Here is a 72089-nt window from a genome sequence, read left to right on the forward strand (position 1 = left end):
GAGAGGGCGGGCACAAGGGGTGAGCTATTGTTCATGCTGGGGTGGCGCATGAGTGTAATAATACCTTTGCTGTTGTTCTGGTCGTGTGCTGTGGATAATGACTAGGTTTGTGCAGGTACTATCTACTGTTAAGTGATGACACTAGTTGGGTTTTATTGTTTTTTAGTCAACTTCTGCTAGGAACAGATAACTGTGTTGAAGGAAGACAGATCGCAGAATGACCAAATGGGTTTGTTATAATGTGTGCTGCAATCTATAAGACACGGTCACTACCATCGCCTATCCATGTCCTTGTTAAGACATCAATTATCCAGCGTCACAATGTGATTTGTGCTATCCGTTTCAATTTATAGTGACCGAAGGAACTGTGATAGCGACCTACGAATGTGATATTGTGAATATACCTTCTGCCTTCATGTTAATAAAGATTTAAAAAATATATATATATACCACAATCTTAATAAATACTCTTGGAAGGAAAAAATAATAGTTCAAGCGTAGTTTCTTCTTAGCACAAAGTCTTTAGTAACAAAAGGCAAGTCTTCTTCTTTAGATCACAGTTCTTGGCAACAATGTAACCCACACAGGAGTCACACAACGTCGAGGCAAAGTTAATCCAAAGGTTCGGCGTCGACCGCGAGAAGCGCTACATCGAGCCTGTAGTCACACGGACCCCCCACAACACAGTACCTTGGAAAAGCGAAGCACACGATGATCAGCGACGCCGAGATGTCCGGCGTCGCGTCTTCGGCGTCGATCAGGCCTCGGAGTCGTCGACGATGTCGAGGATGATGCAAGAGTGAGCAGCGCTCACGGCGTCGAGAGGGCTCGGGGTCGAGGCGTCGGCAGCGGCTTCGCTACTAGCGTCGATCAGGCCCAACGGCCGGCGTCGAAGATGCGGGACATGGGAGCTGCACTCACGATGTCGAGCTGGATTCGGCGGCGTCTGTCGGCGTCGGGATTGCTGGATTCTTCAGAGGTGCTGGATTTTCAGGTTCCAGCAACAAGCACCTTTCGCAAACGGTGAAGTCCTTTAGCCCTGTGACTTCAACAGGAGGCTGGCACTCTTCCAGCCCTTGGAGATGTCCTTGGCAAAGTTCGAGAGTACACACTCAGTTCCTCTCTCCTGGTTCCTTGGCAAAAATAAAGAAGTGACTGCAGGATTCCCCCCAGCAAACAGCACTCTGGCAGAAGGGGTAGGCAAGTCCTTGGATCAGCAGGCTTCTTGTCCTTGGTTCAGGGTTCCTTGTCAGAATTGATCTAAAGTCTTAGTTCAGGGGTCCTTCTCTTATACCCCTTTTTAGCTTTGATCCCTTTGTCCATGCAGGGGAACTCCCCCTCATCCCGGGTCTGTTGTGGGTGTAGCCAGGCAGTGGCACCTGGCCGATTCACGGTGCAGGGCTGGGTCCTCAGATGCCGAGCAGGAGGTTGAGCCAGTATTGTCACTGGCAGGAGCAGAGCTATCCGTCGCTCGGCAGGAGGTGGAGCCAGCATTGTGTCGGGCAGGGCCGGCTATCAAGAGCTACTCTTCCCCTACTCTCAATGCAGATGTACCACTCACCCCACACTGACTCATTCAGAACTCTGGAGCCACCCAGCTCCTGTCACACACACACCAAACCAGCAGAAACCAGAAATAGTTAGACAAGAAAATAGCCACTTTCTAAAAGTGCTATTTTCAAACCCAGAGTCCAAAAACCATCCACCCAAACGGATGTGTTATTAAACCCTGAGTTCAGGGATACCAAACTCGACATTGCACCATGCTCCCCGGGCCAGCTAGGATCATACCATTAATAATCCCGGCAGCCCATTCTAACTAATGGAGAGCAGGCGACCTTACGATAGTGAAGTACGAATATGGCGGTAGTTCACTATCAGGACATGCCAACTTCGTCAGGCTAGTCCTACCTTATACTTACAATGCACCCTGCCCTCGGGCCTACCATAGGGGGGACTAAATGAAGTTAAGGGAAGGTTGGGGGGGACTGGCAAGTAGGCGTACTTGCGCAGTCCACGTGACAGTACAAGACTGCACGTAGGTCTAGCAATGGCAGACCAGTAGACATATTTTTACTAGGCCGCTCGTGTGGGTGGCACAACACGCGCTGCAAGCCCACTAGCAGCATTTGCATTTACAAGCCCCGGCACTCCGCGTGCACTAGAATAGGGACCGACAGTAAACCAAATAAGCCAAACATGGAATTCAATCAATATAGTAATTTAACATAGGGAGCACTTGCACCGCGGCACTGATCAGCAGTGGCACAGTGCCCAGAGCGATAAACCAGCAAAAACATCGTAACCAGAGGAGGCAAACAGAAAAAATGGAGGAGAGACTCAAGCTAATGATGTCAGGTCTAACAAACATACACTCCAAATACCACTCAGTGCCAGATAGTTCCATGCCACATAATTACACTGCACTCAATGCAACATACATTCCAAACAATACCACTCAGTGCCACATAATTACACGCCACACAACTACACTCTACTGAATACAACATACACTCCTCATAATACCACTCAGTGACACATAATTACACGCAACATAATTACACTCTACTCAATGCAACATAAATGCACTCAACATAATACCACACAGTGCCACATAATGATATGCTACATAATTACACTGCACTCAATGCAACATACACTCCACATATTAGCACTCAGTGCCACATAATTACACGCCACACAATTACACTCTACTGAATACAACATAGCCTCCCCATAATACCACTCAGTGCCACATAATTATATGCAACATAATTACACTGCACTCAATGCAACATACACTCCAAATACCACTCAGTACCAGATAATTACACACCACATAATTACACTCTACTGAATGCAACACACACTCCACACAATACCGCTCAGTGCCACATAATTATATGCTACATAATTACACTGCACTCTATGCAACATACACTCCAAACAATACCACTCAGTGCCATATAATTATATGCTACATATGTACACTGCACTCAATGCAACATTCACTCCAAATACCACTCAGTGCCAAATAATTACACGCTACTGAATACAACATAAAATCCCCATATTACCACTCAGTGCCACATAATTACACGCCACATAATTACACTCTTTTCAATGTAACTTAAATACACTCCACATAATACCACACAGTGCGATATAATTACACACCTCATACTTACACTCTACTCAATGCAACATAAATATACTCTGTCTGTCTATCTATTGCCCTCACTCTATCTGTCTATCTATCGCACTCACTCTATCGCCCTCACTCTATCTATCGCAGTCACTCTATCGCATCACCACAGCATAACTCAGGGGCACCACAACATCACTATGCGCTACTACAGCATCACTGAATGCCCCAGCATCACTCATCGCCACTACAACATCCCTCAGCGCCACCACAGCATCAACCTGTGCAACCATTCAACAACAACTGGTTCAAATATGTTCTCTTAATGTTTCAAGCTTTATTACAAATGTCACAGAAAGATGTTAATATTTCACTTCTGTTCTTGGATTTTCGTCACAATAAAATACAATGAACATAATCTTCACAAAAGTTATTTACAAAAATGTAAGCTATTGCCATTATAAATTACAATACCTTTCAAGAAAGTATTAATTATTAAAAAAATTAAAAGCCGTTGTTATTTGTAATATCAATACATCTAAGTCACGTAAATACAACACATATTACATTCAAATGCTATAGGTGTCACATTTGCGAAAGTTAAAAGTATTGGCATTGTAAATGACAAAGCTATTAATTTTGCTATTTTCAAAACCAACACATAAATAGAAAATTTGTCATTTACAATACCAATAGCTCAAACTTTCCTAATGCGAGACCTATTGCATTGCAAATGCTTGTTGAATTGAGATGTTGTTTGTTTTGCATGTTTACTATGCCAAAATATATGAAAATATATTTTGTCAAATTGAAGTGGCCGATAGCTTTATATATATATATATATATATATTTCATGTGTGCCTGTTTTTGCATATTGTTCATACGCATTTATCTATACAAAGTGATATGTTTAGATAAAAATTGTTAAGGACCACTGTTTTCTTTACCGACCTCAGTCCCCAGCAAAGCTGAGATCGGCAGCCCTCGTGAGTACCGTGAAACCGCAGCTCCTGGAAACCATGCCCATTTACAAGTGCATTAGCTTCTCGACGTCCCTTGAAGCCCTGCATTGGGTTACTTGTAGCCCAGACTCCGAGCATCTTTTCCACTGAAGATTGCTGGCCTACAGTCCACGAGTGTTCCATGAGCCGGCCCTTTGTGTTTACGCTCGGGGTACGTTTGCGATCCCTGGTCCATTGCCTGGTGGATCCCTGAGAAGGCAACTCTGATTTTCCTTGGGCTTCCCTGGTTGCTCCAGACATGCCCCGACTCCCCACCACATGGTGAGTCCCTCGGACCTTGCTGGTCCACACCAACGCATCTTTCCTCTTCCTGCATGGGTTGCTGTTGCCAAGGCTTGTTGGGTCCAATCCAGGCAACCACACCGCAGCACTTGACATCCTTCGTGGGACAGCTCGATTCCAGATCCTGGTCATCGTCAACGCCTCTTGGTCCTCGTGGCCGAAGAGTCAAGCTTCATCTCCACACCTGAAATCACCCGACATCGGTGGGCATTCGACTATCGTGCCCCTGGTCACTGACTGGTGACCCAGACTCTGTACCCTCTGCTTTCAGGATCTTCTCTTCTTCGATCCAGGTTTGGATCACCCCGGACTTCGACGGCAGCAGCACTTTGCAGCAGATCGCCATTGAAATCAAAGACGATTCCCAACACCAAAAGACACCTATGCACCGGCTTCCCAGGGTGAGGTAACACGAGTACTCCGGTGCTCCCGTGAGTGTTGGCCCTAGAACCCCTTAAGTCTAAAGGGGTTTGCTCAAAGTCCTTATCCAAGTGTCCTTAATCTTTAAATTTCCAACCGCCACTTAACGGCGATTCGCGGCTGTGTTCTCACACTGCACGCGTCCCCCGCTGGTCTCCTGTGTCACTACCGTGGATGGTTCTTTGTGGCCCCAGCACTTCTAAAGGCTTTAGGCCTTGTGTCTAGCCAAGTTGTGGTTCTTATACCACTTTATTGATATATGGTTTGGTACGCCCCTAGGGCTCCACGTATATTGTGCTAATTTACTGTGTGATAAAAAGTGTAACGTATGTGCTTTGACCTCTAGCTTCATAAAGAGACTAGTAGGGTGTGTTTAGAATAAATACATATATTTTATATATATACTAGCAGCCCGTCCCGACGTTGTCCGGGGGGGTCCCCCTTTACGCATCCGCCACCTTCAGGGCCCCTAATTTGCTGCACACAGTTCACCGCTCCTCCCCGCGCTAACAGGCTGCTCCTCACCTTGCTTCACCCACCTCTTAGCAATAAACCTCATCTCCGGCAGACCAATGCCCTGTGCAAACACGCACACATGTCTCTCTTTATTATTATTTTATTTTGTGTTCCACCTCTTAGCAATAAACCTCATCTCCGGCTGACCAAGTCCTTTCTTCCGCTCCTCCCCGCGTTCCTGTCAGCCGCACATTGGAGACTTCCTGCAGGCGTGTGTGAGCGCTAACGGGCAGCTCCTCCCCTTGCTTCACTCACCTCAGCCCGAGTCCTTTCCTCCGCTCCTCCCCGCGCTTCACTCAGCCGCACACGTTCCGATCCTCCCCGCACTTCACCTGCCTCAGCCTGAGTTCCTCGCTCCTGTCCGCCGCTCCTCGACCTCCTCGCGCTCCTGTACGCCGCAACCTCCCCGCGCTAGATGATGTCAGCACACACGTTCACGTCGTTGGCGCACACGGCAGGTGCTACTTCCAAGGGACTACTTTTTTATGAATGTATATTTTTTATAGAACCTATATTTTTGGGTATATATAGCCTATCTCACTCTGCAGACCCTGACAATTCTAATGATGTATTGTGTGTTTGGATTGGCGCTGGGGTTCCCGAGTTTACCCGCCTCAAAGGTTCAAAGTTCTTACTTTATAATAGTAGTATAGCTACCAGGTGTGGTTCTCCTTTCACCTAATAAAGCTAAGTTGAGCCAGTAAGCCTCACTGGTTTTTAACGGTGGGAATTATACTTTCATATTCTCACAGGGGTCAAATGGATACTTACAAAGACACGAGGCATTGATGGTTCATTTACACTTAAGTTTTACTATCCTTTTTTACTTCACTGGGTTTGAGATTTCTTTTAAAGAATACACACACTTTTTTTTTCTATATGGAGAGAGAGTAGCCTATGATAAATGGGTAGGCTGGCGAGTACCAGCCAGCAATCCCCTTGGCGTTACTACCATGAGGTGCTCTCTCTCCTTTCCCACACTTTTTCTGGTCATCTCTGGGTGGGATGTGTGATGATGGTTTCATGTCATTTGTAAATTTGATACACCACGTTACTCTGAGTATGATAGGGAACACACTCTAGGGAATTAGAAAGTATTGGAAACCCTTTAAGTGTTGCATTCTTAGTATCAGGTATATTGTGGGTGAGGCTAATTGTTGTTTATAATTTACTGAGTGGGGGCAGCCTGGCCTTTCTTCCCCCTGCAGCTCTTATTGCGTTATAGAGTTGGAGGTATGCCTAGAAGGTCAAGATCTCCTTCTGAGGAGTCTGACCAGTCTGGTGTATCTGTAGGGACCTCTGTTTCTTCTCTCAGGAGGGAATCCTCCCAGGAGAAGAGAGAAAGGCAGCTCAAGTGTGAGGAAGCCCATCTGAGAATTAGAAAACAGCAGGTAGCCTTGGAAAGGGAGTTCATAGAGCTTCAGAAAACCAGAAAGAAGCTGGGGCTAGAGCCCCATGGTGGCAGCAACTTCCCTAGTGTTAGAGAGAGATCTCATGACCATAGGAATTTAAAGAAGATTGTCCCTCCCTACCAGAGTGGGAATGACATCCACAAATGGATTACTGCACTTGAAAAGGGCCTGTAAAGTTCAGAGGGTCCCCCAGGAGCATTGGGCAACAATCGTGTGGCTCTCCTTTGCAGACAAAGGAAGAGACAAGCTCCTCACTGTCATAGACGAGGATGCCGATGATTATCATGTCTTGAAGAGTGCTCTGATTGATGGGTTTAGCCTATCCACTGAGCAGTATAGAATAAAGTTCAGAGATACCTAAAAGGCATTTCATCTGCTTTTTCTGGGAGTGCTAATTACTAAACTGACACGTTGCTGTAAGCACTGTTAAGCAGGTCCCATTTTATCTTGTTCTTATTAATCTCTTTTAAGTTATAAGACTGTATTAATGCGCTGGAAGAATCTTTTAAAGATATGTTTTTTATATATCTAAATAAAGTATATTATTACCTAAAAGGCACTGACTCAAGACTGTGTTGACTTTGTAGATTGTGCTATTAAGGCTCTGGAGGGCTGGTTACTTGGCAGTAAGGTGTGTGATTTCACACCGGCCAAAATTATTGCCCCAATTACCATCCGGACGTCAATGACGTTCGAAACGTCACTCACGTCATGACGTGGCTCCAGGACCAGACGTTTTAAAAATCCAAATGCTACAAGTAACAGCGCGGGCTGCTAATGCTCTCCAGAAGCCTGGCCTCCTTGCTCATCGTGCCAGTAACGAGGGCTCCTGTTTCCTGCCCTTGGCAGTCCGAGCACAGAGCAGCATATTATTCTGGGAGGCGGAATGATGAAGCAGAGGCAGCGCTGCCCATGCCTGTCTCCACAGTGACGGATGGCTTTCTCCGAGTCCTACCTGCCTCTCCTAACGCTCCAGGGTGAGACATTCAGAGGGACCCTCCCCCAACCCTTCCTGCAGTGGCGATCATCGAGCCCCAAAAAGTTTATTTATTATTTTTTATATAGCGCAGACTTTACCCGAAGGCGTCAGAGCGCTTCACAATAGGAACTCTGTTACATGATGATTAGAAAATAACAAGTGAACAAATTACAAAAGCAAACGTTAGGTTACATGTGGCAAAAGTGACAATTGTGAGCAAACAAAATACATGAGGTTGGTAGCAAACGGTGCAATACAGGAGGAAAAAGTGACATGTGTACAGGTTACAAGAGAAAACAATACAATTAGAGGTATAATACTGCATAATCTGGCAGACACTCAAGCACAAGAACAAACGTTACGTAGGCAATGGTGGCACTTGTGCAAGTATCTAAAGCAAACAAAATGTGAGAGGTAGCAAACAGTGTGCTACAAGAGAAAAGTGGCGTGCTAAACACTCTAAGGCCTCAAAAATCGTACCCGACCCAACACCAAAAAAGGGGAGGATGGATTCCGCCCCTGAGATTCTTGCGATGCGGTCAAGAGGAATCATTTCAGGAAAACCAAAGGAAAAAGAAGTCCCTGCAGGCTGAACTCTGGCTAAGTGAACCAGGGTTTTGCAGCGCCAGGTGCATGCTTGTCTTCCTCTGCAGCTGGTAGGTGGCACCCCCATTCTTCCCTTCGCTGTGTTTGAAAGTATGCCCTTTGAGGATTACAACTTGTGCTCCTTGTGTCTGAGCATGCGATATACGCAGTAAACTGCTTTGGTCTGTAGTTGCGCTATTGTGTACAAGTGTAACGTACTGCCCACTGGCTATGAGTTGCACATGGGTGTCATGTTTCCATAGGTTACTGTGCGCATCTTTCTGAGTCCGTGCAGACGTAACATGCTATGCCCGGAAACAGTGTAGCCCTGAACGGGCATGTAGGGTTCTTGTGCTGCCAGTAAACCTGTGTCTAACTGGGCATGGGTAGACTGGTGCCATGCGTAGTGTGTGTGTCCTGTACTGTCCAGGACATGTATGTAGCTGCACATGACACCCGGGTGCCATGTGCATTTTAGTCCCTTTGTAAAGCTGTGTAAGGGTATCTGGGGGGCATCATGGATTCATGATGTAAGTCATGAGGGGGTGACACCATGAGTTACTCGCACTGGGTGACACCAACCCTAGTGACGCCACTGTGTTGAGGTAGAGGTCTTTTAGGAGTTTTTTTGATTTTACAAAGGACGGGATAGTCCTAATGTCTGCCGGGACAGAGTTCCAGATTTTGGGTGCGTTTCCGGTGAAGGATCGAGCAGCAGTTTTCTGTTTGCATGCTTTCATAGGAATGAGCAGAAGGGATTTGGAACTCCTGAGGTTCCTAGTCTGGCCGGCCTTTTTGAGTTTGGAGGCCAGGTATTCAGGTTTCCCGGTGTGGAGGGCTTTTTGTGTGAGGCAGGCAGTTCTAAAGCTGGCGCGCATCTCTATTGGGAGCCATATTAGATCTTTGAGTGTTTTCCAGTGATACAGTGGTGGTCTGTCCAGTCACATGGAATGATAGATTCAAGTTGAATGGAATGAGCTTTAGAGATAATTAGATCCAAGGTCGCTCCCAGGTTGTTTGTAGGACTTTCTCATATTTGGATCAAGTATAGATCAGCTAGGAAGGTTTTTAGGCTAATCACTGACTGGTCATTTGGGTCATTCCAGTAGAGGTTGAAGTCACCAAGGAAGATTTAGGCGCAGCATACACCAGAGTTGGTTGTGATGATTTCCATAATTTGTTCAATGGATGGGAGGTTATCTCCTTGAGGGTGGTAAAATGCATGCAGTTTGTATTGAGGCCAATCTTACTCAGGATATCGATGCCTAGATATTCACATCAGATGAGAGTAACGTTTTGTGCTTGCTTCACAGAGAGATTATTACAGTGAGTACAGCGGTTACCTCCGCCAGGTCTGTGTGGTCTATTTAATCTGATGATGTCATAGCTGGGCGGTACTAGAATGTCGAGCATTGGTGTGGAGGAGTCATTTTGCCAAGTTTCAGTCAGGACTATCAGGTCACGATCATGAGTAAGGATAAGGTCAGCAATATCCACTGCGTAGATTTCAGGTGGGGTATGGCGACAGCGGAGGCAGCCTGAGTGATGGTTAGTTGCTTGAAGTTGGAATTGTTACCTGCTCTGGGATTGCCCCTAGGATCTCTATGTGGATTCGACTGAAAGAGGATGGAGTAAATATTGTTGCCCAATAGAGAATCTTTCATCCTGATGGATCGGGTGGAGGCGTGGGGGGTAGGGAATCGTCTTCCAGGTCAAATGAGGAGACGTTGCGATTGCTAAGATCCCTTTGGATGTGTGGTGTGACATCTGTCAAACGTGATTGTTATTGGATTGCTAAAGGGAGTGTCTATTCTTACCCATCGGCCTGGTGGAACACCACCAATTAGTGAGCTCAGAGGTGCGGGATATTAGGCTTTAAACCTCAGCCTTAAATTGATGAAGCTCCTGAGAGATCTCAGTGAGTTCGGCGTCCATATTAATGTGGGAACAGGAGGTTGTGATGTGGGCAAGGGAGGTCAGGAGAGAGGGTTCTCTGGTATATGGTGTTAGGGAGCAGCTGTAGTGGAAGAACCAGGAGAGGGGGGAATAGAGCTGGAGTCATGTTTGAGGAGTGGGGGTCATAAACTGGTTGCTGAGGACATAGGAGCCTAGTTATTGGTCAAGTTAGGGGGTTCCAAGATAGTCTTTCATCATCAAATACTTTATTTTTGATGACAAAGATCTTATAAAGTGCAAGGTGTTATAAAAGTAGCACAAGCAGTAATAATAGCATCCAATGGTTAAAAAATATACAGAATTCAATATACAACATTATTTAAGAAACATTAAGTTGATAAAATAGCCCCAGCTTTAGCATACAATGATTTAGAAGAACACGTAATATATTTAGAATGTTTGATCCATAGTGCATACCAGAATCTGGCCAGACCAAATACCACTACCCTTGTGTATCCGTGGCTAATATTCTCAAAGCCTCCAAATAGTGACCCGGACTGACCAGTCTGCATAATGGCATAATCCACTCAGTCCTCAGATTTTTGTAGTGAGGGCTGAAAAATAACAGGTGGACTATTGATTCTGGACAAGCATTAGATGCCGGGCACTAGTCGTCTACGGACACAGTGCAACACCACTTTTTGCAGAATAGTTTAGTTGGCAAGGTTTAAAATGATATTGTATAAATAATTTCCTTGCCAAAGTTGGGACAATTTGATCAAAGGTTTTTTTCATAAAATGGAGCAGATTTAAAATTTGTCATTTCTTGGATCAAAGTGCCCACCCGTCTGGCCGCCTCATTCTCCATAATGCCGTACCATTAGATCTTTTTTACTCTGCACTTTAAAATAAGGCCAAGTTTTTCTGGGGAGGTCCAGTATTCCTCCAGCCTAAGACTCTTCAGTAGATTCTTCCAACAGCGCCCGCAATAGTAGATGTTCCAAAACAGCATCCACAACCACAACCCGCAATAGTAGATGTTCACCCTGAGCCACCGCCCGCAATAGTAGTTGTTCAACAACCACCGCCCGCAATAGTAGATGCTCAACGAAAAGAACAACCACCACCTGCAATAGTAGCTGTTCCACAACCACCGCCCTCAATAGTAGATGTTCCTCGAAAACAACAACCACAACCACAACCACCGCCTGCAATAGTTGTTGTTCAATAGCCAACACCCGCAGTAGTAGTTGTTGTTCCTCCCGAAGTCGGGCAGTTCAGGAAATTGAGCCTAATGCAGAGCAAGAAGAAGAGGAAGCACCTGATGCAGGACATCTATTGTTTTCCAAATCCCCACCAAGGAAAAGGAGGGTTAGTCCATCGACTTCTTCACCAAGCATCCCTTCTGATGATCTTGATCTCAATTGGGAGCCACAACAATCTGAGCATGAGAGGGAGAGACATCCCAAGAAGGCCAGGCTAGGGAAAAGGAAGGTTCCAGCAAGCCTTACACTTATGGAGTGCAATGTTGAACAGCCGGATAATGATGGTGATGACGAGTCAGACCCAGTCATCACAAGCATTACTCCTGGGCCTGAGAACATGGTGACCAACATTTTAACCCTAGCGAGAATGGCTGCGACTAGTAGGGATGTAGCACGCATACCTCCAACACAGGCCACACCAAAAGAGAAACTACCTCCAGATTCCATTTTTACATTTGCACAGGGCCGGCAGCGTCCTACATCTAGCACAAGTTCCACCTCAGCAGAAGTAGGTCGTGGTACTACTGCACAGCCACATAGTGAATTTCAACACACAACCTCTAGTTCATCCGCCATTGAAAGTGGCACCACTAGCAGGAGACAAAAGTTAAGCTCCCCAGTGTGGGTCTTCTTTACAGTTAGCGCAAATGAGGAGAACATTGCTATATGCTCCATTTGTCATTCCTCTGTTAGTCGTGGTAAGCTTGGTACTAACTATGGTACCGGAGGGGGGGCGTGGCCAAGCAGCATGGCCGACAGGACGTGAGCTTCACCAGCTCCGTCCGAGGACCCACTAATCCTGCCTACAAGATCCTTGCTGGACCCTCCAAAGGGGAGCTGACGGTCCGGATCCTCACCTGCCACGCTGGGGACCCCCACATTGCCGAGAGAGCCTCCGGTGCCCCGGAAAACACCGCCGGAGATCAAAGCGGCGCTCTGAGGGCTCCGCCTGGTTCTACGCGAGTCCGCGGACTGGGCCTGCGTGTGAGACTGGCGGTGAAGGCGATTTCCTGCTCCGGGGCTGACCTCGTCCGCTGCTGGCCCCTCGATTGCTGGAGATGGTGGCGAGCGCCCGGGGCGACTAGTGGAAGGCTGATCTGGGGTCCGGTGATCTCCGCCGACCCGTGTGAGGGGTTGCAGCACCCGCCCCTCCCCCCTCCGATCCTCTGCTGTACCGGAGCTCCCGGCTGTGGAGCGCAGCCCCGGGTGAGTGCTTCCCTGGTCCCTGGGGCTCTGCAGGACTGTTGGAGGGCTGAGGCGGTGCGGCCACCAAGGGCTTCTCACTGATATTGCCGCATCTGTAGGCCTTTGGAGCCCGTCCCCGCACTGAGTGCCGGTGCGACCTGCACAGGCTGCCCCTCCTGGTTTTGCTGCAGCTGTGGGGATTGCGGCCTCCGTCCCTTCCCCGGGACAGTGAACTACGGCGGCCCTTCCATGTGGAGCCTGTGGTGGCGCTGGGACCTGCGGCGGCCTGAGGGGTTGGGCTCCGGCGGACGTGGGTGGCTTGGAGCCCCCCTGGTATACACGACATTGCCTGAGAGCCGGGGCGCCTTCCTTCCTACGCAGCAGCGGGATACAGACTGTGATACCCCTGGCCCACGTTGCGCCTTGCCCCTAGAGGCTTGAAGATTGTTCTGTTGCTCCTGGATGGTGAGGGGGCTCGTCCCGGGTGCACTAGTTGGCGGGGGAACTGATTGGTTGGCTGCCCTCGATCGGATTGCCCGGTACGCCCTGCTGCATTGTCCTCTCCGCCGGTCCTCCCGCCCTCGCCCTGCTGTTGGGACCTGTGCCTACCCGGTGGGACCGGGTGAATCCTAGCTGAGGCGCCCCGTGGGGGCTCCCGATCTGCCCCCCAGGATGACGACCCGCAAGGACAGGAATGCGAAATCCTCCCAACCCAACACCATCGTGCAGTATACCACCCCAAGACTGCCATCGCAGAGGATCACGCGGCAGACGGGACCGGACGATGGGGGCGATGGACCGCATGAACCTTCCCGGGCAGAGATCCTGAAGGCGATCCAGGGATCCCATTCTGCCTTGGAGAGGCAGATCGAGACGGTGTCGATAGACGTAAATCTCCTCTGGACGGACCTCCGTAAGGTGGCAGACAAAGTCTCAGACGCGGAGGGCAATATTGCCCAACTGCAAACGGAAGTGGCCTCCCTGCAGAAATCGGTCGCGCACCTGACGTCCACTACCCGTGCACTGGAGAGGAGGGCGGAGGATGCGGAAGGCAGGGCCCGTCGGAGCAACATCAGGGTCCTAGGCGTGCCGGAGCGCCTTGAGGCGGGCAACGCTGAACGCTTCTTGGAGACGTGGATCCGTACCCAGCTATGCCCGACCGGACTGTCCAGTGTCTTTGTTGTTGAGAGGGCACACAGGGCCCTGGTTCCCCCTCCACGCCCGGGCGAGTCACCTAGAGCCATCATTGCAAAGATTCTAAATTATAAAGATCGCGATTGTATTCTACGGGCCGCGAGAGAAATGGAGTCCATCACCATTGAAAATAGTCGTGTTTCCATCTACCCCGACTATACTCAGCAGGTGCAGGAGCAACGGAAGTCCTACCTGGGCGTCAAGCAGAAACTTCGGGACATGAAGCTACAATATATGCTCCTGTACCCGGCCAAACTCAAGGTGCTCTCCCAAGGGCGCGCTCACTTCTTTGAGTCACCGGCGGAAGTGTGGGAGTGGCTCGAGATACGGGGAGACGACCTACCTCCTGGTGAACGGGGTGGCCCCCGCGAGACCTGGGGGACCCGGCCCCAGAGACGTCGACGAGGCAGAGGGAGACGTAGATCTGGATCCCGGGGTTCTCCCGAGCCCCGGATTACTGTAGGCGAGGATGGGGCGCTCCACGTGAGACCATCAACGGCGGGGGCCGATCCGGAGTCACCTGAGGCCCCTACACCTGGTGCGATCCTGGTCCCAGATACCCTGCAGGAAACCTTGCTGGAGATACACTCTGCGCCCCCGGTGATACCGGAAACCGCCCTCTCCGACACACGGCCTGAGTGAACTCTGTTATGAGGTACTGTCTTGTTAAAATGTTGTTGTCCTGGGAGGTTGGGAGGGTCGCCTCTCCTGGTTTATACCTGCCCGGTGATGTCTCTGCCTGGTGCTGGGAGCCCTGGTTGGTGGGCTGAACAGAGGATGGACACCATGTTGGCCGAGGCGTTGTGGTGCGAGGTCCGAGAGTTTATGGCGTACCGTCGCCCAGCATTGGAATTGACTTTCGTGAACGTTCCCGGAGACTGTCCTGGAACATGGGGTCCTCGGGGAGCTGGGGGGGAGGGTGGGTGGTTTTGTTTGGTTGTGTGTGAGTGTGGGGTGCGTGTGGTGTATGGGGTGGCTGTGCACGTCCTGGCACTGGCAGGGGAAGGGCAGGGTAGCGTTTTTGGTTGTTGCTGTCCTTTTGCTCGCGGGTGGGGGGGGGGGGACTGGTTCTGATGGGGTGTTGGGTCACATTGTTTTTGAATGGCGCTGGTGTGGGATGACCGGGATGGTGTGTTTTCCGGTTGAGTCATTCCTCCTTATGAGCGGGGGAGGGGGGGGGTTGTTTTTGGGGTTGGGTGGTTGCGGGTACTGTGGGGTTGGGGGGAGTTGTGGGGGGTATTTGTTTTTGGCATGGTGTGTACTACTGTTCGTGCCCCTAGGAGGCTGTTTGCAGAAGTTAAACTTGGATGCCCGGATGGGCAAGACCAACGCTTATGGGATTCAAATTTTTAACTTGGAACGTGCGTGGCCTGGGTACTTGCTCCAAGCGGTATAGGGTGCTATCCTTCCTTCGTCGGCATGGAGTGTCAGTGGCGTGCCTACAGGAAACGCATTTGAATGAGGAGGGTGCTCTTAAATTGGCAAGGAAATGGAGGGGTCAGGTGTTCCATTCCTCCTTCTCTACCTATGCTAGGGGGGTCCTGATCTGGGTGGCTCCGGGGGTACCCCTAGCGGTCCGGTATGTTGAGGCTGATGTAGAGGGCAGATATGTTCTTATACGTGTGAAACTGGATGGGAGGGACTTCCTGCTGGTGAACTCTTATGCACCTAACATAGATGACCCGAGTTTCTTTACTGGCCTGCAGGAGCTTATAGCGACGGACCTGGATGCCCCCCTCCTCTGGTTTGGAGATTTTAATTGTGTACTGGATCCACTGCTGGACAGGCATCCCCCCCGGGCGGGTACAAAACCTCGGATGACGACACGGCTCCGGGAGGTAATGGAGAATCTGGGTGCTGTGGATGTCTGGCGACTCGGCAATCCGGGCCTGAAGCTTTACACTTGCTATACCCCCACACATAACACACATAGCAGGCTCGACAGGGTCCTCGCGGCCAACATTGGCGCATCCCTTGTTTTATCGGTCACACATCAGGCCCGGTTCTTATCCGACCATTCGCCCGTGACATGCACGGTACAGTGGGTGGACCGCTCCTCCCGCCCACGGACCTGGCGGATGCCAGGGGATCTTCTGCAGGATCCGGTGGGACGGGAACATGTGGAGACGTCCCTGCGTACTTATCTGGAACTGAACTGGGAAGTGGGTGATATCCCTTTTGCGACCAAGTGGGATGCCCTTAAGGCAGTCGTGCGGGGCGCTTGCATGGGGCTGACATATGGAGTTCGCAAACAGCTGCTCCGTGACCTCGCGAGTGCTGAGGAGCGCCTCAGCCACTATCAGTCCTTACCGGACCCGGATGGGTCGAACGCGGACTCTGAGCGGACAGCCCGAGAAGGCGTCCATGATATCCTAGACCGGCTAGATAGATTCACTCTCGGTCGATATCGCCAACGCCTTCACCGTGAGGGGGACAAGTCGGGCCGATTGCTGGCCTGGATTCTCCGAAGGGAATCGGCCCGTGCGCGGATTGTTGCGTTGAGAAATCCCGCTGGGGTCCTAGTGCACTCGGAACGGGACCTTCTTGCGGTGCTCCGCACACATCTGCAGAAGGTCTATACTGCTGACCCCCTGGTGACAGAGGCGTCCTATCAGTCATACCTCCGGGATTTGCCCCTTCAGACCCTCTCTGAAGAGGATGCTGAGGACATGGATACCCCAGTGACGCTCCAAGAGGTCAGGGTGGCGGTGGCCGCCCTTCCGAAGGCTAAGTCGCCGGGAGGAGACGGTTTTCCCCCAGAGTTTTACCAGGCGTTTGTTGATACCCTCGCGCCCCATCTCTTGCAGGTATACCATGAAGCGATGGTGCGAGCCGCGCTCCCGCCCACCATGCAGCAGGGTGAGGTCTGCATGCTCCTGAAACCGGGTGGGGATGACTGTGATCCTGCGGCCTACCGGCCGATCACTTTAATCAATACCGACGCCAAAATTCTTACTAAGATTTTGGCCACCCGGCTGGCCCCACATATGACGCACCTGGTTCACCATGATCAGTGTGGGTTCATTCCGGGCCGCAACACCGCCATGAATCTTCGGCGTCTGAACCACGTTCTACATGAGGTGCGCGATAGGGAGGGTCCTCAGGTCCTGGTCTCGATAGACCTGGCTAAAGCCTTCGATACAGTTAGCTGGGGGTACTTGTTGGAGGTGCTTCGGTTAGCGGGGATGGGACCCCTTTTCTGCAAATGGATTCGTATCCTTTACAGTGCGCCTACGGCCAGGGTCAGGCTCGGAGCGGCCCGCTCGGAGGAGTGGCGGTTGGGCAGGGGCACCCGTCAGGGGTGCCCCCTGTCACCGCTCCTGTTCGCTCTGGCGATTGAGCCCCTTGCAGTGACACTGCGCACGGAGATGGCGCCCTGGGGAATACGAGTGGGGGATGTGGTACACCTGGTTTCGCTTTATGCGGACGATGCGTTGTTCTACCTGACCTCCCCGCGGGAGTCGCTGCCGATCCTGTTACGCCACTTGGAACGCTTCGGTGCAGCTTCTGGGCTGCGTCTTAATCCTGAGAAGTCCCTGATCTTTCCTCTTGCGGGATGCGGTGAAGACCCTCGTGTGGGTTTCCCGCCCCTGGGGCTGCGGTGGGAGATGGAGGCCTTCCGCTATTTGGGCATTCAGGTGGCTGTCTCGGATGAACAATTGCTGGCCCGCAACGCCGACCGTGTGCTCAGTTCAATACAACAATCTGTATCCTTTTGGAATACGCTGCCACTCTCACTCATGGGACGATTGGCCGTCTCAAAGATGGTGATGCTGCCTAGAATATTGTATATCCTACAGAATACCCTCTGTCCTCTACCTCCTCGAATTTTCAACAAGCTTAATACGATGCTTACCTCCCTGCTCTGGGCAGGCAGACGCAGCAGAGTTGCGCTGCGTACGATGGTCAGACGCTGGGAGGAGGGGGGCTTGGAGGCCCCACGCTTTGATCTCTACTACTACGCGGCCCAACTTATACCGGCTGCGCGCTGGTTCGCGGGCGCGGACAATTAGGAATTGCGACTCTTGGCCGGGTGCGCAGATGAGAGGGCGTTGCAATTGGCTCTGATGCGTGGCAGAGGAGCGGATGGCAACCTGCCGTACATTGTTCGGCATACTGCAGGGATCTGGCAGCGAGTGGTGGAGAGAGTGCTGAGACGGGCCCCTTTTCATAGGGAGCTGCCGATATGGATATTGGCACCGGTCACTCTAATGGAGGAGCACATGTCGTTTCGGGAATGGCGTGAGGGCGGCTGCGACACATTGGCAGACTTATACCCGGACGAGTCCTTTGTGACCCTGGAGAGAGCCATCGAGGCCTTCAGTCTTACTGGGGGCCAATACCTTCACTATGGAGGCCTGCGGGACATGGCGAGAGCGACGTGGCCACAGTTCCCTGAGGCACCCCGGGTGTCCCATACTTTGAATATCGTGCTATCGTGCGGCGCGGGACGGCGATTGATAACGCTTTTATATACAGCGATGAGAAGCGACTCGGCGCCTCCGGTGTCTCCGTCCTGGGCGGCGTGGGAGGCAGACTTAGGGGTTGCCTTGGACCCGGGACAGCGGGGGCGGATAGGGACGCTCACCAAGAAGGTTTCGTGTAACGCACGTTTCAAATTAATCCATTTTAATTTCATGCACCGCACTTACGTAACCCCAGTTGCTCTGCGCCGCATTGCGCCGGACAAATCGGATGCCTGTCCTCGGTGTGGTTCAGTAGGAGCCGGATTTCTCCACTTAGCTTGGGAGTGCCCACTAGTCGGGGACTTCTGGAGGGTTGTGGTAGCCTACATCCGGAGAGTCACGGGATTGCGTCTTGACCTGTCCCCGACCCATTGCTTGTTAGCCCTAGTCCCCAAACCTAAGAAGAGGAACCTATCATATAAAATGCTGCAGCTGCTCTTAGTCCTGGCTCGACGGCGGGTGGCTATAACCTGGATGGGACAAAGGGCGCCAGATATGACGTTATGGCTTCGGGATGTGGGGGAATGGACATTGGCTGAAGAAACGCACATGCAACATACGCGTAGGGATGAGCGGCTACAGGAGGACTTACTTGCATGGCGTATGATGTGTGCGGGGGGGTCGACTGCCAGCGACTCTGATGCTACTAGTGCTGCATTGTTCTCGTCCGAGGAATCGGAACCTGAGGAAGGAGTGGCGGGGGATGGGGAGGGTGAGTAGGGGCTGGGGTACTGCCCTGATGACTACGCACATGTTCCTTATGTCAGTTTTTCTGTACTTGCACTGTATCCAATGGATCTGATTCTTGCATCTCCTGTTTTATCTGCAACTGTTGAAGCCGTGCTGGGGGTGTGAACTGCGTACACATGTTTTTTCTATACCTTGATGCCAATGTTGGGGGGGGAAAGTATTGTTTATTCTGCTGAAAAAATAAAGTTTTTTATTTTTTTCACCCTTAAAAAAAAACGATGGTACCGGAGGCCAAATGACCCATTTGAAGAAAAACACCACCCAATCCAGTGGGAGGACCACCTACGTATCATGAAAGCAGGAACCATTACTGTTGCTGGGGAAGTAGTAAAAGGTCCACTCACGGTCAAACAGGAAGAAGAGGGAGACATTCTATCTGGTAGTGGTACACAAAGTACCCCTGTCCCCAGCACTGCAGTGGTAGAGCCCACATCCTCCGTATCAGCAACATCTCAGTGGCACCAGACTAAGAGTAACCCGGAGACACCAAGGAGTACGGGTGCGAAGTCTGCGACGCGAAGTACTGCATTGAGCATAACTGAAGGAAATACCAAGCAGCGTACCATTCTTAGCATGTTTAGGCAGGAGGGAAAGTACGAGCGCAACGACCCAATAGCAAGTTTGTACAATGCTAACCTTGCTTAAATGATAGCACTGGACCTTCTCCCTTTTTCTTTTGTTGAAGGGGTGGGTTTCCTGGAATTTGTGACAACCTTCTGCCCAAAATGGAATGTTCCCAGCCGCTACTATTTTTCCAGAGTTGCTGTTCCAGCACTACACCACGATGTGTTGGAATTGCTTGGAAAAGCCTTGCAGCAAAGTGCTGTTCATAGTATTCACCTGACAACAGACATGTGGACCAGTTGCCAAGCTACTGATTACATGTGCATCACTGCACACTGGATCTCTTTTTCAGGTGTTAGAGATAAGGTATTTACAGGCATTGACACTGCTGAGATTTTTATAGCTACTCGCAGACATGCTACTGTCGCCATGTTTGCTATGGAGAAATCGCATACTGCTGCAAACATTTTGGCTGAGTTTAACACCAAGGTCTTTGAATGGCTGCGACCAAGAGGCCTTAACATTGGTTTTGTTGCCACCGACAATGGCAGTAATGTAGTTAAGGCCATGCAAAATGGTCGCTATTTCAGGGTTACATGTTTGGCACACTGCATTAACATTGTTGTTCAGGACTTTATGAAAAATGAAAGCAAAGTTAGCAACTTACTGACCATTTGCAGAAGAATCTGCACGCATTTCAACCATTCTTTTAAAGCCCGGAAGCAGCTACGGGTCATTCAACGTGACCATAAAATGCCAGTCAAAGCACTCATCCAGGAGGTCCAACACGTTGGAACTCTACTTATTACATGCTTGATCGGCTGTTTGAGCAGTACATACCACTTAATGCTTATGTCATGACAAGAAGATCAGGGGATCCTACTGTTAAAGCCGTGACCGTTGAGATGTGGCAATGGGACCTCATTAAATGCCTGACAGAGATGCTACTTCCTTTTAAGGTCTTCACACGTGCAGTCAGCAGGGAGGACTGTACTATGGGCCAAGCTATCCCATTGTTGTACATGCTAGAGCAAGAGCTGAAGGAGGTGTCTGAAACATACGAAGGTGTTGAAGGAAAACTTGAAGCATGTTATACAAGGATTCAAAATAAGATTGTGTCACATCAACATTACATTAATGCCACAATCTTGGATCCACGGTACAAATTATTTGTGAACAGTAATGCAGTAATTCCTTTTTCAGAAGGGGAGGTTGACAAGTACAAAACTGCAATAGCTTAGGAAGCCACTGATTTACAAAACAAACGGCTCTCAATTAGAGGCCTGCCAGTGCCAGCCCAGGACAGTGCAAGAACTACTGAGCATCCTACAGAGTCAAGTTCCTCTTCACAGCATGAGAGCAGTGATTTTGCTTCCCAGCAGTCACCAACACTACCAATAACAACAGCACCAACAGGATCTGATTCATCAGACACAACCAAAAAAATAGCTGCTTGGTTTCTACAGAAAGGGATGGGTAAGTCCGTTGCTGTCACAAAGCAAAAAGAGGACAAGCAAACCGGAGCACCACTGAACATTGAGCGGATGTTCCAGTCCTATCTGGATGACACAACAGAGGTGTTCATGGAGCAAAGCATTATCTTTGGATGCAGAAAAAGCCTTCAATAAAATTATTTGGGATTTTATGATTCACCCATTAAAATGGTTTGGATTTGGTCCAAAGTTCATATCATATTTCAAATTATTATATACAAATCCAAAAGCTTGTGTTTTCGGTAATGGTCTTTTTTCATATTTTTCTCTCCAAAGAGGTACTCGGCACAGTTGTCCCCTTTCCCCGTTACTTTTTTTGTTGTGCTTAGAACCCTTTTTGGAACGCATTACAAGTAATCCTCTCATTACTGGTATTAAAATAAAATCCCATCAAATTAAATTGTCTGCTTATACTGACAATAATCTTATCTATATGTCTAATCCTATATCCTCCTTACCCCCTTTTTACAAGAGATCTCTGCATTTTCTAAGGTTTCAGGTTACAAATTAAATTTTTCTAAGACGGGGATTTTGCCCCTAAATCCTTCATGTTACAGACAAATGTTTGATTGAACCAATTTCACATGGTGTCCTTAAAAAATTAAATACTTAGGCACTTGGTTTTCCTCTAACATTCGTGATACATTACTTTATCATTTTACTGCCTTAAAACTTAAAATTTCCAATTTGTTGGATCTTTGGTCACCTCTACTTTTATCATGGTTGGGTAGGCTTGATACTATTAAAATGATGATTGTTCCCCAGATATTGTTTTTATTATCTATGTTACCATTCAAAATTCCTAAATACTATTTCACTCAGATTAATTTGTTATGTATTAAATTTCTCTGGAATAATAAACATGCTATCTCCAAATTGATTCGTCCCAAGAATGAAGGGGGGGGAAGATTTCCTGACTTTCAATTATACCATAATGCTTTTCGGATTCGTCAACTTTATGCTTTAGCTGCAGATTATCAGGATGTATCTAAACCCTCATGTGTAAATGCTGAATGTTCATTGCTAAACGATTTTTCAATAAGGGATATTGCATGCATATCTAACTGTACCTTTATTTCTAAATACACAATTTTGAAACATTTTCAATACCTTTTACATACTCTTCTTAAAAACATTTGGCCTCTTCATATGGTTTAATAAATACATTAAGTTTCAACACAAATCCTATTATTACAAACAATGGAAAGAAAATGGCCTTTTTTATGTTAACCAACTGATTCTTAATAATATGATTTTATCCTTCCATCACTTTCAAGAGACCTTTCACTTATCTGATTCATGTATTCAGCAATAGAATAGTTTAGTTCTCATATTACAGGAATGTATACAGAAATGTATCTCTAACCCAACTCCTACATCTTTCACGCCTGATACTCCCTTCTACCAAATTGCTAATGATTGTATTCCGAGTGCCTCTTTTATTTATAAAATGTTATCTATTTCAGAGGCCACTCGGACTAAATCAAAAATTTACCTTGAATGGGAACAAGACCTATCCCAGACATTATCTATAACTCAGTACTATGTCACCTGACTTTGATCACATTACCTCCAGGTCTATATTATTTGATCTATTTCTTGCTGTAGCTTTTAAAGTTTTCTTAACTTGCTGGAAAGACCACTCCAAATTATCCTTTCTACTTTGGTGGAATTTAATATGTGATGAACATAGAATTTCTTCTGTACCTCAATCTTCAATTCCTTCACAAATTAAATCTGAACTATTATGGTAACCTTTTACTACCTTTCTATCATCATCTTCTTAAACTTTACGGTTTATTATTCTGTTTTTCTTACTTCCTCCTCTTTCTTCCTTTCTTCTTTCTATATCCTCCTTTTTTTTCCCTCTACTCTTTCGCTCTTCTGTTTATGAACAATTAGCTCTCTTTATTCACATATTGTGTTCAATCTGTATTTACACAGGATATTTATTTATTAGACACAATTAGTGCTGAAAAAAGTGTGATAATCTTGCTAAAAAGTGAGGTGTAGTTAACGTGTCCGGCTAATGACCAATTGCCAAAAAAGTTAAAAGCCTTGGTTGACAAGACAATCATAGCATTACTTTAAAATGCTAGAGAGGGAGACTTCGACATACATTTTCAAGCCGTAAGTAAGTAAGAACAATTAGTATTAGGTAAAAAAAATGGTTGAATAAACTATACTGGGTGATCAAATGTTCATGAGTTCATCGTGGGGCTGCGTAACGGTACGACCTGAGAAAGGGAGGTGTGCGGCCCCGTATTTGCCCAGTGATTTGGCCTCTCTGGTAGCAAATTTGGTGAACCGAATGTTCAGTTTTGTATTTTCAGAGTTCATGGTGGCTATTTTCGCCTGGCGACATATACAAGCTCCAAGTTTGTTCCATGCATCACGCAGTAAGTTCCTTCTGGCATTGAGCAATGCGGGACACGCGCAGGCTATGTGCTCCATTGCTTCAGAGTGGTAAACGCAGTATGATACATTTTAACTTCCAAAAAAAAGTGCAAACGTACATGATAAATAAGATGATTTAACCCTCGGTTTAAGGTCAGAAATACCCGGCCAGGCATGTTTCCTTTGTGACAGATTTACCCTGTCTGAATGAAAGGACCATAGCCGGACACTTCTCTTAATAACAGTCTTTAACGCTGGCTGTGATGGATATGTTCCCCAGTATTCCTTGACGACGAGTAGCTGCAAGGAATGGTTGAGATCATGCTGATGTTTTTGGATAGATTGGCTGATCAATATTTAATTCCAAAGTCTAACCTCCAAGCTGCCTTCCCGGGAATTGCTCAGTCTATTGCAAAGCTTGATAATTGCGCCGACCTGTTGTATGGGTCAGTAACACAAGGTCGTCAGCATATAGCAGATTGCTATTGCGGGATCCGTCTATTTGAGGGGGATGAGAATGGACATTGGTAAAGGAAATAGGTCTGAAATAAACAAGTTATAAAGGAGTGGAACCAACACGCAGCCTTTTTTGACACCGCAATTGGTCAGTCAAAATCTTCCTTAAGACATGGCATCCATCTCCCAACTTTATTCTAATCCAGGTTTTCGAATGAAGTTGAATTATGGCTGTTAAGAGGGCCAGAGGTATGCCCCAGCTCTCAATTTTTTTTGCCACAGATGGCCCCACGCCACCCAGTCAAAAGACGCTTTGAAGTCCACAAAGCAGCAGTGAAGTTGAATACGTTGGACTCTCGCTTTCTCCATCGAAACAGATAATGCAAGTAGGTTACTAGTTGTTCCGGAGTTCGCCACGAAGCCGGTCTGGTTGAAGGGAAGGCGCTTTGTTGATTCAGCCAGGCCAACAGCTCTTCCAGCAAAATACTGGCATAGTATTTAGATTCAATGTCGAGGAGAGCTATCATTCGGAATTTCTTAGGGTCCTTTCTCTTTCCACTTCTATAGATTGGGAGGATAATAGCGCCTTTCCAGGACTCTGGGATGTTGTGGTTTAGCCTACAGTATAAAAACAGGGGGGCCAAGAGGTCTGACCACAAACCTACGTCCGATTTAAACAGGCCTGAGGAAGACTTTTAAGCCCAGGAACTACTTCTGACCTTGATTTCCTGATTGTACTGGCAATGTTGTTTCTTAACACTTCTGGTGCCATCAAGGTCTCCGTCAGTGGGTCTTTGCTTTGCTTCTTTCCGTCAAATGTTTTTGATTTCAGGACATGATTAGCTAAGTTGTCAGGCTTGGTCTTACCTATGCATTGTCTTCAAAAGGTAATAACTAAATTAGTTGATGTGGGGGCTAGATTTACTGCCCCTGTTTGAGTGGTCGCGGAAATGTTTACATAAAAACTGAGTCCATTCTTCTGAGGTTATATTTGTGCTACCATGCCTACTTCTACCTAAAGGACCCCTGTTAACTAGAGACCAGAATAACTTTGTGTTGGAGTTCTTGCTTGCGTGAACCAGCTTCAGCCAGGACTGATCAGACGCCATTTGTTTGTCCGTGTATATAGATGATTTGAAGGCTTTTTGTGCTTACCTGTAGTTGTTAATTAAGCTTGTGTTGCCTGTGTTTTTCCCAGTCAGGTGTAGGGCCAAGTTTCTTTGAGATTTTAACTTTTTCGTCGCTAATGAAATGCGAGGTTGTGTAATGTGCTGACGAGTACGGCTCGTAGACGGAAATTCAGACTATGATCATTATTTGTTCTACAAGTGTGAAAAAACCATTTAGGAAATATAATAACAAAGTGGACATTTGAAATAAGACAAGACAAATTGTGAACAACCAAGTATAATGAGTACATTAGTTTAGTTTATTTGTACCAATGTTATTTTTTTATATTATTTATAAATAATGTTATATTTTTGGTTCCAGAAATTTAGAAAACAACGTATCACGGAGATAGATACTCTATATAAGAAACAGTGTAGCAAAAAAACATTCGCAATGCAATTGCGATGGAGATGATCAATATTCAGCACTTAGTTGGTGCATAGTCCCTACTGGAGATATACAGGAATACTTCCACATTCATCCATTGTCTATTTCTATATAGATGCACTGTCTAATTTTTAACATAATTGCATAACAGTTGCTACATCGTAAGGACAGACCAAAAGAGTAAAATCAATTCAATTGTTGTCACATAATCTTACAGTTAAAACATAATCATAATTGTCATGTCCTCATTTGTTCTACATCAGAGCTTCAGAGGTAAATGTCATGCACTGGAAGGGTTAACCCAGAGAGCTGCAGCTCACATTCACATGCTTTCACTTCTGCTTTTCTAAACAGTTCTCTGGCCACTGTCAATGATGCATACAATGAACAAAACCACAGCCAGCTCAGAAGAATCTTCATTTTGTGCTTGTTAAATTGTTTTGAGTGTGTTGGGTTTATATGTTTTAGTACTAATCTCTAAAATTAGCTGAAAATACCCTTGTTAGTCCAAGCATTCTTCATGGTGTTGATTTTACAGGTAGCATGGTCAGGTGTGCTTGGATTTCTTTAGTTAAAACTCTCTCACAGAATATAAACCAACAATGTTTCTTTACTTTTAGTCCATTTTGGGTTAGTCTCCCAATGGGTTTCCTGATATTTCATGTTTTTCCTGGCTGTAGGCAAATAAACAATAGCACAGAATAGACACTTTCATTGATGGTGATGGTGGAGTGCTGGCTGATTTATTTTTAGGTTTGAAGATTGACAAAAGCTTTTTGCATGTTCACTGCCAATATATGTCTTTTCTCCTGTGTGTCTTCGCTGATGATTCCTTAATATTGAGGAATCACGAAGGTTACTTCCACATTGCCTGCAATTGTATGCTTTTTCTGCAGTGTGTTCGCTGATGTCTTTGTAGGACTGATTAGTGACAAAATCTCTTCTCACATTCATTGCACTGGAATGGTTTTTCTCCAGTGTGTGATCGCTGATGTCCATGTAGGACTGATAAGCGGCAAAATCACACACACAGTCATTTCACCGGAATGGTTTTTCCCCTATGTGTGTTTGTTGATGATACATTAATCCTGAAGAGGAACTAAAACAACTTCCACATTTACTGCAATGGTATGGTTTTACTCCAGTGTGCGTTCGCTGATGACTCAGGAGTTTAGATGATTCTCTAAAACTACTTACACATTCATTGCACTGGAATGGTTTTTCCCCTGTGTGTGTTTGTTGATGATACATTAATCCTGAAGAGGAACTAAAACTACTTCCACAGTCACTGCACTTGAATGGTTTTGTTGTAAAGATTCTGCACATACAGAACTATGCTCAAGAAAATAGGCCGTTAGTGCAAGATTGGTTGAACCGCACTTACACCTAAGAACCCACAATCGCTAGACCGACTAGCTATAGTGTCTCATTAGTTCCCCAGACCTTTCGAAGATACCTAATGCTTAGACAAACCCAGAACACGGACCTCCTGATCTTTCAGTTGCGGTAGCAATGCACACCCTTTTGCTGACTCACCCGTGCTTGTCCACACCAAACAATGCAGAGTCTATGTAAAGTTTAAAATGTAAAGTTTAAAATGTTTATTTTTCAACTAACAAACTATGCGTTGTTCAATAATGCAGTAAATGAGCTATTACCAGCAGAATAACACATAAGATAAAAACAATGATCAAAGTTACAATACCGTAAAATAAGAAGGGTGATTCTGATTGACCAGTGGATATTTACGGCTTTAGCGCCTAGACCACCCTCCCCTGGTAGGAATATGTGTATTATATAAAAGAAGATCTCAGGGCCAATTCTGGGGAACCCCTCACCTTAGAACGTAGGAGTAAGATTACATCATAGGCTCAACAAAGCTCTAGTTCGTAGAAGGAAATCTTCCATCTGTGTTGAGGAAGCTGCTGCGTGTTAGTTAGTGTTAGTATAATGCAAGCATTTCTCAATAAGTGCCTAATGTTATGTCTAGGTAGTATGGACTGACCAGAACTGGAAAGCACAGTGGCTTGTTTTTCGACCTTGTACGATGTGAGCAAACTATAACAATATGAGCTCATGTGGGCAAAAAGGCGTCTTGCACAAGAAGATACAGAGTGTAGTGCGCAAAAATAAAAAGACACGCAGCTAAGATGGTTGCCAACTCAGGCTAACAAAGAATAGCGTGACCCTAAGGGCCACACTACAGTTTTTCCCCAGTTTTTCCCCAGTGTGTGCTTGCTGATGACGTTTTAGGTTTGATAAGCGACAAAATCTCTTAACACATTTATTGCACTGGAATGGTTTTTCCCCAGTGTGTGTTTTCTGATGCAGTTTGAGGTATGATAAATATATAAAGCTCTTCCCACATTCATTGGACATGAATGGTTTTACTCCAGTGTGTGTTCGCTGATGACTCATGACTTTAGATGATTCTGTAAAACTATTTTCACATTCACTGCAATGATATTAGTTTTTCCCCCGTGTGTGTTTGTTGATGATTTCTTAATCCTGAAGGGAAACAAAAACTACTTCTAAATTCACTGCAATGATATTATTTTTTTCCAGTGTGCGTTCTCTGATGCTGTTTTAGGTGTGATAATAGACAAAAGCTCTTCAGAAATTCACTGCAAGGATATGGTTTTTCTTCAGTGTGTGTTCTTTGATGAACCTTTAATGTTGAAGATTCAGTAAAGCTACTTCCACATTCACTGCATTGATATGGTTTTTTTCCAGTGTGTGTTCGTTGATGAACCTCTAATGTTGATGAGTTACTGAAACTACTTCCAATTTCAAATAATCTTTATTTCAATCGTTTCAGATCATAAAAGATAAACACATAAACATACCGTAAAACATTAAAAATGATTTCTGTATCACAAATTTTTAAAAGGCCATTATTGGAGTCTAAAAAGATGTATGATTTAAGCTTAAAAGTTAATAGAAAATGCCATATTGGAGTCTTTTATAATTCTTGCGCGTGCTCTCCACATTGCCATCAAAAATTTCGCCATGGCAAAGACAGTTGCAGGTGATAAGTCTGTTTTTAGCACTCTGTACGCTGGGGCATAGGTTCGGAAACCCAAGTTCTTTAAGTATGGGACCAGCCAGTAGCTCCTGATTTTACTATACGCTCTACAAAAGAATACCACATGTAGCTCACTTTCCAGCTTGTAATTGCATGCTGGGCATGTAGCCAACTCCAGGTTGCCATTCCAGGATTTGGTGAAGGCCCTCAGTGGTAGCGAGCCATATCTCCATTGCAGGAAAATCTTTCTTACATGCACAGGGGACATAGCATCCAAAACATACTCAGGTCTATAGGAGTCTTTTGCTTTGGTAAAAATGTCACTTAGAGATCCTTCCCTGATTGAACCCAGAGCTCTCTCGAGCATAAAATTGTAAAACAGTCTGGAGAGTTCTTTCCTTGGAAGGTTTGTGGCAGTTACTTCAGGGTTACACCACAGCTCAGGGATTCCAAGTGTTGTGCACATGTCCCGGATATACTTTAGCCAAGGGATTTTGGACACATGTATTAGCCTGAGCAGCTCCTGTAATTCGCTTCTGTAGTGACCCATATCCTGACTGCTCCACAGACGTCTCCAGTAAGTCAGAGGTTTTAGGCCCAGTTCTTCAGCGATTGGGCGCAGTGCCAAGTCCATTCTCAGGGGGAGGAGGGGGCTACTCGATGGGAGAGCCGCTAGCTGTCTTATAAAATTATTTTCTGCGACCTGTATATTTTGTAGCGATGTGTGTCCCCATAACTCTGCCCCGTAGGCAATACCTCCGATAGCTTGCGCTTTGTAAATTTTATAGTGGCCGTTGCTTTATGTTGCTGCCAGGTCAGAGACTGATTAAGTGTAATGCCCAGATACTCGATTACTTGGACTCTTTCTAGAGATACAGGTCCCAGACGGGGATTTGGGCAATTTTTGTTTTTTTTGCTGAGAATCATGAATTTGGTCTTGGAGGGGTTTATTTCTAGACCTCTTTTGTTACAGAACTCCAAGAAACCGTCCAAAACTCTCTGCAGCCCCATTGGTGTTTTTGCCAGCAGCAGGGTGTCATCCGCGAACATAATCGCAGGCACCCTGCTGTTGTTTAGTTGTGGAGCATCAACATTGGGGATCCTACTCAGGTGTTCTATTACCCCATTTGTAAAAAGACAGAAGAGGGTCGGCGCCAACACACATCCCTGTCTTACCCCACGTTGGACAGGGGACCTATCTGTCAGCCTACCGCCCCTTCCATATCTTACACGGGCGTAATTATCTGTATGTAGCCTGATTAAAATGTGCAGTATATCGCCGGGAACACCCAGATCTGCCAGTACTGCCCACAACCTGGCCCGTGGGACCAGGTCGAAGGCGGCACGGAGATTAACGAAAACCGCATACAGTGACCCCCCTTCTAGGTGTGTTGTCTTCCAGTACAGGATGTTAAGTCTAAGTAACTGGTCGACTGTTGAGACTCCCCTCCTAAATCCCGCCTGGAGAGGGCTTAAAATGTCAGTCTCATCCATCCAGCTTTGGAGCCTATCAAGGATTAATCTGCCGAACAACTTTTGGGTCACATCGATGAGGCTAATTGGACGGTAATTGACTGGAAGCAGGGGCGACCCCTTTTTGAATATTGGGACCACCTCCGCTCCCAGCCAAGTGTCCGGTATTCTCATCCCCCCCAGCACTGCATTAAACAATATCATCAGGTAGGGTGCCCAGATCTCAGGTTCTTGTTTGAAGAGGTCGCCCGGCACCCCATCAAGTCCCGGGGCCTTTCCGGAGGACAGCCCTGCTATTGCCACCCTTATGTCTTTAATGGTAAAAGGGACAGCAATATGCGTGTTATGAGTAGAGGGTTTTATTGTTGCTATCTCCTCATTGTCAGAGGAATATAGCTGCTGGAAATGGTCCTGCCAGACGTTTGCAGCGATGTTTGGTTCCACAGCCGAGGGGAGATCCCCACTTCCATGGTTTATAATTCTCCAGAATCTACGGGAATCCCTTTCAGCTAGGGACTCCGATAGATTCTCCCAATGCTGAACGTCCCACTCTATTTTAGCGTTGGTTATGAGCGATTTATAGGTCCTCCTTTTGAGTCGAATTTCCTCCCTTGAGCCCCCCTCCTTTACAGTGGTTAAGAGGTCTCGCTTTGCCAGTCTACAGGTGCTATTATACCAGGTATTTTTGGGTAAGCCCTGCGCTCTTGGTCTCCCAGTGCTTAGAAAATCAGCCTCAAGCTTCTTGGTTAGATTTAGATGTAACTGAGCTATATCCTCGCTAATGTCTTTTGTAGAGTTAAGGCGCCATAACTCAAAAGCCTCGTCTAGAATGGGAATGATCCCAGTATAGAGGGCGGCTAACTTTTCGCTACTGGAGGCAAGCTTTTCCCATCTTATCCGCCTTCGGTTGTTCTCCAAGAGGTGCCCTCCTCTCAATTCCTGTGCGCATAATGCAGTCTCCCCCGGAGGAGGGATGACGTACTCTAGCTCCAGGGCGTTGTGGTCACTGTCGTCTCTATCTATTATTTTGAAATCCAATACCCTTTTCCACTCCTGCATTTGGACCAGAAAGTAATCCAGTCTACTTTGCCTACCTGCCTTGTTGAATGTGCATTTAGATGGAATGTCAGATCTGGTACGGCCGTTGCACGCTCTCAGACCAAAGGTGAGATTCAATGTGTTTATTTGAACGGCCAACGGTGTCCAAGCTCTGGGAGGGGGTGCCTCTGTCTGGGGAACCTGCCAACTTGAATCCTCCTCTAGGGAGGGTCCATCAAGTAGGCCAGGTAATGGCTCAAAATGTGAGTTGAGGTCGCCCCCTATTAGATAGGACATATCCCCAGGGATGGTTTCTAGAATGGACGACAATGACTCTATAGTTTTAGAAGTGGCCGCTGTTTGAACTGGTCTGGAATAAATGTTTATAACTAATAATTTAAAAGGGCCTGGCCATTCCAGTAGTACTACCAGTATGTCTTCTGAGTCTACTGGGTATCTTGATGCTATGCATCCTAGGTCTGAAGCAACCCAGGTTGCCAGTCCTCCGGACGGTCGTCGTCTCCCACCCCATAGAGCGGGGATTGAGAAAATCTGAAATCCCCTAGATGATATCTCTTCCCTTGTCCAAGTCTCTTGAAAGAGACACACACTTTTTGGGTGTACTAGCTCAGCCCATGATTCCGAATCTATTTTGTTACTTAGACCTGCAACATTCCAGGAGAGGAATTTTAGGATTAGTGGGGCAATCTGTGTCCCAGCTTGGCTAGCCCTTAAGATAGTATGGGCTGGGCATAGGACGGAGTCCATTTGAACTTCCTCAATTGACGGGGTTTCTTGAGTATTTTCCCTTTTGTTTGGTTCATAATGAGAGTCTTGAGTCCCTATACAGATTTCCTCCTCGTTGGTAGTGAGGGAGACTTGGTAACCTTGATCAGGGCCTACCGAACTCTCTTTTGCCCCTACTACGGAAGCCAGCTGTCAGTCCACCGTTTCTAGGCAGTCATAACGATTAGACAGCGGTAGAAAAGGTGGCTGATAACATCTTGGGGGCCATGGCTCCTCTCTATCATGATTTCCCCTTCCCATTCCTCTTCTCTGTACAGTTTCCCATCCCTGTGAATCACAGTATGTGGGAGGGTAGATAGGGGGTGGACGTGCATGGTCAAAGGGAATTGTCCTCCTTTCCTGATTTCCTTCCCAGTTTTCCCCTAAGGTCCGGATAGTAACCTCTCCTCTGTGCCTTAGATAGGTGATCACTAGGTGGATAGAAGAACGACAGAGGGACTGGGTGGATAGTACTCCCTTCGTCCTCCAAAAAAGAACCACAAATAAATGGGACTGTACCTGGTTCTTTAAAACTCACCAGAATACAGTCACCACTAATTGTTTTGGGACTCTTACCCACCCATGAGACTCTTCTTGCCATACGGATATCGCTGGTCTTGCCTCTAGGAAGCGGCCTATGTGTTGAGAGCCAGTTTATTACTTTGTTTTTCAACGACTCCCCTGTCTCATATGAGTCTGATTTCAATTCGGGAACCCCAATTAAAATAGCAGTGTATGGCGCTACCCCCGGTGGAAGATTAACAGTCACTGTTCTTGGAGGTTTAGTTAAAAGGGTTTTTGGGTCAGGTGGATTATGGTTAGTGTTCAACTGAGATTTTGGGGGACTTTTGTGTTGCGCATTTGTCTGAGTTGTGTTAATTGCTATTGGTGATTGGTGTTTTATAGCACTAATTTGTTTATTGGTAGCGCCTCCTGAAGTCGCTGGAGTTGCCAAGTTAGATTTTGGTTTTGGTGGTTGGATGCTGATTGATTTAGTGTTTTTATCCCCCGCTAGAGTTGTTGTTCCTGTCTCAGCTGCTTTTGCGCTTTTAAGGGGGTCCAAAGTGTTCTTGTGTTTCGGGTCCATGGGGGGGGATATGGAGCAAGAAGCACCCGATTTCCAGCCTTCCATAACTTTTAGGGCAGTATTCTCGATTTTGATTAGTCTCGCCTCGATTTTTATCAGGCGAGCTTCTAAGGGACTTATGATTGATATCAGGAGGTGGCCAATGTCCGCTAGTGTTATGTCCTCTTCCGTAGACTCGGGGTTATGTTCTACGGAAAGAGGTAGCGATTCAGTGGGAGTATCCCTGGACTGTACCTGGGGGGGATCAATTATTATCCTAGGAGATATTCTTTCCTGGATATTATGATCTGTTCTAGTTGTGTTTTGTGTTGCCCCCACATTTTGTTTTGTTTTCTTTCCCTTCCTTTCCTTATTACTCTGTTTCCCAGTTTTCCTCTTTTGTATGGCACCCTCCCTTCGCCCTCGGTCTATGCTAGGTGACTTTAATAGCTTAGGGGTATTAGTGGTAGTAATAACGAGTTCTTCCCCCGGAGTTGGGGGGCTTGAAGTAGTTATTTCAATGTCTTCCCTCGATTCTGTAGTGTTTGGAGGTTGGGTAATTTGCGTTAGGGGGAGGGACAAAAGGCTCATGTCATCTAAGTCACTCAATGTTCCTTCAGAAAGATCTATACTGGTGGTTCGATGCAACCCCCCACATGCACCAAGCTGGGAGCTATCTGCAGTCTGCCTATCCTCGGGGGTTTTCGACATTGCTATGACCCCCATCGACGATCTCCTCACCCATTCTATCTCCTGCGAAATTCGTCTTTCCAGGAGGGTGATATCGTCTATCAAAAGGGAGCCTGCCTTCAAAAAATAATCATCAATTTTGCCTTGGTTTGGGGCAGTTGTAGTAGGGGCATTGGCTGCCAGGCTAGCTTTACTCCTAGTCTCCATGTTGCTCATAATGAGCAATGTAGCTCAAGGGAATCCAAGATGTAATAGAAGAGTAATGAGTTGAGAAGGAAGTATAAGTTAGTACCTGGAGTAAATAAGAAGGCCCAGTCCAGTCTCTCCGGTCCTCGAACGGCCTCAAACGGCCCGCTCTTTGCCCGGTCTTCGCCCCGAGCTGCGTCCCGCGCGCGTCCCGCGGTGCGGAATTGGCCAATCGTGGTTTATACGAGGAGGTTGGGGGCGTGGCCGCCGGGGGAAGAGGCACCAGCTGTGTGGAGCTGAGGCTGCTGGTCCTCGCAGTCCCCCGGTAGGCTTGCCGCGCTGTGTGAATTCCGATGGACTCAACCTGGGAGCGTGTTTGGTTCTCCACCGACTGTGGGCGCTCACACCAGGAAGGACGGGGTCGAGCTGCAGATGAGCGGCACCCGCGAAGCGGGTGTCGCGAAAGGTGGCAGAACTAGCGGGCAAGCAGGAGGCAGGAGTCTGTCTCACTCGCGGCAAAGGTAATGACCAGGAGGCACCCGCTCAGCCAAAGAACCACGGCGTTGAAATCACCGGAGGCTGGGGGCATGGCCGCCGGGGGAAGAGGCACCAGCTGTGTGGAGCTGAGGCTGCTGGTCCTCGCAGTCCCCCGGTAGGCTTGCCGCGCTGTGTGAATTCCGATGGACTCAACCTGGGAGCGTGTTTGCTTCTCCACCGACTGTGGGCGCTCACACCAGGGAGGACGGGGTCGAGCTGCAGATGAGCGGCACCCGCGAAGCAGGTGTCGCGAAAGGTGGCAGAACTAGCGGGCAAGCAGGCAGCAGGAGTCTGTCTCACTCGCGGCAAAGGTAATGACCAGGAGGCACCCGCTCAGCCAAAGAACCACGGCGTTGAAATCACCGGAGGCTGGGGGCGTGGCCGCCGGGGGAAGAGGCACCAGCTGTGTGGAGCTGAGTCGGCTGGTCCTCGCAGTCCCCCGGTAGGCTCGCCGCGCTGTGTGAATTCCGATGGACTCAACCTGGGAGCGTGTTTGCTTCTCCACCGACTGTGGGCGCTCACACCAGGGAGGACGGGGTCGAGCTGCAGATGAGCGGCACCCGCGAAGCGGGTGTCGCGAAAGGTGGCAGAACTAGCGGGCAAGCAGGCAGCAGGAGTCTGTCTCACTCACGGCAAAGGTAATGACCAGGAGGCACCCCACATTCACTGCAAGGACATGGTTTTTCTCCAGTGTGTGTTATCTGAAGCCGTTTTAGGTGTGATAAATTTATAAAGCTCTTCCCACATTCATTGCACTTGAATGGTTTTTCCACAGTATGTGTTCGATGATGACTCATGACTTTAGATGATTACGTAAAACTACTTCCACATTCACTGCAATGATATGGTTTTTTTCCACTGTGTGAGTTCGCTGATATTTTTTTAGGCCTGAAATTTGACTAAAGATATTCAGACATTCATTGCATTTTGTATGGCTTTTCCCCTGTGCGTGTTCTCTGATGCAGTTTTAGGCTTCGTAAATATACTCTGTGTTTTATATAGCAGAACCCCCATTTCTTTTAACTTTCAGTTAACAGTGCTTTTCGCTGGTTGCTGTGGAATGGCCTGAAAGAGTTTACAGTACACCTCTAGCACTGAATGGTGGTCTGATATCAATTTAGGAAGCAAAGTACTCCTGTAACCACCTCATGATCAGAGCTGGTATTGGACATGTTTACACAAGAAGTGGTTGATCACTGTTGCCTTAATTTTCTAGAGGTCATTTCTTCATCGTGAGGCACAAAGGTACACACCTCAGACGGAACCACTGAATTGCCCTTGACGTACTTCAAAGATCTGTCAGTTCATGTTCAGGTTCGGCTGCCTCTGTCGGTACTTACGTTTTCCTGAATACTGAAACTCAATGTTTCGGACTTTGCTTTTTCAGATTTACAGTATTATCTTCATTATTCTTAAACATTTTGCGCAATCAAGGATTGTTTTCTGTTGGATGTAAAGATTTTTAAATTACTTAAATGGAAAATACCAGAATGTGCATTTACAATTTTTAATTGATTGTAAAAGCATATAATTTATTACTACTGTTGAAACTTATGTAGACATATTTAAGACACATTTAACCAAAAAAGGGCACTCGCATAGCACACATATACTAGTAACAGCTTTAGGTAGATTCATATGGTCAAGGTTTTGTTAAAACAAGAACAGCTCTTGGAGGAAGAGATGGATCAGGAAGACTCAAGACAGCACAGTGGACATCAGGATGTTGTGCCATACATCAAATCTTATTGTTCACAGAGGTGCCTGGTTTCATTCACTACTAACTACTAATTCTTTTTTCAGGAGGATTTCCCTAGCTGTTGCCTCAAGTCTTGATTACTGGGGCCTTCTGTGTGCTGATTGTGTTTGGGTCGCTTGTGGCGTAAAGGTGCTCTATCTGGGCCTTGTAGGGCCTGAATCATGTAGCGACCCTCTCCCCATATAAAGTCCCTGCCCAATCTAAAATGGTGGGGCCTCTAGGACTCTAGGAATCTAGATATTGACATAGGACTTAGCATGTCCTTCTTATGGACATGAAAGAAGGACTATCATGTTCCATAGCTTCAAAGTATTTCCATGGTGGCAGCCATCTTAGAATGATGTTGTTTACTAATTCTGCTTAGATTTCCAGACTGGCTCGGTCTATCGAATTTCCAAGTGCATCCTAGGCCACTGTTCATCCTATACCCACTATCCCTCTAATCTGGATTCTATCTTCCTAATTGCATAATCTAGTTTGACCTAATGTATTTCAACTTCCCTTTTTTATATTCGCAGCTGGGCCCTCTCTTCAGGATTTGCTGTTTTCCACCTAGTAATCGCATGCATGTAACGCTGGGAAGCCCAAAACAGAAAGAGTATCTTCTTCTCTCTTGAGATCTTCTGTCATTATGCTGTTGTTTAATGGGATGTCTTTGAAGAAGGGAGTCATGGAACTTTTCTCCAGCCACCCCATGATTTGCTTCATCCCTTCCTTCCTTCCTTCATCTGACCATGCCCCCTTCTCCTCAACTCCCCACAGCTTCCCCCCCCACGTGAGTATGTAGTACTCCAGTCCCTCCCCTCTTTCCACTCTGGAAATTTGGTGCCCTTAGCCATGGATTCCCTTTATCGAACATCACTAGACTCCAAACTGGTTACAGACGGCTGTAATTCCTACACTATCATACACCCCCTAAACGATCTAAAACCGTGTTCAAGAAATACAAACACAGGCTACTCAAATTTCACCCAGAACCCCTTATTTCCCCCCCTATGTATGCACGTATAAAGGAGCTATCATAAGTGACCTTATCTTTTGCACTAAAAGACCAGCACAATAGAGCCTTTTGCTCTATGCTCCAGATCACTGCATCCACTAAAGCCCCTACGATCTCAGACTCTCAATAACTCCCTCTATTGTTCGCCGAGCAGAGGCAACCATCTCCCTTTATAATAATGGGATTATCCTCATTCAAGCATCTGAACGCAGCCTAGAATTACTTGATTAAATTTTCCTCTCATCAAACTCTCTGTGGTGAATAATTTTCTTCCCTGACCCAAGCTCATCCTAGCCATTTAGTCATCCCACGGGTACCTCGTTCTGTATCCTCCCCTCTCCCCCCACTACTTGTATTGCTTCACCCCTTTCCCCTCCTCCCATTTCACCTTCGTCAGATTACCCAGAAGCATGCATTCACCATTACCCTTGCAGCTTGTTTCAACCAACATTTTTGTTCATAATAGCCTGAGCCCTCATCACACCCCCAGAGCAGCGACCACTAAAATACCCTGACTCGATACTAAACCTTCACCTCATCTCTGGCCCTTACCTCTGAACATTTACTTTATTTATTTATAAAGTTTTTATATAGCCCGACCATGACCCACAAGGGTATCATAGCGCTTTACAATATACAGTTATTAAACATTAGGTGGTTGAAGTAGTAAACATACATTCGGTATTCGCCTTCAATTCAAAAGATGTAGGCAATAATATATGGTGACTAGAGGTCACATTTGATTTAAAGTCTTAGGGTGTGAATTTGTTCATTAGAAGCATTTTTACTTCCATTTTGAAGGAGGTAAAGGAGGAGATTCCACGTACCACTGGAAGCAGAGAGTTCCAAATTTTTGGTGCAATCCCTGAGAATGCTCTGCAACCAGTTCTCTTTTTATGGAAGGATTGTGGTTTCAGTAGTAGTGAACTCGCACTTCACAGTTGTCTGCATCCTCCCGATCGCTCTAGCTTTAGAGCTATGTAACTGGGGGTAAAACTATGCAGGGCTTTATGGGTCATGCAAGCGATCTTTAGGTGTATTCTTGCCTCGTAGGGCAGCCAGTTCAGAACTTTCAAGGTCGGAGAGATGTAGTTATTTCTTTTAGTACCTGATACCAGTTTGGCCGCAGCGTTAAGTGATGCCCTCAGCGGGCCGGCCAGTATTTGGGGAGACCGCATAGAGTGGTGCTTCCATAGTCTAATCTTGGTAGCACTAGGGCTTTTACTGCCATTTTTAAGTCGGTCTTTGGGAGGAAGGGTTTAAGTTTCCTTAGTATACGCATCTGGTGATTATCTCCCTTGGTGGCCTTAGTGATTTGCCCCTGCATGTTCAGGTGTTTGTCCATGGTGACTCCCAGGGACTTCGCGGAGTCAATGAAGAGTGGAGCACAATCAAAGGAAGTTAGATGTTTTAACCATAAGTCTATCTTGGGTGTGTGATTGGGTGGGGAGATGAGGAGGAATTCCATTTTTTGGTGTTAAGCAAGAGGTGGTTGCCAGTGAGCTAACTTTGGGTATTCTGTGGAATAGCGTTGAGGGAGATGAAGTCTTCTGGTGAGGAGATTTTCATATAAAGTTGGGTGTCGTCCGCATATAGGTAATATAGAATGTTCACTGAGTTCAATGCGTTTTCCAGGGGCTCCATGAGTAGATTAAAAAGAATGGGTGAAAATCCTGAGCCACGTTGTCAGCACTGATGCATCTGTGACACCCTTTCTGTAAAACCCTGACACTTGCTATCTCAGAACCCCCAAACATGACCAATAACATGGCGCCTATCTACTCTTAAATCAGTTTACGAGTCCAACACCCCCACTCCCCAATCATGACTCCATCTCTATTCCACCCTCCCCTGGTTCTCCCATCATAGCTACTCCCTAACACCATCATGACCTCCTGTTCCCACATTACTAATGACACCAAACTCACTGAGATCTCTCAGGAGCTTCAGCAACTTAAGGCTGAGGTTTAAAGTCTAATATCTCTCACCCCTGAGCTCGCTAATTGTTGGTGTCCCACCAGGCCGATGGGTTACAATAGACACTCCCTTTAGCTATCCAATAACAATCACATTAGACGGAGGTCACCCCCATATCCAATCGGATCCCAGCAATCGCAACGTTTCCTCATGTGACCTGGAAGACAATTCCCTGCCCCCATGCTTCCACCTGACCCATCAGGATGAAATATTCTGAATCAGACAACAATATTTACTCCCTCCTCCACATAGAGATCCTAGGACCCATCCCAGGGCAGTTAACAATTCCAACTTCAAGCAAATTGCCATCACTCAGGCTGCCTCCGCAGTCGCCATACCCCACCTGAAATGCACACTACTCAACTGCAGATCGGCATCTAACACACAGTGGATATTGCTGACCTTTTCCTTACTCATGATCTTGACCTGATAGTCCTGACTGAAACTTGTCTAAATGACTCCTCCAAACTAACGCTCAACATTCTAGCACCACCCAGCTACAACATCATCAGATTAGAGTGACCAAACAGACCTGGTGAAGGTAAACCCTGTACTCACTGCGATAATCTCTCTGTGAAACAACACCAACACACTACTCTCATCTTCTGTGAATATCTAGGCATCAATATCCTGAGTAAAGATAGGCCTCAATACAAATTGCATGCGTTTTACCACCCTCCAGGAGATAACCTCCCATCCATTGAACAAATTATGGAAATCATCACAACCAACTCTGGTGTATGCTGCGCCCAAATCTTCTTTGGTGATTTCAACCTCTACTGAATTACCCAAATGACCAATCAGTGATTAGCCCAAAAACCTTCCTAGCTGACCTAAACTTGATCCAAATATGCGAAAGTCCTACCCACAACCTGGGAGCGACCTTGGATCTAATTATCTCTAAAGCTAATTCCATTCAACTTGAATCTATCATTCTATGTGATTGGACAGACCACCACTGCATCACTTTGCTCATCACTGAATCGCTGTCCTCAAAAAAGGTTCACATAAAAAAACAGACACTGGAAAAGAAACCCTTGAAACATAAACCTGAATGTACTGACATCTATCAGCAATGACATACTAACCCCTGCCGGGGACATTTCAGATGTCCAGGACCTTACTGATCATTACACTAATTCAATGACAAACATTCTAGACTCTATGGTACCCCTCCAACTAAAAAGAGTATCCACCAAAGACTCTGAGCCTTGGTACAATGGTAGTCTAAACACTGAAAGATGCAATCGAAGATTGAGTGAAGGGTCATGGAGATTCTCCTCCTCACTCGAACACCTCCAGCACCTGAGATATGTAAGCAGCATTAACAACAAGCGCATACATACCTCAAAGGCAAACTTCTTTAGGAAACTGCAAAACAATGCCAGGAATCGACCTAAAGAACTGTTTGAACTTGTTAAATTGAAATCTAACAGGAAACCCAACCTGCTTTCTGGGTCTAATCTTCAGCCTAATCGCAAATAACTTGCTGCCTTCTTCCTGGAGAAGACAAAAAAATTGAAATTGACTTAAAGACTTCATTGGATCGCCTCCCGGCGCCTTCACACATCAGCCTCACCCACCCATGTGGCCTGAGCATCCTGCACACACACCCAAATATATTGCCCGTGGTGTTCATTCAAATCCTTTGATGAAATAACCATACTACAAATCATGTCAACACTTAAACCTTCAAACCACTTCAGCGATTTGCATCCTTCAAATCTCTTCACCCAGCTATGTAATTACTCAGAGCAATTCCAACTCTTAAACCAATACCAATCCGGATTCCTTCAGGAATCACTGAATCAGCCCCACTCACATCGTTGACGACGTGTAAAAAATGCTTGATCAAAATGAATCCTGCCTTTTAAGTGCCCTTGACCTCTCATCAGCATTTGATACGGTCAAACATGACAGCCTCCTTGACTTACTGGAAAGCAGGATATTTGAAATCACTAAAGTGGATCCCTTACGAGGCACAAATTAATTGTTAAATTGCTTGCATGACACACAAAGCCAAACACTCCAACACCCAAGGTACTTTGCACAAAAAATGGATTTGCTTGGTGGCTCTAGAACCTCATTATTTCCACAAGATGCAAAATGCACCAGAACAGTGCACGCTGCACATAACACAAAGATAAAGTGTGTTCTGCAACTCTTTCACATGCCCGGCAAGTACACAGCCCCTACACAGCTTTTACAAAGGCCCACTGGCATAGCACTGCTTTTAAAATACACACAAAATCCCATAGGCACAGCTCAACAATCTAAAATTAAATTAATTCATGGAGAGAAAGCCAACAGCAAATGATCCAAAGCGTGCCGCAGGCCACAAGGGTCTTTACTATCTCAGCTACTTCCTACAGCAGCACAGCTTAATGGCGGCAAAGTGTTCTTCATTTGAAAAATTTGCTTTTCATTTGGTATTTGTACAACACAAACCTTACTAAAAAGAAACAGAGCTCCCTATCAGGTCCAAGGCAGGTACAGAGTCAACGAGTGATAGGTGAGGTAGCTGGATAATGGATTGTTACTGCATTGTGATCGAAGAGCGTGAAACTAGCAGCATGTGTGCTAATTCCTCAGCAGCTTCTCCTCTATTACAGGTAGAGCAGGTGCAGGCCCAGATCTGACAGAAATAAAAAATGTGTAGCTCAGTAGTATTTTGAGATAAACAACTGGGTAGTAGGACGCCGGCTTCCAATAGCACAGCACTGAGCACCTCACTTCAGCCAATCTTTAAACGATTGTTTGAAGCACAGAGCAAAAGGAAGGTGTGTTAAATGCCGACCATTAACCTTTCACCAGCTGCACACGGGGACAGCATTGGCTAGATGGAACGCTATGCTCCCGCAACCGATCAAGTCATGCATGCGCATGCCACAACATGCTGCGAGTGGTTACTTGAACCCTCTATTCCAATTCACACAGTTTAACTACACATATCACAGTGATCTCTCTCCCCACTGTATCCAGCGCATGTTTCCTGATTCGACACCAGAGTGTCCATTCTGTAAACTGGCTGATGCCAGCTTCTGACATATGGTGTGGGGGTGCCCACCACTACAGGTGTCATGGCTCGAGGTTACAGCCACCATAGCGGAACTCGCAGACCATACACAGTCACCTACTCCTGAATCCTGCCTGCTAGGCCTTCACCCTAAAGCAAAGAGGGGCAAACACTTACACCGGTTCATAGTCCTTGCATGCATACTTTTCAAGTGACAAATAAAAATGTACTGGAAAGCAGCCTCTGTGCTGGACACCAAGAGGCAGCTGCATACTCCCCTGCACTGTGCACGAGCAGAGGCCAACACACCACACATGCTACTCACTAGAGGAGTGGGAGAGGGGGTGAGGGGAACTGGGATATATATATCTTTTGCATAGAAGCTAAGAACGATATTCGACCACCATGAAGGAACTATTTCTGGGACCTTATGAATGTATAATTTCTGTACAATTGTACAGAAGTATGATGTGTATCAACCTGTTCATGTGATCTCTGTTCCCCTGTGGACGGTGGGGCTGGGAGCCGTGCCAGCAGAAGTCATGGATTAGACATCATGTGATCTACCCATATGTGTTCCCTGCATTCCTTATAATTTATTGATTTATTGACGCACTGCCTGCTATTAGGATGGGCATGTTTTGTAGTCCTCACCATCTCCTCCTCGCCTTGTGATCACCCTTTACCTTAGTAGATCTTGCTCCGACACTGATGTAAATAGCAATGCTGCCCAACCATGATGTGTTTACATTTGTCACATATATTATGTCATTGATGCTCCCTGCAACCTGTATCCCTCAATGCGTTTCCTCTTGTTGATGTTTTAAAAGAATAAAAAATGAAAAAAACTTTCACCAGCTGCAATCAAATCTTTATGAGATAATGAGATGCAAACACACCTCCATCCTGCACATCCTGGGACTAGACTGCTGGAAGCGATCAATGGGAAAAGAGACAGGTTTGGAGGTGAGCAAAACACTAAAACATTACCTGAAGGAGCAAAGGCGAAAAAGTGAGTTAGGAGAAGATAGATGGATATTAGAAATGGCAAAAGGGACAAGCAAAAGAAGGAAATAAACTCAACCAACATTCTTTGGATAAACACTGGCCCTGTGAATTTTAACAGAGCAAAACTGTTTTAAAAGTTTGTAAAAGACTGAAAAAATCACCACAATTTTAGAACACATAGAAACTGAAACGAGAAAAGCCTATGCATCTTCTTTTCAATGTTCATTATCAGACTTGCTGCATGCACGGGAGGTTTAGCAGCAATACCTAGTGTGCCATGACGGTGTACCAGGTGCAGTTATCTGTAGTCATGCATTCCAATGGGTTCTGGGAAGTGCAGTCATTTTTTAACTGCATTTAAAGTAGATGCTGATAAAGCTACAGATGAAATGCATAATAGTCTAGACTTTCTGAATCTTTACACTTAGGAAAATCTAAATTCTGAGCATGCATACAATACATAATGTGAAGTGCGCACTTGGATGAGAACAAACAGATGACAGACAAGAAAAGAAGTGGAGAAGAAGAAAAGGGAAAGAAAGAGAAAGAACCCCATTGGACCTAGCATGAGGCAAGGATGTCCCTTTTCACCCATACTCTTCCTGATAGCCCCAGAGCCCCTCACATTCACCCTATACTGCTCAGAAGACATTTGGAGAACTGAAACCAAAGCCGGAAACCTGGAAATTATGTTGTAAGCAGACAACGTACTCCTCACTTTAGCCTCCCCAGAACGTTCGCTGCCAGCACTCATGTCCACCATATCAGACTTTACAGCTTTTTCCAGGTACAAAATGAACTGGACCAAAAGTTGGGAAACAAAGACAAGTTACATAATTGCTGCAACAGGGCATAACATACAATTCCCCAGAGGCTTGCCTCTTAGGCATATTTCCCAAACCTAAAGCCAATATGATTTCCTCAGGATGTGCAGATCTAGCCCTGGCTCTTGCACAATGCTAGATAACCCTCTTTTGGAACCCCTCAGGGGACCCACACTCCACGAGTGGGGAAATGACCTAATCAAATGGGCCACATGCGAGGAAACAATACTAAAAGTCGAAGCACAGAAGGGGCTGAGGGGTCCAGACCACACATGGGTATGGGAATTGATTATTCAAGACTCTCCCCATAAAGCTGATACAGGGGATTACTCCTGCTGTTGGACGATGACTCCACTGGCCTTCCAAATGTAGCAGCTAGGTCTTTCCTGAGGGGGCCCTCAAAACATTTGAAACTCTCCGGGAGGAATTCGACCTCTTCAAATTACCAACAGTTGAACTGTGCCCTCAAGACCTCCAGAGTGAATCAAATATCATATCCAACTCTACTACTAACTCCTACTAAGACAAAATGGGCAAATATAGGAAACTTATCAGTGGTCTCTACACTACACTAATTGAAGATCTTTTTCCTGGCCGCTGCAATCTAAACAGGCTTTGTGCCGGCAACGAATATCCTCCAGCATCCTGCCCCTCTGGAGAGGGATCAGCCCTTGACGGTGGCTGACTACCTGCCCCAATCACTGTTTCCTGCTGCTGGACCCACCATAAGTTGAGAAGGGGCTGAAAACACGGCCAGCGGCCAATAAACAGACAATGAGGAGGAGTGGTCATCCCATGGGGACTCCCGCTGTGGTGGCAAGGCACTGGGGATCGAACTCGGCTATGTCCCCCACTGCTGCTGGCTCCCCTGAGAGAGGAGACAGGGCTGAGCATACCTGCCAAGAACTCAGAGTGGATAGTGAGGGTGGCAGTCACCAAATGACATTCCGCGAATAGGCACCTCTCTCATCTTTTGCCTCTATATGCGAGGTGACCTTCCCCTCACACCAATTCTAACGCACTGTGGGAGCCGCTAAGGGAAGAGGACCAACCAGGCGATGGCGCTGGACAACGACAGACACAGAGGTGAGGAGTGGGGGGAGTGGCATTGATCTGGCCTAGCACTGCACCAGAGGCAACCAATTGCCCTGGGACAGAGACTGAGGATGTGTGAGTGCCCAAGGGAGCAAATACTCATGTTGGAATTGGATTGCCAACATGGTGAAGGAGAAAGCTGCAGGGGGCTAGGGACAGATAGATACATACACCAAACCGGTGGCACTTACCGGGTCGGCAGAGAGAGGAGTTCAGGGCCTCCCCTACTACCACAGGAAGGGACAGTTTACACAGCAACAGTACTCCAAGTGATCAAAGACAACCACAAAGACTTGACAACAAGATTTATGGGGTAGGGGTTTCGCTCCTCAGTCAATTCTTGCGTAACTTATCCTCGCAAGTTATGGAGGCAGAGGGCTGCATTTCCTCCCTGCAAGATGTGGCAGGAACCACTACTCGAGCATAAAAGACTGAATGAGCCGACAACGCATGGAAGATGCAGTATGCCGATCGTGCAGAAATAATCTGTGGCTGGTGGGACTGCCAAAGGGCACAGAAGGACAACAAACTGGGGAGACTAGTTTAAAACATGGATTCCAAACAGAGAGCTATCCCCGTACTTTGATATAGAGAGGGCTTACAGGACGTAGGGCCCAAGTCTGCCTCTGTCATCATTTGGCGGACAGTACCCTTATTGGATGGCCACCCCCAAAGTTTTTGCTCCAGATACTGTTGGTTAGGACTCTGAAAGTGCTCTGAAACAGGCTGAAATTGATATATGTGAATTGGCATCCCCAATTGGCAATGACTTTAACCATCTTATAAGTCCCTAGTACATGGTATCAAATGTACCCAGGGCATGGGTGTTAAAGGGGTAACCAGGGCCTGAAGCACTATTCGTGCCGCCCGAGTATCCCAAGCAAACTACTAACAAGAAGATGGCCAATGCAGACTGCAAAAGAGTGTAAACTGCTTGATCCCAACTCTGCTTTCACCATGTGTGGCAAAGTCAAACCCGATTTTTAATATATGTCAATCACCCCTAAAGAAGGCCTCCTGAGGTGGAAAAATGGCTTGGCTCGCTTTGGCCTGAGGATCCGAGTAAACTCCGAGCTGAGCTAAAGCCAGGCATCCTTCACTGGCTCGCCCACCTCTATAAAATAATGGATATTAAGGGCACAAAGACATAGTAAGGATGTTATTTGACTATCTACAAGAAGATTGATGAAGCAGGAGTAGCAACACCACAGAGCAGAAATCCTTGTTTCAAGATTCATAACTTTCTCACTAGATCATATTTTAGTGAGTGTATTATGAGACTGGGTGTTCTCCCCCCAAGGGTCAAATCAAATGATCATTGTTTTACAGTGCAGTTTTATCATCACATATTTACTACCAGTGTTTAGTTTGATTTAAGTTTCCATCTGGGTCATGTTCTGATGGTTGGACTCAGGAACTCCTCTCACCAAGAAATATGCCACTGTGCTGTGGAAGCTGCCCAGGCTAAGTATAGATTTCACAACAAGTATTTTTTGGTAAAACAAAGATTAAATGCCAAGCCTCATCGTGAGATGGCTAAACCTTTTGCACTTCCCATGTCTTGCGGTGCAGGTTGGGTGTGAGAGTCTGCCCACCACAGAATAGAATAGAATTAGAGTGTGAAATCAAAAAAGTATAATGCTTCAAAACCAAATTAGAGCAAAAGAACTGCCCATAAAGAGTAGTTTATAAGAGTGAGCCAACCCTGACCTTTTGTCCTTAAACTGGCTGCCATATAAAGCGTAGATTCATTTAAAAATTGCATGCATAGCACACAAAGCCTTCACTTCAACACCCCTCTGTACCTCATTCAGAAACTGGAGCTCACATGCGGTGCGAGAGCCTCCAGAAGCTCCAGCACACTATTGCTCATACAAACAAAATTCAAGAAGAAAAAACCTACAATCGAGCCTTCTCGGGTATAGCACTGAGGATTTGGTACTACCTCCCCCCTGAAGTCTGGGTGAATCCTTCCATGGTCCTCTTCAAAAAGGAAGTCAAAGGGCTCTTGACGAAGAAATCTCTGCTTCTGACTGGTTATTCCAGTGGACACCGAAGTCGCAGTTGCTGATCTGTGGCCCAGCTTCTATGGTGGCGAGAATCCCTTGGCTCTTCATTAGTGTGTATTTTTTGCTTTGTTGGTTCTGTTTCTGATTGCTTGTTCCCCTCTTGTTATATAAACTGTAAAGTACTCTGATACCCGAGTTGGTCATGTTTGAACTACAGAATACTTTCAAAATAAATAAATTGTAACAGGCATCTTCCTTCACAGGCCAATAGTGTTATGCTTAGATATGCTTGTTTGGATTCCATACAGAATCCCATGTGTTGTCATGGAGCTTCTCTGTGTCTAAGATCCATAAAGAGTCAGTTGGTGCCTCTCTTCTGTCATGAGAGCAGCGGTGGCTCGTTGTTCCCACGATTAAACTATTCAGACTACTTAACTGTGTCTTGTTGTGTTACTGCGCCTTGGAGGACACAACATAATTTTTGGCGATGAGGATGAGAAACGTCTCAGACTACACTATTGGTGGCCCTCTATGGACAAAGACATAGAAGGGAGGGTCAAGGAGTGTGTTGTCTGTAGAGGAGCAGAAAAGGGTTTGAAAGTTGTTACACCTCCTCTTCAACCCATCTCTTTTCCTACGAAGCCATGGCTTAAGGTGGGCATTGATTTGGTTGGGCCATTCAATTTTCTTCCCCACAACTTACGTTTTGCATTTGTACTAATGGACTTTCACAGCAAATGGCCTGAAGTCAAGTTGTGTGCGTCTCCCACTGCTAGCAATGCCATACTCTTTCTTAAAAAGATTTTTATGAGGGAAGGGTTTCGGAGGCAATAGTTTCAGATAATGGTGTGCAATTTGTTAATCAGGAAATGAGTGAGTTTTTAAGTGAATCCGGTGTGAAGCATTTAAGAAGTTCTGTTGGACACCCACAAACCAGCGGTTTAGTTGAGAGAATGAACAGAGTAGTAATGGAATGTATCAAGTGGGCTAAACACAACAGTTTTGATGTGGAGGGTGCAGTCAGATCCATGTTGTGGTTTTATCGCACAACGCCACATTCACTTACAAAAATTGCACCTTTTGTTTCACTTAAAGGTAAAGTAACTACTTCTACTCTTTATCCTGCTTGGTTGTTAAGAACTGTTTCTAACAAAGTTTCATGTTGTGTGGATAATGTTGCTTTGGAGTCTTGTGTTAAAGTAGCGCAGAAGAAGATGTCTGGCAGGTATAATCTGAAGAAATCTGCGAAGTCCTGGGGACATGGTTCGTATTAAAAACACAAATTTTGTAAGAAAAGGTTGCATGTCTTTTGGTGAACCCATTTGTGTAGAGAAAGTCTGTGGTGGTGCCGTTATGGTAAGGGGTGGACATTGGTGGATTCTGGAAAAAAGTTGTCAAAGTTTAGTCTGCAGTGAATAAACCTTCTGGTTTGACTAATGCGTCTGCAGGCAATACCAATTGTCCAACGGGATCAGCAAATATATCTTCTTCTCCGACAGGACCTGCAAATGTTTCTGTATCTTCTTATCTGACAGGACCTGAAAATGTTTCTGTATCTTCTTCTCCGACAGGACCTGCAAATGTTTCTGTATCTTCTTATCTGACAGGACCTGCAAATGTTTCTGTATCTTCTTCTCTGACAGGACCTGCAAATGTTTCTGTATCTTCTTCTCCGACAGGACCTGCAAATGTTTCTGTATCTCCTTCTCCGACAGGACCTGCAAACGTTTCTGTATCTTCTTATTTGACAGGACCTGCAAATGTTTCTCCAAGTAACGTCTCTGAAACGAATGCGACAAGTCAGGTGCCAAGGTAGTCTATGCGTGTTAGACGGTTTCCCTGGAAGCTGCGTTGAACTTTTCAGCAATCACTTGCAATCTTCTTTATGTTTATGGTCAACTTTGTGGCATTTTTCATGATTCTCATGTTTATGTTTTGTGCATAATCTGCATTAACTGTATTCTACCATACATTTTTCTTGTAATTTTAAAATGTTTTTTTTTTTTGCTTACCGCTTTCTCTCATTATTTGCTATGCATTATATTGTTTGTTTTATTTACAAAAAGAGGTAATATGTTATGCTTAGGTATGCTTGTTTTGGATTCCATACAGAATCCCATGTGTTGTCATGGAGCTTCTCTGTGTCTAAGTTCCATGAAGAGTCAGTTGGTGCCTCTCTTCTGACGTGAGAGGAGCGGTGGCTCGTTGTTCCCACGATTAAACTATTTAGACTAATTAACTGTGCCCTGTTGTGTTACTGCGCCTTGGAGGACACACAAATAAGATGGCAGGATTCTTCAGTAGCAGACTCAGATCCAGCGTTCCAAAGTAAATACAGGCAGCTGATACTTTTTAGGTCTCAGCCTGATCAAGCACATGCGCTAGTCTGGCCGAGACATTTAGTAGCTGCTTTGAAAAGTACTACTTTCCCAGCGACCAGCTTACTATCACTTGCACAAGCACTCGCGTGACATGCACAGCTACCAGCTGGCTTGCTGTGCATGTCGCACGCGCTTGTGCGCCTAATAGCAAGCTGGTGGCCGGCAGCTCACATATGTAATCCTATTTACGTGCATGCCTTTTTTAAATTATGCACAGCACCCGTGTGTCACACAGCAGCATGCTACTTGCATTTTATTTTCAAATCGGCTCCGTGTGGGGGGCCACCGACATTGCTACAGCTAACCTCTCTGCATTTCAGGAGCCGAGCCCCGGCTCCAGAACCACGAGCTCTGTGTGTGGCTCACCAATGGCCGGATCAGCGGCTCCCATCTCAGGTACTGGGTGTTACCCACAGTGCTAAAATTCTCTAGTACCACAGAAGCACGTATTTGCTAGTTGCCCGCCCCACCACCCCTCCCAGGTTGCCGCTTGAATACCTCCCCCAGTTGTAATCAAAAATCCTGCCTCTCAGGGGTGTCACTGATAAGTAGTCCATCAAAGCAGTAAGAGACTGACAAGAACTCTGAAATATCAAAGGACAGTTTATTACACTCATATGAGGTGAGGCTGCGTCGCCCAAAAGCCATGGCAAATGAATGAGACAGTCTGAGGAATTCAGAAAGCTGGCGCCTTAAATACATTTCAGACTTACACAGTAAGCATAAATGAAAGGGGCAGTCCTGGCTCCTGTGAGCACGCAAAGAATACCTAAAATGGACATACAAGTTCTCTTTGTTCAACCAAGTGAGAGGAGCTAACAGTTTCAGAACGTGGTGAACACATTCCTATGTAAAACTTATCAGTAACAGCTGCAGACTCTACCAGGCATTTCTGAGCATGCGTTAAAGTGGAGGAGTCTAAATATATCCTGTTACTAGGCAGACTTCAGGCGCAGCTAAAAGAAAGTAGGACAAAGCACATGGTGAGCAAATGGCAGCAAGATGGCTGCTAGGAAGACAAAATGGCTTCTAAACAGCAGATAAGATAACTTCTAAATGCAAGATGGCTTCTGCTAACGCTAACCCATTTCTGCTAATTTACAACAGTCGCCCGTTTTAGCGTTTGCTGAAGACATTCATATGATCCAGTAGGAACATAGAAAACAGGTGCTCATTAATTTGCACATAATTTCATCAAGGTCCTAATTCATTGCTAGATAAGCATGTCCATTCTAAACATTTCAGCAAAGGTATGACCAAAAATACTAAAGAAGAGGACATTAGGTCATAAACATACATACAAACAGTAGGAGAAAGTAATGACCACTATTACAGGGAAAATTAGCAATTTCACAACCCTAAGCAATAGCAAATCCTAAAATCTTTCAGAAAACACTATATACTCATGTGAAACAGTGGCAATGCAATCCTTCAATGCTCTCACAATTCTCTTCCACAGAGAATGAACTTCTATTCTATCTGTACTAAACAGAATACTACTCTAAAATACTGTAAGCAAGACAATAAAAATTAATTCCACAACACCCAGTAATTAACTGTTCAGGAATCGCTTATATGATCACAACTTATACCCAGAGTCCAATTCCAAGTCTCTCTGGCAGACTTTTATTGTTCATCGAATCTCTTCTTCCATCACCGCATGGGCCTCTTCATTTCAGGCCTTCCATGGAAATGTGTCTCAGCATCCGTTGGAGTGCCCTTTTGGCAAACACTCATAGTTCAGTCGAAAGTCTCAATGTCTCAAGGCAGTGCAACAGTGTCTCTCATCTGCGGCAGACACTACAGATATTATGCTCTTCTTTGATCATGAGCACAGGTCATCTCGTGCCAACCAGAACTACATTCTCAAACTCCAACACTCCTTATTCAGTGTCAGAGGACGCTCAAGCTGCTCTTTCATGGGCACCATAAGATAGTGCCTCTTGCCAATCTTGAATTCTCCATTGCACTGCTCTTCCAGTAGGCAAAAGGGGAAAAAGGGAACGATGTGGCCAAAAACTCAGGCAAAGACTCAGGCCAAGACTCAGGCCAAAACTCAGACCAAAGGGCTCAAGGGGCTCAGGCCAAAACTCAGGCCAAGGGGCTCAGGGGCTGTACACTGTCAGAGGTTGCCAGTACATAACAGGTAGCTTTTGCCCTTTTTCCAATTCAAATTCTGTTGCAAAACCAAATCCTCTGTTCTCTCTGTTGTGCAGCGCTGACCAATGAAGCAAACAAAGGACTTGGAAATACCATTGATGGCGTGCAGATTCCTTACTGAGTGCTGGGACTATAGACCAAAACTTCCTGCTTTCATCTATGGCTGTCAAGGATAGGAGTTAGAATTTGTCTTTGTCATTCGTTCTGCAGGGTGTCACTCACCCTTTGATCTGTAATATCCTGCAGAACCTAGTGATGTAGGAAATGTGACACAATTGTTAATTTCCTTCAATTTAGCACAAAAACAATTCAATATTTAACAAGGGGACTGCAAACAGTTTGCCTGCAATGTTCAAGAGAGTGGTCATACGCCATGGGACTATCATGATCTAAAATACACTATCATTCAATTCTATCTGAATGGATATCCTTACACATAGTGGCATCATTTACTGGGGTAAACATTTTCCTCAATGAGAAAATCTAAGTGTTCCTAAATCCCTCATCTTGAACACCTCAAAAGCGAAATCACATAAAACAGATGATCAGGGACATTCAGAAAAAGGCTAATTTATCAAAAATGTGAAAACAGAGAAAAAACACGAGCTACAAAACTCCTAGTGTTTCCATTATTAAAACACATATGGTCTATCAAATATTAAACAGCAGAAAAAAGAACTGAGAACCTAATTAGAATGGGCATTATATTTTTCACATTTCAAGAATGAACATACAGTGTCTTCCATTGAGATGGAAAACTTTTCTTACTATACTATTAAGTCAGTTAGCCAGTCTATCACTAAGCTGACAGTCAGACTGGAAAGCATCAAAAATATAGGCCTAAAGAAAAGTCTTAAGAGAAAGAAACAGTCTGGTCAGGTCATACAAAAGGGAATTATGCATAATGTGGTGATTCCTATTACATCTCTGCAGTCTAAAAGTGTGAACCTGAACAATACATTAATCATAAAAAAAAATGAGTTGACTGGTAAAATAAATACGAACTCAAGTGATAGTCAAGTTTGAGACATAATACCAAGAGTATGAGCAGCAAACAAAATGTCACAGTAGTGCAGAAATGTGAACTCTACTGCTGGCCGCTAAACCATATATCGTAATCTCAGCTAATGGTCCAGTTCCTTCTTCAAGGGAAAAAAATGAAGAGTGTAGATCACCTTTAACAAGAGCCACAAATCTATAATTTCATCCTTAGGTCCAATCAAGGATATGTATATAAATCTAGGCCTGCCTGTTCCTTAAGGGAGAAGGGCAGTATTGTGGCTTCCTGTATATCTCTTTTATTTTACTTCAATACTATTATGGCCAAATTTTAACATTCACGAAATTTAATATCAGCGCAAATATTAACCACGTGGTGTAGAGCGACACATACCATCATACATGTCTATTCACAACACAGGCACATTTGTAATAATATAAAAAAAAAAACAGCAACATTAAACAAAACAACATCTCAAGCCATCAGATATACATGCAGTATAGTAAGCATAAAAAGCATAGACAAAGCACAATGGCACATGTAATCAAGCAGTAACGCATGCATTCATGCAACCCAAAACCCAAAATCCAGGCTTGCATAATTTGTCAGCATCAAAATCAAAATCAAAATTACACCAAAATTACGCTTTCATTTACTCACACCCCGCTTTTGACAGGTGATCACCAGTTGCTGGTTATCAAACTGGCAAATAAAACTTACAGTGTCGCTTGTGACACATAGGATCAGCAAGAACCATTCATAAGGGAAAAAATGTAAAATCATGAAAAAAACACACAAACATTTCTTTAAAAAAAAGTCATAATAAAAACCCATCTCTTTTCAAGATACTGCTGACACAGCACATAACAGATTAAATCTCAACGGTTAACCAACCATCCTTCTTTTAAAACATGCTAACCCACTTTAATATTGACTGTCCAAAAATAAAGTACTTTCACAGACACGCACTGCGTCCTGTGCACCAGCCTATCCTTGCGGCCCTGGGAGCCCGTGAGGCCCTCGTGCCCCCCCCAAGGCCCCTGAGGCCCTCGAGGCCCTGCTGTTTCCCTTCTCTTCAAGGCTGGTCAAGAATGCACTTCTCGGAGACAAAGCCCTAATGTAATGAGCTGCACATGTGGACGTAAAAGCCTCACACAAGCAGTCTAATGTTCAAGCTTGAAATTCTGCTAGTCAGGGAAGCTTTTCACCAAGCAGTCATTGCTCCATCTGTCTTCACTTACTGCTAACCCCCATCTCACTGACCTTAAGGTCAAACTCTGCCAGGCGAACCATGCGCTCTTTTCAGACCCCCACTTCCTATTCTCTGACTCGAACTAACAAAGGCAAGAAGCCGTCCCTACTCTTTCAAACCTACAAAACCAACCCTGTTGAAAAATACATGTTATATAAATGACTTCTTTTAGGGATAAAATTCATTTAGTCCTATATTATAAAACATTTACTGTGAACAATTTGCAGAACATAATAACATAGCATACCAGCATTATATTAAATGTTTGCTACCACCCTATGCAATGGTACTCATTTATCAATCCTACAAAGATGAAAGACAAAATGGGCCCTGCCAAAAGGTAGAACCTTCAACCCTGATATTAAACATAAACCTCTGCACCGGGCACAGTGGTTCACTGAGCTATGAAGAACAACCTCGAATAATAACAACCCACAAATTTGTATTATACACAAATATGCATTTTACTGAAAGCCAGAAACACTGCAAAGCTATTGTACACGACAAGAATGCTGTGTTAAAAAGTCCATTTTAACTCAATTTCGACTTTTGACTTTGGGGCACTTGAAAATGAAAATCCTACAATTGCATTACATATTAATCATCCTAAGAATGTGCTTTACATGTTGCAAAGAGCGAACAGGAGGCATAAGCATGTAATGCCGTAGAAAAATGAGCTGTTAGGCCTGCGCCAAGTGAAACCCCAACATGCAAATGTCCTAATTATGCAGTCACACATTACTTAAATCAAATTTTAATTTTAGGAGGTCATAGTATGAGTATTAAGCTTTATGAATATCTAAGAACGATTTTAAAAAGCACTTATTTTTTTTCAAATAATTTTTCCATGATTAATAAATTTTTTTGTGTCTAAACCCAATCTGAAATACGAAATCCCCAAATAAAAACAAACTGCATCCTTCGCCAATCTTTTTAGACGAAGTCATGTATGAGCCTATGCACAAAAGCCTAACTGAAAACAAGACATATTTTCGCGCTAAAATTTAAAAGGACATTGAGCAACAAACCCAGGAATATACCCCTTTTTCTTTTTACTGTGTTTAAAAAGAGAGGAAAACCACAATTGAAATGTCTTCCTGTGATACAAAATAATGAACCTTACTTTTGTAACCCTCTAAAACACTTATTCTAAAATGCTAAATTCAGACCGTGATGAACTAACGACTAGGCTCTGGCTGAATAAACATTCCGATGTTATTTATGGCCTTTCAAAAACCACATCTGCCGTTCTCAAGGCAGGAAAGGGCCTGCACAAAACTGAAACCCAGAACTTTCAGTCTTACTGAAAACAGACATTCTCAGAAATGCGTGTGCCACAAGATGTATTTAAACGTAGCAAAAATGCACTTTAGCTGAAGTTTTAGCATTTTACATGTATGAAAATGCATGTAAGTAAAAAAGGCTACAAATTCGTTTTCCTACAGAACACACAATTTAATTTTGAGGCCTTTCATAGTCCTAGTGAATGTAAATTTTAACTTTATCTATTTTAGGCATTTAACATTTTACACAGATGTGCCTTTGCTTAGTCTATAAATTAAAAAGCAACATATAGCTATTTTAGCAGGCAACATGGCAAATTACTGCATTCTTATTTAATTTCCACCTAATATCAATGAATCCAACATTTTTCTTAACAGACTGAAAACATCAAGAAATCCACAATCACGCATTGAGCTCATTTCACACAGAAACAGAAATATTTCAAACATGCAGGACACACAATACAGCACTTAAGGCATGTGTTTCATAAGTTCGCGCCAACGCTATTCACAAACAAAAGTTACACTAACAGGAAAAAAAAAACACATTTAAACACACATTGAACCCACAGATCAACACATAGGACTGAAACACAAGACAACTCACAAAGGGAACTTAAACCAAACCAATTGTAAATGCTAATTGTACGTCATATTTACAAGGAACGTTTGGCAATGGTGTTTCAATTCACAAGTTTTGACTGGCAGAGCACCAAAAATCGCTCTGCATTCCCCATTCATAAAAGTGCACAGAACAAAGGATCCTTATATGTATTATGTCCATATTTTAATTCCCTGGGGATACAAAATCACCAAGGAAGAAATATGTTTTCACACCTAAACCTATTTAGGTATCCTTCTAAGGGAAGCCGGCTCATTTACTTCAAATCACATTATGGTACCTTTCACAAAAGCAACACATTTTAACATGTGAGCTTAACCAAAGACAACAACAGGCATGCCAAAAATAGTGCAAAATATACACTACTATCAAAAGTTTGAGGAAATATCCTCGCATGACCTGCCTATATGAGTTGCAACACATACATATCAAATCAAATCATATCAAATCATATTCATATCATATTCATCAAAGGTCAAACAAAATCCAAAGTAGACAAGTCTATGTCAAATACAAATATGCCACAGTAAGCGTTCCTAAGACTACCTTACCCTACAAAGGCATCCAAAACCTAGAACAGGCGCCACAAAATTACTCCTACCAAACATAAGCTGTCCAAATTCTAACTGCCAAGTTCTAAATGACCTAACAGTCTATCTTTTTATGTTACATTTTAATACTCACGCCAAAAGTGTTCTCAGTCAGGGGTGACATCATTGGGAGGATCAAAAATCAGGAAGGACAGAAACACACCGAGCTGCAGACACAAGGAATCACCAGAAGCGCCGTGCACAGCATACCTTCTTTGCAGAAACCAGTCCCATGCTGCTCAGTAGTTTTCTGTCTCCTGACAAGGTGATCACTCCTTCAAATAGTCACCTCTCTGATGAGTCCCATCTGTGGTGCCAACTGTTGTAATCAAAAATCCTGCCTCTCAGGGGTGTCACTGATAAGTAGTCCATAAAAGCAGTAAGAGACTGACACAGAACTCTGAAATATCAAAGGACAGTTTATTACACTCATATGAGGTGAGGCTGCGTCGCCCAAAAGCCATGGCAAATGAATGAGACAGTCTGAGGAATTCAGAAAGCTGGCGCCTTAAATACATTTCAGACTTACACAGTAAGCATAAATGAAAGGGGCAGTCTTGGCTCCTGTGAGCACGCAAAGAATACCTAAAATGGACATACAAGTTCTCTTTGTTCAACCAAGTGGGAGGAGCTAACAGTTTCAGAACGTACTGAACACATTCCTATGTAAAACTAATCAGTAACAGCTGCAGACTCTACCAGGCATTTCTGAGCATGCGTTAAAGTGGAGGAGGCTAAATATATCCTGTTACTAGGCAGACTTCAGGCGCAGCTAAAAGAAAAGTAGGACAAAGCACATGGTGAGCACATGGCAGGAAGATGGCTGCTAGGAAGACAAAATGGCTTCTAAACAGCAGATAAGATAACTTCTAAATGCAAGATGGCTTCTGCTAACGCTAACCCATTTCTGCTAATTTACAACACCCCTGCATTGCTGCTCACCTCCTGCACCCCCTCTCTCTCATGCGTGCACCACTTAAGGGCTTTGTTGTATTTTCAGCCATTGCCTCTCTGCCTTCTTCTCTCTCTTTTCCCCCTGTTTCCGAGTCCCTCTTTCCTTTGTACAGCCTCTCTTCGCACCCCCTCCTTTTCACCCCTCTCTTTTGCCTCTTTTACTTTCCTTCGACAATTTGTGCTCCCCGCCAGGCTTTTCCCTATTGTTTTCCACCCATTGCCTCTCCCCCTCTCTAGCTACTGCCTCCTTATGTCTTGTAGTTTCACATGTTCTCGTCTTACCCCCTATTTTTCTGATTCACTTAAAGGGATGTTGTAAACGAATCTAGGACCCTAGTGTAATTTTCCCGATTCATGGCCTTATATAGGTATAACAAATCATTCCCTTATATAGGCATAAGAATCCTAACCATATTTAGATATAGCCAAAGCAGTCGAAATACGGCATGGCTACTTCCACTAAGCCCCTATAGTACAACGAGTTCTTAAGCAGCCCGGGACTTCCCCCTGCTTCAGTATTGATTTTTCCCAGAACTCCTGGAGTGCGTAAAGAACTGCAAGTTCTTGGTGACGTAATTATGTCCACCCGTACGTCAAACTCGGCACCTACCAGGTATAAATATACCTACTTCTGCACTAAGCAGACACACGGTGGTTCCGGAGCAGATCGACTAACTACATGCCCGACGCCCTGCTGTAGCAAGCGCCGAAGAAGCCGACCCTCCAGCTGACGCACTGAGAGAGACGCTGTCTTTTCTCCTGCCGAGAAATCCAGCTCCAGTGTTTCCCTTCAACGCTTGCAGGTTCCTGAGATACCGAGTCCTGTGAAAGAGATACAAGACCTCCTTAATTCTGATACTAAGGTACGGAGCTGATTAGACCTTTTAGAGAAAAGTCTTGGATAAAATCTTAACAAAACAACTTAACTTAAACTGCAACTCCCTTACTCCCTCCCTAGTACTAGACTTAGGTTAGGTACACTCGGGTTGGAGTAGTTTAGCTGCACCAGTTGAGTACTTTTAGACATCCTTTATCACTGTATGTATTTTATATCTTTTATACGTTTTATGTATTATATGGCATAGAAACCATATCATGCTTTTACAGTATTATTTTATAATACTCTTTTTACTGTACGCACTTTACTTCATAGTAAGTATTGCGATTGTAGCAATTCACTTCTCTTGTACGAGAAATAAGACTGTTCAATAAATAACCGCCTTTTTATTGAAAACGCCCGTCTCTCCATTTCTCTGTACCGCTCTGGAGAAACGAAGCATGCACGAATTACTGAGAGGAATAGTTATCTATTGCTTCCGCGACTCTGATGATATTCCTATTTCAGGGGGGAACAAAGTTGTCATGTTATATGGTTGTCAGAAATTAATCCCTTCTTGTGTATTCGATAAAGTTTCTAGTGAACTCTTAGCTAGCTGGCAAACACAATTAAGTTTAACTTAGCCAGTAGAGACCTAGTCGACATCAGTCCTACGTCTAAACTATTGGTTAGGTAATTCCAATGCGCAGAGTCTATTGGGAATATAGGAACTACACTACAGGGAACTACACTGCGTTTGACGCACTGGATGGATGCATTTAATATTTGTATTCCCGCATTTTGCTCCCACCCCAATCCCTTGTCCCCTTCTATATTGTCTCCTTAGTACTGCCCCATCTCCCCCCCAACCCCGTCGCTATCCCATCCACACATTCTTTCATTTCTCTTTTCTCTATCCAGTCATACTCCGTCACTTCATTCATTTGCTCATTCTCCCTCCTACACCTCACCACCCTTACTTCGTCCCCTGTCTCTCTCCTCATCTTTCCAATATGTCCCTCCCTCTCTCCTTATCCGTGGCTCCTGGCCCTCTTTCTGCCCTTGCTCCTTTCTCCTATCATGTTTTCTTTCTGTTCTCTTGCCTTTCACTGGTATTCATAGGAGAACACATCCCACAAAAAGGTGTTTGTGTGTAGTAGATCACACTGAGGTAGGAGGGGGCAAAGCCGCTCTCCAAAAGGTTACAGTAAATATCACCCCTCTGAGGTGAACGCATTATGGATTGGAAAAAGCTTGGCGCCCCTCCGAGGCACGTGAACCCTAACTGCAGTCTCCTGGCCCCCTTCACCTGGCTGGAGATATTGTGCTTGTCACCGCTGCCCGCTCTTGGTTCTTTAGTTTCTTTTTATTGGCTCTGTCAGTCCCACATGCTGTATCGCCTCTTTCTTCCTTCGACACTCACAAACACCTCTCCTTATCTCGCTGCCCTTCCCTACCACTCCTGCCACCACCTGTCTCTGGCTGGTAATCTCGGGTTAAACTCTCCGGACTCAGTAATCACCTTTGATATAATCTTCCTTCAGAGAGGTGCTATACTGCACCATGTTGCATCAGCTGGCCCCTCCCGGGCCCAACCCTAAGCAGTTTGGAAAAGCAAATTGTCTTATCAATCTGGTGGCAGGGTGCGTGTGTTAGTGGTGGGGGTCGCCTACTACACAACAGGTTAAAAAGAGCAATGTTAGACGGCTTGCATGTGTGTGTCAGGCGCGTACACCAATTGGACTCAAAGGGTCAGCCCCCCCCCGCGTCGTATGTGGCAGCCCAGGATGAGACAGCTTCCCGGGCACACAAACAGCCGCACCCGAGCACTTCACTGGTCTTTAAAAGACCATTGGCATGTTAATGTTGTTGTTTCACCCCTTCTAATAGCCCCTGCAGCTCCACTCTGCCTATTGCTTGGGTGCCTCTCCCTGTGCATACATTTGTCTGTGTCCAACTATGTGCCCATAAGTATGTCTTCCTGTCTAACTTTTTTGTGTGTGCGTTTATGTATAATTGTCTATCTTCGAGAGCGTTTGTATTAAGGTATTTGTGTTTTGGTTGGTTTACCTCCGTAGATGTGTGTGTGTTATTCGTGTTTTTGTTTAGGCTGTGATATGTGACTGTATGTGTGTTTGAGGTCTTGTGCTTATCAACCTTTCTTCATAACTAGCCTATTTGAGTTATGGTGAGTGATTAAATTTAGCCTTCTCTTGCCACATCATTTACTTAGCCCTGCTGTATAATTCCAGTGGCTCTGGTCTTAGCCTTTGTACGCAGCACAATATCCTTGGTGCAGCAACATCAAGTGTTGCATGCCTAAACACGTATAAGTTCCCAAAGGCGAGACCTATTGGCTATACCAATGCTTGTTATGATTTGGTTAGCTACAGACAGTCTTACGTAGTTATATAAATCCAGTATTTGTAAAGCGCACAGCTACCCGAAGGCATCCTAGTGCTGGGGGCCGTCTGGAAGATTAAGTAAGCTATTGCCCAGAGTCGCATTGTGCTGGGCTGACCTGTCTCCGGAGCCAGGGATCGAACCGTTAGCCCCAGCGTCCACCATCAGTACCCCCGGCCGCGGCACCACACCTCAGAAACATTAGGCACCATTCCTATTGGTCTCAAACACCAATCGACCTTCTAGATCTCTACTTGTTTCAGTGCAAGAACAATAAATTAATAACAAAATGAGCCTGATGCGAAGACAAACATGAAGGCGATGATGGATCCGATCAAAGAAACACTTTGAAGAACAAATCATCACATTGTGATTCATTCACAAATTTTTCGAAGCTTCAAGCACTGTTCATTATTATCTAGGAAAGTCAGCAATTTGTCAGAGCAACGATTATAAACATTCACCTCCCTCTATTTGGAACCACAAGGAAAAGATTGGTGGGCCAAGGAGACACAACATATAATAAAAAACAAAAACGACCCCCCCCCCACCCACCCCCCACTCCATGGTAAAGAACTTCCAGGGTGTGAAGGTCACTATTGATTTTGTTTTAACAAAACACAAACATTTTTGCTGAGTGGCCGTGTGAAACATGGCAGCCACTGAGTAAACTTCAATGTTAATGTTAATGAATGAATGTAATGAATTTGTTATGCGCATGAATACCAAAAGATGTCTTGACTCTGGTAGTCCATGTTGAGCAAGGACCTCTATTTATTGAACAACCAAGTTTTCAGGGCCTTCCTAAAGGCAGACAGAGAGGGAAGTGATCTAATGGCTATGGGGAGACTGTTCTAGAGTTTAATGGCTGCGACTGTGAAACTCTTGCCACCCCAGGGATCTTTGTGAAATCTGGGAGTAGTTATTAGTTCCAGTACTTTCAGAGCAGCTGCTGTGGCTCATCTGAAGGCAGAGCTATTGCCAGGTGTTGGAGATCTGTAATCACGGTGGGTGGTTATTACCTCTGCTCCACTGGCAGATGGAGGCCTATCCACTAACTCTGTATCAGGAGACAGACTTCAAATGTAACCCAAACTATAGAAATCATTAAAGAAAGATGTCTGCCTAGCTGGAACAACCAGGAAACTTTTAAAGGATCCACAATAATGGCTGAAGGCAAGAAATACCATATGTACAAAAGTACTCACAAAGCAAACCAGAGCATGGGCACAGCCAGCTACCAAAACCATCTCAGCACTGACAGAGCACAAACAGAAGTAAGCGCAATAAGACACTGGAGGAAATAGGGGCATGTGTGCAAATCTACTCACAAAATCAAAAGTACCTCAGCTCTAACAACGCATGTTGTGTTTGAATCGTCAATGTAAGAGTTTGTGATAGAAATTATGCAAAGCCGGCAGGGATTCATTACACAGACTGTGAAGTGATGATAAAGAATCACTCAATTCTTTCTTTCGTACTTTCTATTTCCCTTGTTTTTATTATCTTTACTTTACTCTTTTTTTCTTTCTTATTTTCTTTCTGTTTCTCTCTATTCCTGGCTTATCTTTCATTCATTTCTTAATTTAAGAGTGCTTAGCATCCTAAAGCATTGTATTCATTCATTTGCATTTCTTCTTTCCCCGTCATGGGGATGACTGCACAGATATCCTTACAAGTAGGATCTTTTGAATTCTGCATGAATTTTTTTACTAATAGTCCTAGTTGGAGGTGTCATTTAGAAGTTAAATATATGTTTCTGATGTGAGGTAGGGTGGGTATGTGGGAGAATGTGTGTGAGAGAGAGAGAGAGAGACAGAGAGAGTGTGTGTGTCTGTCTGTCTATTTCTGAGTGTGAGTACTTGAGCGTGGGGAGTCGGCTCTCACTATACCATACCAAAAAGAGGTAGAGTGTGCAGAGAGTCCAGTGGATTCCCAGAGGTTTTACAGAGGCTCAAGTAGATAATACTAATGCTCTTTTGTGGTAGTGTGGGGGAGCCGAGGGCACTGTTAAGCATTTGTTGTACACACAGTGGAAATAAATGACACACACTCATGAATAAATCTCTAACCAATTTATAAAATGACACTTGGTTAATTTTATTTTGCGGAACCACAGAATTTCATCTTGAGTAAATACGTTTTGCAATAGAAATTCTGTTCAATATAAAGAGTGGACAATTAGTGCAATTTTCAGACTTTGCAATGAACTATGGGGTGATGAAAACATTCAACATACGTACAGGCAACATCTACTTACAAGACCATTCTTCGGAAGTTAAGGTCAGCATTGGACAAGGTTCAGTTCAGAACCTACAGTGCAAGACCAGCGGCAAAGGGGCGCCCAGGTGCAGGTTCAAGTTCAAGGTTGTTAATCCAATACAAAATAAGGGGGACTGGGGGAATCGGACAGAGGCTGCTTACAGATAAGTAACAGCGGCTTCGGGGAACTAGTCTCTGGGGGTTGAGGGCAACACTGGACATGGACCAAGGCAGCACCATGACTACACGATACTCTAAACGTAGCAACACCTTTTGTCCTCTTCACCAAAGCCCAGGACGGATGGTTGCAGGGGTGCCTTTTGGTGTCAGAAAAGGCATACCAAAGCATGTTAAGGTTGAGGGGGTCTCCTTGCAGAGGCTGCAGGTAACGTTGAGGAGTCCAGACGAGGTCCGCTCATGGTGTACTCTCGCTCTAGACTGACTGGGAGCGATCCTCTAGAAAGGAGCTAATCTAACTAAGAGCTGAGCCCCGAATGCCAGCCTCTTTGACATGGTCCATCAAGATCCCATGGTCGACCGTGTCAAAGGCGACCGAGAGATCCAACAGCACCAGGGCCTGAGGAGTACCCCTGCCAGTCCTCTCTCGCAGGGAGTCCAATACCGCCAGTATTACGGTCTCCGTTGAGTGGGCAGGCCAAAACCCAGCTTGTTGTGAGCCAAGATAGTTGGATTGTTCAATAAAATTGGACAGGCACTCCAGTACCTTTGCCAGGGCCGGGAGCAAAGAGATTGGGTAATAATTCAACAGGATCTGGGGGTCTGCCCCTGATTTCTTCAGAAGTGGAACCACAATTCCCTCTTTAAAGGCCTTAGGGAAACAACCCTCGACTAGGGACTCATTCAGAAGAGAGAGGGCTGGACCCGGGAGGCCGGTGAAGGCTTCTTTTAGGACGTGTGGTGGGCAGCAGTCTGTAGGGGATCCAGATTTTACTTTAGAACACCTCTACCCAGGAAAGGCATTGATCTCAACCTCAGAGTATGCAGGCACTCTCCCCTGATGTCAGAACACACTCTGGTGGTAGCAGGCTGGCTCAGGCCAGTCAATGACCACACTGAGGATTGGTAGGTTTCAGAGGACCCCTCTAAGGGGCCCTCTGTGTGCAATTTTTAATAAAATCTACAATCAGTGCACGCTTATTATGTGGAGATGCTTGACACATCACATATTTCAGTGAGGCGATCATGGAGCTGCGAACTCATAGTGACGAGTGTCCAGCCTATGTACTTACTATGACTTCCCTGGTCACTTAAAATATCCAGGAATCGACTAGGATATTGCAGTGGCATCAGGGGCATTTCATGCAGATATGCCCTCACAGGGGTGAGATGATGTGGTGCAGCAGCCAGAGCTGCCGACTCGGGAACTGGGGATCAGGGTTCGAGTCTCTGCTTCAGCGCAACATCCTGTGATTCTGGGCAAATCACTGTATCTCCCCGTGCCCATAGACAGCGTCTGGAAACCCTCACGGGTGTTGAGCCACACTATATAAATCTGCAAACTTTAACTCACTGCCTGAGATATGGTTAAGACACCCCTCTAGCAGTATGTATGTATGTATGTATTGCCTACTTGTATAGTGCAAAACTGTCACCCAAAGGGTATCCTGGCGCTTTGACTTATCCAGACCAACACAGATGCCTCACTACACTGCCCTGGGGAACAGATGGGATTTCACACCTTTTTTTAAATAAGCAGAGTTCCCCCATGCTCCTATACATAGCGATTTAAAGCAGATGCGCTGATAAACTGGTAACCAATGAAGGTCCTTAAGCGCCAGGGATGAAGAGGACGAGCGCAGACTAGAGAGGGCCAGTTTAGCGGCCATATTCTGAATATGCTGTAGTTTACTGATCAGAGTCCTAGGGTCACCCAGAAGCAGTGCGTTGCAATAATCCAACTTACTGAGGATAATACTGCGCACAACTTCCGGTCTAGCTTGGGCCGGGAGCATAGGGAGAATTTTGCGCAGATTGTGAAGCAGCATCATGCAGGTGGCGATGGTTTGATTTACAAAAACATTCAGTTGCAGATTAGATCCAATCATAACACCCAGGTTGCGGGCTGAATCTGCCGCCGCATCTGTACCCTGGAAGGTGGTAGGCCAAAAATCCACCGGCAGAGGCCGAGAAATGCGATCCAGTGAGCAATGCAACACCTCTGTTTTTGAGCCATTGAACTGGAGGGAGTTGGTACGCAGCCAATTCGCAGTAGATGTCATACAGCGATGAAACATCTCCTGAGACACAGTCTCTTTGCCTTCCAGTGAAAAGATAAGCTGAGTATCATCGGCGTAATTAACGACTGAGATACCGAAAGATTTAATCAGCTTAACTAGGGGGCGGAGATAAAGGTTGAATAAAATGGGACTGATCGCCGACCCCTGAGGTACCCCCTGCCCCACTCTTTATATGCCAGATTTAAAAGGCGGAAGAGTCACTACTTGGTGTCTATCCCTAAGGTAGGAAACCAGCCAATCTCTGGCCAGGCCCGCCACCCCGGCCTCTTCCAATCTGCTGATGAGAATGTCGTGGCTGACCGCGTCGAACGCGGCCAACATATCAAGCAGCAATAAAAATGCTACATGACCTAGGTCGACCCGTGAACGAAGACCGTCCAGGATGACCACTAACGCAGATTCAGTGCCGTGGGCAGACCTGAAGCCAAGCTGGGCCATGTCCAGCCAGGAATGAGTTTCCAGAAAGCTGGACAGATGTTTTGTGACCCACCTTTCCAAGATCTTAATAGGGAACGGAAGCAACGAGATTGGTCGATCGTTGCCCAAACAAGAGGGATCCAATGTTGCCTTCTTCAGTAGGGGGGGAGACCACAGCAAGTTTCCAACTATCCGGGACCGTTGCCGTGTTGAGAGATTGACAACAGATGGAAAACAGAGGTGGAAACAGTTCCTCTCGAAACGTCTTCCACAATCTATGGGGTAAAGGATCCATAGGAGATCCAGAAGATACACCATTTGCTAATTGGCAAAACTCCTCATAGAGAGGGAGGGAAAAACTGTTAATCCGAGCTTGTTCCTTCATAGTCTCCGGGGTCCCAGGGATAAGTAAAGGAGCCGTATCCATCTGAAACTGGGGACAGGAGGAAGCTGGAACAGAGAGCCCACTCAGAATGGTGGCGATCTTGTCCTCAAAGGCCGCTGCCAAGGAGCCAAGCAGTGTTCATGGGTATGACACACAGGTTGGCTCTTCAGTTTTGTCTGCACCGAGACACTCAGGCTGCTGTGGCAGTATGCATGTGCTTGGTGAGGGGCCCCTTAGGGTGGCATAGTTTGTGCTGCAGCTCTTAGGGTCCATCTTTAACCACAAGTAACTTGGTACCAGGGGTACCTTTTACTAGGAACTTATATGTGAGCTAAAGGGGTGACAGTTGTGGAAATGACGGGTACAGTTTAGGGAAGGAGATCTGGCACAGGGAGCCTGGTTGGCAGGGACTCTGTGCACTTCCAGTCAAAACAACAATATTTTCCAGGCAAAAAGTGGGGGCTAACAATGTCCGAAAGAGGCATGTGTATTCATGGCACCCTCCCCCCACAAATGAAAGAGGATGAGACTAACCTTCCTCTACAGAATCTTCATCGTCCTCTTGGTGGACAATGTGAGTAATGCAAGGAAACAGGGCCTTGCCCTTAAGTGGCTTACGTCTTTCCAAGAGGATCGCACTCAAGCTGTACGCTTTGCCCAATTCTCTACCTCTAAAGTCAAATTAACTTGTGGGGTGCCGTAGGGCTCCTCCCTGTCACTGCACTTTTTAATCTGTATCTTTATCCTCTAACTCAATCCTTAGGCAAAAGGAAGGTATGCACTTTCAACTATGCTGACGATCATCAACTCATCTTGGAAATCGACAAGTCTGCAGCCTCTGTTAGTAACTTTCAAACTACCATGTGACATATTGATTGCTGGATGAACAGTAACCACCTGAATTTTAACCCAGACAAAACTGATATGATCCTAATTGGTGTGCATCCATTTTTAAACAAACAAATGAATAGAAGCACACCGGCTAACAGAGCGAGCATCAAGGGAAATCCACCAAAGAGGCTGGAAAACAATCGAATGAAAAAATGCCGAAAGACACCAAATATAGTTTGGAATAAAGTCACAAGGCCACTACTAACACCTTCAAAAAAGTGTGCTAACCCTGTAGTTGAGGAGGCATTAAAGATAGTGTGAATTAACTCCCCGAAATGCAGGAGAGGTCCCTATTTAATAACGGATGCACTTCTGTGCGGGTGTTTACCACGTAAGGGACAAATGTTTCACTAGCAGATGTAAAGGCAACTTCTTTCTGAGACAATAGAGCACTTATTCAACTCATCTTGTTGAACTCTGATTTACAGGTCGGAATCGACGGCCAGATGGAAACATCCAGCTTCACATGTGGAGGAAGAAACAGGACATTTTTACAATAAACTACACGCTGGGAGACCGTAACCACGTAAGGAATCCCAGCTAACATCCCACAACAATCCACATTATTTATAAGTAAATAACTACAGTTTGCTAGTAATGTGAATGTTGGTGTGATAGCAGGTGTCGGAGTGCCTTTTAAAATGCAGCTGAATTGGGCGCGTTCTGATTACAGGAGCCATGTAATTGTATATGCCTACAAATTAACGAGTGATCTGGTGCTTTTGTGCCATCTTCGCCATTCAAATAAACTTCTTTACCCTCCCTCAAGCATCTGTATGTAAAAGCTAGCGAGCAAGCTTTATGGAGATATGCGCCGCCCAAAAGTTCAAAGCGGCCTATAGCATAATACTTCATGCAAGCTTCAAATTTGAACACGGAAAAAGGCAACGCGATTAACCCATGGACGAGCCACACAGCAGAATTTGTTTACCCTACAGAAAATGGCAATGGTTCAAATTTTTCAATATGTAACATAGAAAACGTGGCATCCTTCATTGACATAAATTGTTGTTTGTCAGTTAAATTAAAGGGCGCAAATAACGAGGACGTGTTCATGTAATCCCACGGCACTCATCCTGCCTTTAACGTTTGTAAAGTCCATGCAAATTGCATGATGGAAAGCAATTGATTTTGACCATGGAATAACACAGAGACATCTTCTTGCTGAAGTTCCGTGAATCCTGAACTCGTTTATAAAGGTTATCGTATCATGACGATTTTGGTATCAGCGAACCGCAAATGACGAGTGCGGTATGCACGAGTGTTTTCGTCATGTTACACCAATGGATTCACTATGCATTTGACGATTTAGTTTCGAACCCTTGGGTTCCATTTTGTGTACGGCAGCCATTTTGTGGGTTGCTCTCACATTAGACTGATGATTGCAGAATAACTGTGGCCATGCAAGTCTCTAAGGACACGTAAACCTTTGCCGACTCCCCTGTGACCTGGGCAAGCTGACTCCACTGCCTGAAGCCAAACCTGTTCCGCCTGGTCCTTTTCCAGTGGCCGAATGAGATTAGTATCAAGGCACAACATATCGTAAACCTTTCATCGCACACAAACTATGCCTAATCACACCTGTCTCTGTTTCTTTCTTTAGGACTAGCTTTACGAGGAGGAGGTGCCCGTTTTTATTGGGGGTCTGTCGATATCTGATGGAAATACTGGACCTTGCCGGGTAATTGATTATGGGCTGGACAAACTGAAATATGGGCTTGTCATCATGACTCTGCTTTTTCTTTGTAGTGAAAATATGTGAATGGTCAACTGTAAAATAAGGAATGTTTGCCTGAAGCATAATATTTTGTATAAAATGGGAAGGCTGGCTTTGTAAGATTGAGCAGTCTCCTGAGAACCTACATGCTGTTGTACTTCTAGGACCTCTGTTACAGGCTGCAGCCAATAAATTTGATATTTGAAGTCACCAAGAAGTCCCCCGTGTCTCTGTACTCTAAGACAGGTGAATCCGGAAGACTAAGGGCGTTTCCCCTGGCGCCGCTGGGTTTAAATACCCGGTTCTTCAGTTGGCGCCCAACTCGGGGCCGACTTCAGCGGTACCGGTCCAAGCCTGATGAACGTGAGGAGCTTCGTGTGAAAATTCTGGAGGAAGGCCAGCCACTTCATCGATCCCTGTATGTCGTCGTGGTCCGAAAGTCTTTGCTGCGAAGTTCCCCGCTTTCCGACGGCTACGCAGGACTGCTGCCCTGACTGTCGCCCTGTCTTGGAGACTTTTGATGATTTGTAAAGCGAGACGATAGATGGGTCTTCTGGCGACGTCATCGATACTTCAGTTAAGTATGAGTGGAGCGTCTCCCAGTCCTTCGTTTGTTTTGGTATCCTTCGGGATCGCTTTGATTTGGTACCTGCAGGCCCCAAAGCCGAGGGACTCATGTTTTCACGAGGCTATCGTATTCGATAATCCTTTGAAGTTTGAAGCTAGACTAGTGAGCGAAGATGCCTGGTCTTAGCAGACTTGGAAATTTGTTTTGCCTTGGTTATAATAGGGATTCCTGATTGGAGGATTCGTGTCCGGTTCCTCCGATTGGAACTCCTACGTATGAATTGTATGTGAAACATGGAGTGGGCCCAATTGCTTATAACGACATCTGGGTAAAATATACCAGGAAAGACGGCGTCCTACAGTGGCCCCGTTATGGTAGCTTTGAAACTGAGATTTTAGATAATCTCGAAGTTAGATTGTTCAAAAAGAAAGCCTGTCCGGCAATGTTTGACTCTTATCGCCTATGGCGCAAGGAAGCCAAACAGAAAGAAATTAAATTAGCGAAGAAGAATAAAAGAGAGCGAGGTTTGTCGATGGTGCAAGCTGCTATAGCGTTTAGGGATAATGAGGAAGAGCAAGAGAGCAAACAGATGCTTAGGGTCAGGAAGTTAGCGGTAGACAAGTGCTACTCAGCTTTACCGCTTGAAAAGTTGAAAAGAAAGACGCTGAGAAAGATCCTTTAATGTCACACCTATTGAGTTTGCCACCCCCTTATGCACAGAGTGCTACGGCACCACCACCACCTTTAGCTGCGCAACATCAATCAATCAATCAATCAATGACACTTATAGAGCGCGCTACATACCCGTAGGGTCTCAAGGCGCTAGGGGGAGGGGGGGTGCCGCTACTGATCGAACAGCCAGGTCTTCAGCTTCTTCCTGAAGGAGAATTGGTCTTGGGTCAGGCGCAGGTCGGTCGGGAGGGAGTTCCAGGTCTTGGCGGCCAGGTAGGAGAAGGACCTTCCTCCTGTAGTTGCTCTTCGGATGCGGGGGACGGCGGCGAGGGCGTGGTTGGCTGATCGGAGGTGGCGTTTGGGAGCGTAGAAGTTGATCCGGCTGTTGAGGTAGCTCGGGCCTTGGTCGTGTAGGGCTTTGTGTGCGTGGGTGAGGAGGCGGAAGGTGATTCTTTTGTTGACGGGGAGCCAGTGAAGGTCTCTCAGATGTCCGGAGATGTGGCTGGTTCGTGGGATGTCGAGGATGAGTCTGGCTGAGGCGTTCTGGATCCGCTGGAGTCTCTTCTGGAGCTTGGCGATGGTACCGGCGTAGAGGGCGTTGCCGTAGTCCAGTCGGCTAGTGACGAGGGCCTGGGTGACGGTCTTCCTGGTCTCGGTGGGGATCCACCAGAAGATCTTCCGTAGCATGCGTAGGATGTTGAAGCACGCCGAGGAGACGTTGTTGACTTGCCTGGTCATGGAGAGGGAGGAGTCCAGGATGAAGCCCAGGTTGCGTGCATGGTCTGTCGGTTTGGGTGCGGTGCCCAGGGCGGGAGGCCACCAGGAGTCGTCCCAGGCGGAGGGTGAAGAGCCCAGGATGAGGACCTCCGTCTTGTCAGAGTTCAGTTTCAGGCGGTTGGTCGTCATCCACTCGGCTACCTCTTTCATCCCTTCGTGCAGCTTGGCTCTGGCGGTGGCGGGGTCGTTGGTCAGGGAGAGGATCAGCTGGGTGTCGTCGGCGTAGGAGATTATGCTGAGGTTGTGTTGGCGTGCGATGGCCGCGAGGGGGCTCATGTAGACGTTGAAGAGGGTGGGGCTCAGAGAGGATCCTTGAGGGACGCCGCAGATGACTTCGGAGGCCTCTGACTTGTACGGTGGTAGGCGGACTCTCTGTGTTCTTCCGTCGAGGAAGGAGATGATCCATTCCAGCGCCTTGTCCTGGATTCCGACGTTGCTGAGGCGCTGTACTAGGGTGCGGTGGCAGACAGTGTCGAATGCCGCGGAGAGGTCTAGGAGGATGAGGGCCGCTGTTTCTCCGTTGTCCATCAGGGCTCGGATGTCATCGGTGGCGGCGATGAGGGCGGTCTCGGTGCTGTGATTGGCTCGGAAGCCGGACTGTGAGGGGTCGAGGGATCCATTCGTCTCGAGGAAGGCGGCCATCTGCTTGTTGGCGGTCTTCTCGATGACTTTGGCTGGAAACGGGAGGAGCGAGATGGGGCGGTAGTTCTTGAGTTCGGTGGGGTCCGCTGTTGGTTTCTTGAGTAGAGCGCTGAGTTCGGCGTGCTTCCAGCTCTCAGGGAAGGTGGCGGTGTCGAAGGATGTGTTGATGATGTCTCGCAGGTGGGGTGCGATGACAGCGTCGGCCTTGTTGAAGACGTGGTGAGGGCAGGGGTCGGTCGGTGATCCGGAGTGGATGGAGTTCATCGTGCGGATGGTGTCTTCGGTGCTGATCGGGGTCCAGGCGTGGAGGGTGGTGGTGGGGGGTGGTTGTTCGGTCATGGTGTGCGTTGGTTGGTTGTTGAAGCTGTTGTGTATGTCCGCGATCTTGTTGTGGAAGTAAGAAGCGAGGGAGTCGCAGAGGTCTTGCGATGGGGTGATGTTGTTGTTTCCTGCGCTGGGGTTGGATAGCTCTTTCACGATGTTGAAGAGTTCCTTGCTGTTGTGTGCGTTGTTGTCCAGCCGGTCCTTGAATGCAGTTTTCTTGGCGGCGCGGATCAGCTGGTGGTGCTTCCGAGTGGCCAGTTTGAGGGTGGTCCTGTTGTCCGGTGTAGGTTCCCTTCTCCAGACTTTCTCGAGGGCTCGGCAGTTCTTCTTGGAGCTCTTGAGTTCGTCGGTGAACCACGGGGCTTTCTTGCTGCCGGGTCTGCTGGGCGGGGTCCTCAGCGGGGCGAGCTCGTCCGCGCAGATGCTGATCCACTTCGTGAGGTTGTCGGCGGCCTGGCTGGGGTTCGCTGAGCTGGCAGGAGGGTGCTGGCTCAGGGAGGTGGCGAGCTGGTCTGCTGTGATCTTGTTCCAGCTTCTGCGGGCGGCCTGTTGCTGGTGGTGGTGGGTCGTCGTTCTCTTGAAGGTGAAGTGGACGCAGCTGTGGTCCGTCCATTGAAGCTCTGTGGCGTGGCTGAAGTCGG

The 72089-nt window shown here is 45.9% G+C and overlaps 1 pseudogene; it reads right to left on the reverse strand.

Annotated features, from left to right (window-relative positions):
- Positions 1–26509: 26509 nt before the first annotated feature.
- LOC147737041 (uncharacterized) lies at positions 26510–53907 on the reverse strand (annotated as a pseudogene).
- Between the last annotated feature and the right edge of the window lie 18182 nt (positions 53908–72089).

This window comes from Lissotriton vulgaris, chromosome 1_1 (genome assembly GCF_964263255.1).
Source record: "Lissotriton vulgaris chromosome 1_1, aLisVul1.2, whole genome shotgun sequence".
In the NCBI taxonomy this organism is placed as follows: domain Eukaryota; kingdom Metazoa; phylum Chordata; class Amphibia; order Caudata; family Salamandridae; genus Lissotriton; species Lissotriton vulgaris.